Source organism: Danaus plexippus, chromosome 14 (genome assembly GCF_018135715.1).
Source record: "Danaus plexippus chromosome 14, MEX_DaPlex, whole genome shotgun sequence".
NCBI lineage: Eukaryota > Metazoa > Arthropoda > Insecta > Lepidoptera > Nymphalidae > Danaus > Danaus plexippus.
In genome coordinates this window covers 3,697,496-3,758,443 of record NC_083546.1, presented here as the reverse complement: position 1 = coordinate 3,758,443, position 60,948 = coordinate 3,697,496, and the positions used below count along the sequence as shown (strand labels likewise).

Sequence of the window (60,948 nt, the reverse complement as noted above, 5' to 3'; positions counted from 1 at the left end):
ATATGCGGTGATAGCTCAGAATTATCAGCGGCGTCATCAAAACGAACTGTACGTCTATAAATCTATTTGAAATCAGCAGAATAATACAAATACAAATTACACAGCAATAAATAACCGTGTATGGGAATATGTGGTATCTGGTTCGAGTGCTATCATCGATGGTCCGGTTTAATTTAATTGACTGAGCTGCGTATACATGATAAATGTAAGCGGGGTTAAACATATGCGTAGCGCTCATGAATAAATCGCCCTTCAATGAGAAGAGCTGATTTGCGATAAGCGGGTATTTATTGCGTTATTTGTGCGTGCCACCTGACGTGAGATGGGGAGATGGGAACCTCCGCCGCGGGAGGCTCTATTGCCCTCCCATCCCTCGCGGGAACGCGCCCGAACCCTAGGAATAAATCACCGACATTACACCATTCAATAAATGATTTTTGCTCATTCGATTATGTTTCCCGGCGAGACGAAGCCACAGGTTGTACGCGGCCTACACAAACACAACAAACATCTACTGAATTATTCGTTTATGGAAATACTTGGTACTGGATCGCTCGCTTGTTTTAATTGTAATTTGGGTTGCTGATCATACCCGGTAGTTACATGAAACCGCTTTTAATAAATGCACAGATATAATTTATTATATCTTGACCTTTTGAGTTAGATTTCTTGTACGCACGTATGCTTATTTGGTTGATTAATTCAGACGAGATTGCAAACGAGCACTTGTAAATTGTAAGAATGCTTGCATTATAATTGGGATATTAATATTTTCATTTTAATTAAAGTAAATTAATTTATATGTATAATAATATAAATAACTTGTATTTCGTTTTTGAGGAAGTTTTTAACATTAAAAATAATATATTCTTAGATACGCAGTTAAATCTTTAAAGGTGTAACAACTGTTTTATCAAAAAAAGAAATAAATAAGTAGAGCTTATTAAAATTTCAGTCAAATATATTTAATCAAATTATATTGACGTAAAATCAATCGTACAAACCAAGAAATGTTACAGTGTTCCTAGTATCAGCTCTAAAAGCTTGTTCATAACCATTATCATGAATTATAATTGCAACTTGTTTTAAAATCAACATCGACGGGTGTAACTTTAATTTGCAACACTTATACAATCAAGAAAGCAAACATTTATAACTTGTATATTAGCAAACGTATTTATGACGTTGTAATGTTATTCATAGCTTTAAAAAATATAACACGGGGACCATCCACCCTCCAATGCCGATAGCGGTCGCCAACTAAAAATGTGTGTAAATTATGAAGATTATATGAAAAAGAGAAATGTGTTACATTTAATTTTATTACACACGATAACTTATGGACTAGCCACGGCACTCGCTTGAAAAACACGTTGCTCTTACAACGCAGTTTTATAAGAACTTAAGATTTTTAACACGAATGCGATTATCACTCTTATACAAAATATATACGTTACAAAATTGTTTGTATGTAGTTGGTGGTAACATCACTTTCTGGTGTACGCCAATTCGTAGTTACATACAGATCATTTGTGACATTAAAATATCAATAAATTTATAGTGTTGAGATAGCAATGGCATTTCCAGATGAGCGCCTTATCCTTGTCTTTATCTATCGTATATGCAAAACTTGACGCAACATGTTAAGTGCATAAAATATATTTAATCATTTCCAATCATTAAAACAGTTGCAAATATGATAAACTTATTTCACTTCTTGTCTTAAAAACGTCTTCTAAATGCAAGTCTCTTCTCAGATTATACATCTATAATATATGGTATACATATATTCTTAAAGGATTTTTAAGGTTTATTTAAGATCTGCAAACAAACTATAAGAATCCTGATACTTACAGCACTGATAATAATAATTCCGTATCACAACATTGAATGTTGTTTATTAACGTATAGATTTCTTTATTGCATTGCTAACCTTTATCAACATTATAACTACAGATATCGGGTTATCGAGGAACATAAAATTGCTACAAAATTGTCGGCACCATATTGTGGTCATAGGATGATTTTAGAAGTATTTTGAATACACCAAAGATTCACTAAAATTCGAGTTGTGTTCTTAAATCTATATGATTTGCCCGATGCTATCGCTTGTAATTTTTATTGTTTAAAATAATCAAAATATTTCTTTAAAATATAAAAGATGCTATCGGTATTTATTCGATCGCTTTAAGTTTTGAAGACGTGCCGCTTCACATTATAGTCTTTCTTGTGCCTATCCTTTAAGGAGGCAACAATTTCCATTTAACTTGGGCCCAAAATCTGTAAAATAAGACAAAGTTTTTAATATACAGAGCTTACATATTTCGAATGATTTCTTAACAAATAAGGATTTAATCGATTGATTCTATTAAAGATAAAATGAACCCGCCATTGAGTAACATGGTTGAAACTTACTCGGGATGGAATGTCATAACAACAAACATCTAAAACATGTCAAGCGTACCATCCAGCTAATGGTGATCATGGGAAAACAAAAAAATATTTGTCAGAGATGTCCGCTAATGTGTAACCAAGCGAGAAGCGAGTGACACGGAAACTCTCTTCACACACGTTTGACCCCCAACAAAGGAGTTCTGTTTGTCTTGGATCGCTACTAAAATATTGAAACGAGGTCCGAGTGCGTGCTTGTCTTTGCGACCAAGCGTTCACTTTAATTTTTATTGCGCCAACAATAGATGTGCTAAGCTATACTTGGAGATAATCAGATTTTGATCATTCAAAATTTTTAATCATATCTATTTCCATCATCAATATCAACGTTTTATTTATAATTATTTAATGTCACAGTATTAACAAAGAAAATTCTTTTACGGTTTTTACATTCATTTTCAAATGAATAGTAAAGCTTTCTTTTATAGCCTGCCACATTCAGTGTGCCCAAACTTCGTTTCCGGCGAGCGTCTCACGGTCGTGTTTGTCTTGTGCCACGGTATTTCGGTTCATCACCGCTCAGCGTCCGGTGGAGTTCACCGGCCAGTGCGAAATGCCTTGTGTACTTACACTAGTCGAGTAATCGTCACCTCCCGATACGAGTACGACAACCAAACAATCCCATACGGACGCCATTGATGTATTGCAAACAGACAACGGACTCCAAAAGGCAATATTTTTTCTTCAAATAAGTTAGTTTGGGTAAAAAAAAAAGTGTACATAAAATTGCTTGGCTACTAAAACATTATAGTGTTTATTGCATTAAAGCTTTTAAACAAAAATTCAAGTTCTAATTAGCAACAAAAGCACTTTAGACTGGACTGGAGTAATAATTGCCTTATATGGCCGATGTCACGCGAGAGCTCGCCATGACCAATTAAATCTTTGAAGTGCTAAACAATAAATCAATAATTAAATTGTCCATCTACCGGCAAATACTGATTTATTAGCTTCATCCATCTACTTTTGCCTCTTTGAACGTCACTTTTAAAAATAAATTATTGCATGAATCGTTTCTTCAAATTGCTAGATTTCATATATACTTATACGAAATATAAATGTTTATGTGTTTTATTATGAATGTATCATAATTATAGGGATTTTATACTGTTTTATACATTAAACTATAAACTCATTACAATCAATGAAATTCGGTTATTAATGTTTGATTATTATGATATTGTTAACTTCTTTTTAAGCAGGTAAAAGTTAAAAATTATAAAAGCTGAGTTAATGTATTAACATGAACTAGTATTTATGTTTGGCAAAAAAGTTTAACTCACAAACTATGAATGTTAGTTTGGGGCATTAGTTACAAAGTGCAACAGAAGAAATAGGCTTGTCACAATCTTTGGTATTGACATTCCAGCAAAGTCATTGGACAAAATGACGGGCAGTAAAAATTTTAATTGAAAGACTTTGACAGTGATTGTTTCCAGCTTTCTAAGATTTAATGGCCCTTGTATCTGTCGTAGAGGTCACACTGAAATTAACGTGAATCAAACGACATCGAGTAACTATCTTACGCATATTGAGTGTGGTGGCGCTCAGCACCAGAGACAGCACTTCGTCAATACAAGAGCCCTTAATGGGTCGCGAGTGTTTTCATACTCACACACCGCAGACGTGTTAATTCTTAGACACTTAGTTTTTTCCGTGGTGATCGAAGGCTGTGGGAATATTTTTTGATGCTTCCGTTAGAAGCGCCTATTTTATAACCAGCAAATAACTGACCTTTACATTGCTTCCGTTGAGCAATACTAAAATTGAATTGAAGACAGTATAAGACACATAAGTAATTGTTCTCCATTCTGATATCGGATTTCCAATTGTTACTTACCAGAATCGTAGGAACATACCATAAAAATCATCTCAGTTTCCAATTCGAGTATCATTGTCTGCGAGACGTGAAAGTTGTCAGTGGCGCCGACACCAATAAAACAGTCGGAAATGTTGGGCACGCGTCGCCTCAGAGTAGCGGCTGACCGTTAATATCCCAAAGTGTTATTCCGTCATAAGCCGTTGCTATCGTTTGCCTCGCGATGACGTCCAGATTCCGTCGAGATAGTATCGACGCCAGCTCATCATATATTATTCAGACAGTCGAACAATAAAACAGGATATCTGTTAGCGCCGCGCGTCTCTAGCAGAGTAAGTGAACTTCACGACAAATGGAAGCCGGGATGAACCCTCACCTTACGATATTGTGCTTTGTTATAACGGAAAATGTTTTATCACTACTCGCAAATCATTCCATTCATCATAATGGCTTCGGTGATGAAAACACGCAGCGGGACATTCGGATCATATCATTAATTATGCGATAAATAACACCGCTTCCGAGATCCAAAAATCTATTGTATATATAACAATTGTCTAATTGAATTCTCAAATAGATTTACATAAATACTCTTCAATGGCTGTTCTATAATGTGTCGTAAGACAATGCCGGCGAGGGTCCTCCCACCACCCACGTGGTTCAAGTGGTAGACGCGGTGTGCGCAGGCGCATGCTAATCGTTTCTAATCACGGCCCGATCGCGAGCTGATTCATCGTGGCCTTTATAATGTTTATTTAGCAATCAGTGTAGTTAATGCCTGCGACCATAAAAAGGAATATATTTGTCTAGTGTCGATCACAATTAGTGGGTGACAGCAAAAACGACTCCGTATGTGGTCGTCCTTTAACTTTTACATTTTTTGTTAATGTCAAATGTAAATTGGAGAGTATCAGTTATGTTTACTTCATCAATTCACTCTATAATCTTTTATGGTGTTTTAGTCAGTCGCTTCGGAAAAGATTCAAATCCCAAAGCAATATATTATTTTATTGCGTCATAATAAACGTATTATTTTTAAAGTTCCTTAAGAAAATTATTTAAACTCTTACAAAAACAAAAACTCGCTTTTAAATATCGAATGAGGTGATTGGAAATGGAGATAAAAATCCTTATTGTAAAGATCTGTGAAATCCCTTAGTTAATTTAAAATTCGTCACAACAAAGACATTTTTTAAATATCATTAAAATGAAAAATTTGACACTTTTAATAATAACAAATTGAGTGCATATATCAATTGAGACGACTGCAAGAGATTAAAATTAGTTCTCAAAGTCTTGCTTCAGCGGAGCAGTTTAATTTCGAGTTGTTGCAAAAATCGTCGCATGCGCAGGTGCAAGGGGAAGTGGTGGTGGGGAGAGGGGTCAGGTATTCTGAGGTGGTGAGGGACGGTGGTAGGTGTAGGTGGCGCCCGGTGGCAGCCCGCCCAGCTCTTTGTTTACGTAACGCCCCCGTTCATTACGCGAATGAGTTTCGCAATTCGCAACATATGTGTGTCATAAAGTCTGTACATTTCTGATTAAATATAACGAAAATAATAATAACTTAAAAATCATCGATATACAACAAGACACTTTTGATATCTTAATTATATATAGTAATTATTATATAGACTACATTCAGATTAAATTAGGTACATGATTTGAGTATACTTTGATTCTTCATTAATTTAGTTCACTTTACATCATAATTTCTTATGAACGGAAAATCCAGATATTAAATAAAAAATTAAGTAAATTCTTATTTATATAGATTAATGCATTTATTTATAGGAATACATGCAAAACTTGTACGTGGTGTATATTTTGTGTGGAAAATATAATTGCATGGTTTACTTTACAGCTCTACGTACATATATATTTATTAAGATAACATTATAAGGATGAAAATTGTAAGTTTTTTAAATATAAAATTGTTAAGGACTACAAAAATATTGTTCTTTTCCAAATTACTAATTGGTTATTTATGTCATATGCCATAAATAATCTATTTTCCTAATCGAGCGGATTTGCATTAGTGAAGATGACACAGTCTTAACAAAGAAGTTGCTCTTGACTAAGTTGGCGCCAACGCTCATCGCTCACCGTTACTCGCCTACGCGTTATTTCGTACTGTGCTCATCGTTTTAGTTACCGTAAACATATTTCATAGCAATTATAATATATAGAATAGAATAGAATAAGCCGTTATCTTAGACTGATTTTGTATAGCATATATATATATATATATATATATATAGCTTAAAGAAAATACTTATAGATATATAAAATTTTACTACGTATGTACATTTAGTTTAAGAAAAAAAAATTAAAACTTTACAATAATTATTACTGACATTTATAAGAAAGATGTCAAGTGACTGTGGTTTATACCTTAATGTCAGCATTACAAATGTTGAACTAAAATTTTATTTAAATATAATATAACTTTTGAACCCTATCTAACACACATGTTCATATATATATCATACTTTAAAATTAATAAACACATAAATTTATATTGTCAAACACACTAATCGGAAACGTGTGTTGAATAAGAATATTATTTGACAATCGTAAATCTTTTTTGACGGCGGCCATTTATAATTACACAAGCTGTTTTGTATATAAAAAGTAAAGTGAGTAAATATAACGTTTTAATACCTGTGAAGTCATAAAATTAGTTACAATGGGCGTTCAGCGACATTAAGTGTGTTCAATATTTTAGACCAGATAAAATGGTAACTTGTTCAAACAAGCACAGATTTTTAGATAAGAATCCAATTAATTGGTCAGATTGATAATTAATTTTGATACCTTCATTGATAAGCGTCAATTTGCGTTGGCTTATAATTTTATTTGCAAAGAAATGTTTAGAGCTTAAATGAGAATAGTATGACTTATATTTTTTTTACCTACCTACCATTATACCCTACATAACAAAATATTATTTTTGGTTTATTTAATTGGTATAAAAATAAAACAAAATTTTTAACTCATGTATATTTGAGATATATTCACTAAGTAATAATAATGTTAGCGGGGAACACAAAGAAAATCTTTACTAATTTTCTAGCGTAGCCCATGCCGGATATACTCAGAGAGTACTTAACTACTAACTGCGTTGTTAGACTTACAAAACTTTTTTATAATTTCTTAAAAAAAAACTTTTAAAATTATATCTCATTTTTAGTAGATATTTTAGTTATTTCAGAAATTAGCATTACACATTATTTGAAAATGATGAACCTAACGGTGTAAGTTGAAATATTTCACTATACGTCCCGCACCGGGCGGATTTTACTTTTCAAGAGAAACTTTTTAAACGATAAAGGTGAATAATGTCGATGTCGTAAAATAAAGAAAAATCAGTAGGCCCATAAAAACCTCAGATTTATATGTGCCGTCAAATGTAGAGGCGCCACCATATTGGCGAGAATAAGTCATTGGATTCAATGCTATGAAAAAATATAATTAAATAAATTTTGAATGACGCCAACACATCTCATTGTTAGTCAGTGTCTTAGATTGTGAAGATAATAAATTAGCAGATTCTTACGACACCTATGTCGAAACGTTCGGCGGAAATGACGAGACATTTTGTTCATCGGAGCCGTTGGGTTTGATCTATCAAGACTTCAATACGAGCAACAATAATATTTACAAAACCATACACAGCTCTAATAACATCGTTAGTTACAGTTTTTGTTTGTATATCTTAATAATATATTATCTATGATTTTTATGAGTGTAAAACTCATAAAAATTAACATACACTATTTATGAGCTTATGTGTAACGTGACATCGAATTGGTTTTGGCGCCATGCATGTAATTACACCTGTATGGCGTATAATTTTGTAATTTAGTTAGTGAAATGCTTGTCGTTCGACCAACTGATCATATTCAATTTTGAAAGTTTTTGTATTTAGAGTGAACCTTTTTTATTAGTATTCCTGCGGTGCCTTAAATTTATTTTGATATTAAAGTGATTTGATTTGTAGCCTGATTTAAAGTTGAGGTTGCTTGTGTAATTAAAATAAGCATTTCTAGTAATGTTTTGTAGAGTTTTAAATTAAAAGAACACGGTAACTTTTTTGAAATAGAGAATTTATTACAGAATAGCTCCTTCAAAGAAAATTATAGAAATAGAAAAACTATGTTAGAGATAAAAAAAACTTGATATTTCTTCAAGAAAAGTACACTTTGTATGATACAATAAATTTTAAAATGTCTATATAAATAAAATATTCAAAATTCACTATAATATAAATATCTTGTAATTAAACACAGTTATGATAGATGTAAAAATTGACTTTCAAATTTAATTTACATTTAAAATTAACTTCTCGAATATTGAAGAGATACGTAACTGTGCTCAATATGAGGGCGCAGCACGTGGCACGCCTAAGCCAGTATGCAAATCTTCGTTTACGTGTGTGAATGTGCATCTGACATAACGCGCACACGCACACAATCACATTCAGGTTCCATTCATAAAAGCAAGGTACTATGTAGCTATGAATTAATCGCAACATTAGAATATGTTTATTCTTACAAAGGAAGTGACCATTCAAAAAAAAAAACATGCCCGAAAACTGGTTTGGCACGTGTCAATGAACGAGAAGAATATTTTTGATGGCGGTTCAACGTTGTCGGTTTAGAATTTGGATGATTGAAAAGGTTTACTAGACGTTGGTTGGTTTATGTATTAACTCGTAGCAATTAGAGGTTCGACATCTCGCTTAATTAAGCCATACCTATACATTAGATATTAATCTTTTCATCAGTTACTTTATAAAATAAGATCAATGATAAAATTAACCACAGCTATTGCGGCAAAACCGTAAAAAGTTAGCATTCGTCAAGATCTATTAGCACATTTATGTTCATTGTTTTTCTTACGCAATAAATATGTGCACATGCAATCAGTGTGGAAACCTTTGTGGTTTAATGTGTATTCTTTACTAGTTAGTGTTGTATATATTAATGAGGTATGTAAACGTGAAAGTGGATTAATATTAACTAAATGTTTTGCAATGTTGGTTATGCTCTAAGTTAAATATTAGCCTAGCATAGCTCTCACGTTCCAGAAATTTCGTATTTAGTAACATTTGATTATTGTAAATGTGACTCTAAATTTGACTTGGAATTCTGTTTTGACTAATGTTTTATTTACTATTAGGTTTCCACTTGTGACTTCTTTATAACGTATCTTTCAGAGTTGTGCCTTTTGGGGTACAGTTGTTTTTTTTTAGATAAAGGACATTTTATATTATACCGTGGATTGACTTCACCATGAAAACTTGAATAACCGAGGCAACCAAAACATTACGTTTTATTTAAAAATTTACCTCTTTGTGTCTATTAGATAATAATAAAGTGTTATATTTACTATAAAAATATTTTTCAATACTACTATACGTATTATTAATTGTTTTAAACATTCCGACATTAGCTTAATACTTCATAAAATAGTTATATAAGAACCGGGTTATAAACATTTTATAGACAGGTAGTTAAATTTTGGATATGCAATGCAAAACAAAGTATGAATGAAAGTTGGCGACCTCCAATCATACGTAGGCGGCTGTTGCAAGCTGTTCAGAGCAGTTCTGATGCGATCCATTCACAAAACTAAGAGTGTGGGCGTTTATTATACACACTCACACATACAGACATAAACACACGCACACATGTTCACTAAACAAACACGTTACAGGTTTCCCTTGAAGAAGTCAAGGTGAAAAACTAAGTGATTATTCATATAAACTATTTATATTAAAAATAACACAAAATATTTTGATTTAACCTATAGGAAAGTTTAAAGTTGTATGAAAAGTCACAGTAATTCATAAATACTTGCTGAGTCGAGTAGAGCAGATTCTAACTTAGACATTAAAACCGTTGGAAATATTCCTCTAACACAATAAAGTCAGTTCAAAAGCGATTAAATATAAATATTAATTACTCGCGAGGCGCTAACGTTTCTGTTTTACTCCAGCCTGTATAAATTTTAAGTAGGAAAACCCGCAATAGAGATTGTACTGGATGACCAGACGTGTTGCTAGCTCCCGACAGCTCGTTACTCGATAACCATCTCACGATAGCCAGGCCTTCTTTATGATGCTGCTCACGTTCATATTTCCAAACACACGGACTATAATATGAGCCAATTTAGTTAAGCCGGTCATTTCAGCGCACAAGAAACGAATGGAGTCGCGGTAATAAGGGGAATTATGAAACTTTATGGCATCGCTTACCTTCGTTGTCACGATCGCACCAAAAACAGAATCGACCTGGTAGGTACGTAAGGATTTTAATAATAGTTTGGCATTCCAACTATTATCTCCGAATAGGTCCAAATAACGAAACAAGATTTTAAACATATTCATTAAAAGGTTTCAGAATGGAAGCAAAAACTTTTTAACCAACTATATGTGATCAGTCCGTAAGTCACTTTGTTTTTGTGTCTAACTCTATAAGCTCCGGGCATTGACATTAAACATTTAATATTACCCATAATTCTACGAAGATTGACCACGATAAACATTTGTACCATAAAAAATAATACAAGTCTTAAAACTTACAAAGTATAGCTGGTAGTAATATGAAAAAGATTATGAAATCTATAACACCTATTCTTGCATAAATGCATTTAGCTTCCACATTCCTTCGCGATGCTAGAGTTAAGATTACTTTTACGATAAGTGCCAATAAATAAATGTAGATTATCCTAGATCTAATAGAATCTTGCGTGTGTACATTATACTAGAGAGATGCGTCTGACGAGTTTTATATCTCTGACACAGTCCTGACTATTTATTATTTTCTAATCACTTATCTAATCCTTATATACGACAGATCTTGTTAGCTTGATGTAGATTATTTTCTATTTTGTGTTGTGATTGTTTTTGCATGCAAATTGAGTGTTGTAAATACATCGAATGTTAGATTAGTTATCTTATTTCCATTTATCGTAATAACATTTACCAATATGGTATCAATTTTAATTTGATTTACGTATTTGGTTGTAATTGTTTATTGTGCTGCACATTTTGGTATTGAACCATTATAAAACAAGAAATTATACAGTACAAAGGGTCGTTAGCTATGGTTTTATTTGAAGTGATCTCAATGCTATCTCATCATTCGTAAATATAATTTTCATATTTAATGCGAACTCAAACCCATTATATGAAATATACGGCTCGTTCAACAAACAATTATCCATCCAGTTAAATACTATCGGTAAATCTATGGGTTAAAATCTTATAACCTTTTGTGTGCAAGTCAAAAGGATTATTACTCTTAAGTCTAACGGAGTAAAACTGACCGCTGTACAGAACATTTATATCTGACGAGACGACTTCGACATCTGATTTATACACCATTATATTTTAATGGCAAGTAACACAAATGTATGTGTGTATTTCAACATTTGTTTTAGGCCCGTTTCAGACTCGAACAAAACATAGATTTAGTAATCATACATTAAGGAGTATGTAATAATAATCTCATCCAACAAATTAAGCTATCGTGCGTTCAATGCTTTCGATGCGCGCGCGCCGTCTCTGAATGAGCCGCAGTGAATCACGAAGACCATTCAAACGACGCCCCCGCTAGCACGCGCCTAACAAACGCATTATTTGCCAATAAGACTGTATTGTTTCATTGGCATCATGGCTGCCTCTCATTTCCTGTTTATAATAATACTCATTAATCTTAACACCGTTTATGCTTTAACAACAATTACGGGAATAAGTGCTTTCGAAACATTGATTTCTGCTGCCATATTAGTCTGTTTCGAATGTTTTATATGATAGTTTTTAAGCTTTTGATTATTTTAGGGCAAACAATTTTTAGCTCCTTTCCATAGCATAAATTTTATTTTATAATTAACCACAATAGAAAAACTGTGAAAAATAAACCATGGCTTGAATGGAACGTGTGAAAAATAATATTTGATATTTTTTCCCCGCAACAAAACTAAAAAACTGCCAACTTTCAAATTAAATACGCTAAAGAAAGAGAAAACATCCTGTGCTTATAATTCTAACACTAAACATCTAAATGATAATTTATTACTTACAACATGTTATTTGGTTTTATATGGCAAATTTTTATAATTATAGTGCGTTGGACGTGAAATTTTAAATAATGGTCTAATGCTGATCTAATGCTCAATTTAAGACGGTAATTATTTATACGACCTGGTTTAATATCGGGTCAACTGACTCATAAGATTGTCTTATAATTTCGAAAAGGCTATATAATAAAAAATTACCTTGACATGGGATTGTAAAGACGTGCAACATGTGAGTAAATTTTAATGTGAAAACGTCCGAGTAACGAAAATTTAAAATTGAATATTGTTGAATGTAAAAATTAATTAAGTAATCTGAAACATGATTTAGATCATTTCTAATTATTCATATCTTATATCTATAGAGTTCTAATTGTACAATTTTTGTTATCTTCCTGGGACATCTATCTTTCGTGAACCCTTAGAATTTCTCGGATATTGACATATATCATTTAATCCCATTGTACAGATGTAATTAAAGTGACATTTTTCGTGATATAATTGATTTATAGAGTCAATTTAAATAGGAAATGTTACAAAGTGCGGCGCGCGCTCAAACTGGTGTTTCAACTCAAACGTGTCGCTTTTACTAAGTGACTCTCGTTGGAAAGTTTTAACGATTTTTAATGAATTTAAATGTGTTCTTAATTATAAACAGGTTCAGGTGCGTTCACCTGCCTGTGCTCCCGTGTCCAGTTACGCGCCATTTTGGATATATCTAAACATAAACATTAAGATAACCTAACTTTAAATATGCTCCTATTAAAACAGTAGGAGAGAATTATGAAATGAGTCTCGGTTATAGAAATGTGCTTTTGAATAATTTATTAATGTCTCCGTCTTGAAATAAAAGAGTTGTTTTAATATTGAATAAATTTCATTGCTAACGTATAATTGATTGTAATTGTTTAAAAATAATATTAGTGGTTAGTTTAAATTCTTAGTTACCTATAATAAAAGTAGTTTTATGTATGTCAATCTAATTTAAACCTTTACATCACAGTTATAAATAATTTAATTTTTTCTTTAGTTAAATCGTCCCAATTGCTGTTTGGTAAACTTTGTTGAACTTTCTGTTTCTACTAACTCATAAAAGTCTTACACTTTAAGGCATTACGTAAACTGAATAACATGCTGTGTAAAAGATAATTTTAATCAATAAAATATGGGAAAGGACTCATTCGCAACGATCTCTTATATTTACGTAACTGCACTGTTGTATATCGTAATAAATTGCACATCAATTAATTTGAATCCAAGCACCACACTTAAAGGCATTAAGGTGATAGTGAATTGACTTCTGCTTGTAAATCCTCGGGGTATTATATTACACCGTGTAAACGGATAATATCGATTGGGAGTCCGCACTTACTTTTATGGCATACGTACTCAATACTGGCATAAAACCATCGTTAGAGCGGTACATTTATATGTTTACATTTATATTTCAATCTTAACAAGCATGTATAATAATTAATATAATAAAATACGAACGAACGCTGTATTAGAATTAAGCCAAACTTATGTAAGGCTCTATGTTGCTTAAGTTTTATGAATGAAAACGCATCACATATATGGAAAAGCCATTAGACATGTAACCTAGAGGCATAGCGACATTGTTGCGGAAGGCTTTGATTGAAGGAGGTTGCGGCGGAGTGCGGGGGGGTCACGCACGCGCGTTGCGCAACCTTTGGCGCCGGTGAATGGAGCCGTTGAGTGGGCGACGGTTTTTATCAATGGAAGGCAAATTTGCTGCGTACGCACCGGTGTCACGGCCGCTGGGGAACCTTGCTAATGAAAATGTAAACACGTATCGAGTTTTTAAATTTGAAGAAACGTCGATGTGACCTGTTAAATAGTTACGTACGTAAATGCTTCAGATATATCTGTATATTGCAATATAATTTTTGAATACTGTACAAGTAAAACTTTTGGGTCTATAGTAAAGAAGTATCTTTTTTTGTGGAGAGCTTATCTTTTTTTTACCTCGTGGATATCGTTTCATATTTAAGCTTTTATTTTGTGTTAATGTCATAAGAGATACAGCAATATCTCGTACGATCCGACTCATAAACGGCTGCGAACTTTATCTCTTCCCTATCACCACAGAGAATACGAAACAAATTAAAATATATTAGCACGTCTGGTGAAATAAATATGTAATAAGTACTAATTTATATGTATGATAAGATAAACTGTCTTATTGCCATTTTAGATGTTTTGTTGCTCTTTAAGTCGCTTTGCTTAAGGATTTGTCGCTATCATCTACAGACCAGCTTTAGAGTTATATTATCTGTTATACATGTTATTACAAACGTTATCAACAGAAACGGCTACACAATATTACAAAATGATAGCCATTGTTAGTAAATTGAATCTCTATTTAGATTTAGATAGCTAATGTGACAGACGATAAATATCTATAGTTAATATTGTAGTGAATTTGAAAGGAAATAATCAATTTATTTAATTGCTTTGGCACTGCCAACGCCTCCACTTAGCCTTCGTTCAGATTTAAGCATGACGTAGTCGTTCTCTTAAGCATTGAGAAACTAGTTGCACTCCTTTTGACGATGACTGCATAGATACTTTGCATATCGACACCTGACACTACTTAAGATCTATCTCAACAGGTAAACAGCCCTATTATTCAATGCTTAGACTAAATTATGTGTTGGATATTGTAACAATATTATCAACAAAATCAGACATCTACCGATCACATAACAAGTACTTACCAGTTTACTAACCTACTAACTGGCTTATATCGATAAAATAAAATATCTAATTAATAAAAAAGTTATTGAAAAAACATAATACAGCAACTAAATCCATGTAATTATTTTATAAGGGTAAATTATTAAATATCTCTATATTACAAATGGTTATATTGAAATTGCTATCAGTTGAAATAAACGGCTAAACGAGATGCAATTATTAACCTCTATATCATACGTATCATGGAAATGTTATCTATTTCATTGATTGATATTATTACGGCACGGGGGCGTAGCGGGGGCGGCGTGGGAGGCCGGAAGAAAATCTTAAACTTTTCTTTAACCGAACGGCGAATTGGAATTGACATGTTTCATATTTTAAACAAAGTAAGCGTCAGCCGTATTTCAATTATTTAGGTTTATGAGACAATCCGAAATTATTAATCGCGTAGGTTTCTTTGATGATTTTTAATGTAATTTATCAATAAATATTAATGGATTAAAAATTGTTTTTATTATTTTATAAAATATTATGAATATTTAATGTGTTTTGAGGTAATGCTATAAATATCGAAGTGCAGTAATATGATTCGAAGTATTAAGTAATATAATCAAAGAATTCAAAATGAGATTATTATATAGCGAGACCATAAATTACTTTAAATATGTATCTTTATTTAAATGTGCTATCTTTAAAAATTGGAAACTAATTGATGTTTAAAAACGGCTTCACTCAGTTTGAATCTAGGGCCTTCTATTATTGAATATTTATAAAGCCGTTTTAAAGTGCTAACAGTCGGGCCCAAAGCATTTCCGGCTGTACTCTGTAGCACACGCCACAACAAACCGGTCGAATCGATGCACACATCAGACAAAATGAAAATTATTATTTGTTGAAAATAAATTTAACAGAATAAAAATATTCTCTATATTTATTTAACGACTTACCAACTTTTGTGTTTTTAATTAAAACTAATTACTAATAAAAATATAAAGGCTAAATATTTGAATAAAAAACATTCTGCTATTCTAAAGATATTAACATTTTTATTTTATATTATCTTAATATTGTCTATCGTTTGTTTTTCTGCAATATTAAAAAAACTGTCTATAATATACGATAGACATAGCTTCCTGTCATAAAAAAATCTTGTTTTTTTTATGAAAACCTGATGGAATTTTAAACTGATTTTATTATAAACATTAATGAATTTTGACATATAACGATGTGAATATTAATAACAACATTTTTATTTACAGATAAACTATACCTCATCTGTTATGTTATTTGCAAGGCATTGAAAATTTCTTTTACTTGTTTACTTAAACGTAATTATACTTAATATAATTTCACATGGACAATCACGTCCCATTTTTATATACCTTAATTATAATCATATATAAATTAATATTTACAAAAAATATATTGTAAGTACATACTACATACGTATTTATTTCGATAAGCTCTTTCAAACACGACGAAACTTTTTTGTATATCCCAGTGTTGGTAATATAATTTTAATTTAAATAAAATATATATATTCTACAGTTCGTAATGTTCTTTACAATGATTTACATAACTCGGTTGTGGTGCAATAATTATATTTATAGAATATTAATTCATTCATTAATTTATTGTTATCGAAGTCTGCGGTCAACCGGAATTAATCATCGTCATAAATGATATTTCACATTCTAAGAAAATTTTGATCATAAATAAACATTATTCATGTGATTCGTAAACATCAAACGTTAAATGTTGTTATTAGAGTACAGATACGACTAATATTAGGATTTTTTTTAATAGAGGTAAATATAATACGGAATGATTAAATAAAATCAACATGCGTTCTTTGTTTATCAATGGGAATGATTAATAATAAATTTGGAGAATATATAACGTAGTTAATATGCACATATATATATTAATAAAGAAAATAAATATATTTAAAACTTATAAAATTTTAGTTATAGTATAGAGACGTTAAAAATAGGGATACATGTATACGTATTAACTACACTCTACAGGATTGATATTAGCTTTTTTTCTGATGTTTCCGTATAGGAAGACATTTAAATATTTTACCTAATAATGAAAAACATACGATTGTAATATACTTTTTAATAAAAAAAGTACATTTAGTTTCGATTTTACTATGGGCCATTATATTAAAAAGAATCGATTTTTGGAAGAGAGAATGAAATACGTTTTAGTGGTTGAAATAATAAAATACATTTATAGATTTGGAGGCATCAGTTAATGCTTTGTAACAAAAGCGAGTGTCGAGTTTTGGTACAATCTTAAATCTTAATGTGTAATAAATTGGTCATTTGTTTTAAAATGTTTTGTATGTACGAAATTTTTCATTGCCACCATAAAATGACAAAGACCACCCAAGTTAAGTGAAAAGATTGTCTTTTGTGACATTCACTTTATTTTTGGTATCCTTTGTCAGGATTAGTATATTCAGCGTTCGCCATACTTGGTGAGATTGTGTCATCATTTCGTGATTTTATCATAAAAAGTTTTTAATATTATTCTTTTTTTATTAATCTTCTAGATAGTTTTATTTATTTCAATATATATGTACAAGCTGTCAATTTTTGATTTAAATGACAAACTAACATAATTAATGAAGTCAAATCTTGATCAAGTCAAGAGTTATAAAATATGAACCAGTAGTTAGTGCGATGTTAGAATAAAATGTTTATAGCTAGCGTGGGTAGGTGAGAGGTAAGTGTCGCGTGCGCAGCCTACGCTCGCCTTTATTTTTCAAGCTATTTTGACATTGTCAAATTAACTGGCGCCAGTGTTGCTGAGCGTACTCGTATCTATTCCTTATTAATGTTTTAATTGCCAGTTAGGTAACAATCGTTTATTCAAATACAACATTAAATTTTGACAATTGTATTGCTCCTTTTTGTCAGTATTCCATTTTTTATTTGTCAGACATATTAAAATTTAAAATAATAGGTCCCACTGTTTTATGTGCATAAGAGAATCAAAAATTTATTTCTTATCAATTACATGTCTTCAAAAAAGTTGTGACGTGCGTTCATACTTTAGTATATTATTGCTTTGAAAGTTAATTTGAGGAACAATTTTTCGTCTGAAGATTTTGAAACTACATACAAGTTAAAGAAATTATGGTAATACTTATTCAAAAGTTAATTATGTTCTTATTTTTTTAATGATATTTTAAATAAAAAAAGAATAGTTCATTTATTCCTGCAGCGCTAATTTCAAGCAAAGTAACTGTGTATGTCTCTATTAAAATTACTACAAATTAATTTTTATGTACCGCTGTACGAACTTAAAGAAACAATATAGGTATAAGGTCAAGTTTATCACATAATATTATAGAAACATGTCAGTAACGCCATCTAGAATTGAACTCTGAATTGTGACCCAGCGACTGGACCACAAAGGTTCTTGCCTCGAAGCCAATTCGCGAGGTGGAAGCGGCCTCTAGACGACGGAACATTTGGTAGAAAATTATTACCATCGGCCTGTTCGTACAATAGGCTCATGTAGCGATGCATGCCGGATCCGCGAGGGGGCGTTGGTGGTTTATAACCTGAAATGCGCATTTATTTCAAATATATTCAATACATATTCATTGTAACTGTATAATAATGAATGTATTTGTTACAGGCGTTCAATACACTTATATTTTATCAGATTCTTTATTTTATTACCTCTGTAATCAATTCCAACAGTTTTACTACTTTCCTTTGATTTAAGCGCTAGTCCCTGAAAAATAGAATTATTTCGAACGCTTTAGTAGCTCGAATTGTAAACCAACATATTTTTTAAACTTTATATATAAACATACTGGAATATTAGATTTGAGCATATGTAGATAAAACTCTCCCTCAATTTGCGGTGGGGCATCAGGATCAATCATTAATACAGAGTAGAACTTTTTCTGTAATCGCAAACATATAAGGTTATAAATGAATGCTTACATTGTTTCATTATTATTATTAATCATTTCATATACCGAATCTGCGAGAGGATATTGAAACAAAGGTTCATCCGTAAATACTTGTTTCGGAAGAAGAACGTCGCAATTATGATCATTGACCATCGTCCCACCCACACTTGTTATATTTAATCCTATGAGGTGATCACAGCCTTCCAGAAGAGTTTTGACATCTATCATAGAACATTGCTGAGTTACGCAATTTACTGCACTCAAAAATATCATCGATATAACAGAAAAAAACATTTTATTACAGCTTTTACTGTTGGAAAACTACTGTGAACTACAGCTCACATTTGTTATTCACTACTGTTTATAAATAGCCAACGTTTCAACACATTGTTGTGTCATAGCCAATCGCTTAATGTGATTAATATTTCCTTTGATAAGTAACGGTTTCTACTTCAACAACAAAAGTCTTGTTATATTTTTATTTCACTTTTAATATTTTTTTGTGAGAACAAGTTGACAAACTAGTGATGTTAAGTGGGTAACATATAACATGAAAATTGCCAACAATCAAGCGTGTTTATGGATTTATTACTTACTGGTCTTGCTTATGTTAGAGAGACCTCTGACAAGTCTAAAACTTTTTAACCACTCTACATTTTAGTATAACACGGGAACCCCTTAATAGATATTAAACATTCTGCCCGTGCATGGCTAAGTAACATCCAACCTTATATGGAGATGTTAAAAATTCCTTTAAGTACTTTGATTTGTAAAGATAATAGGATTATAGATAATCTGTATAACTGGCATAAGCCCAAAACTGTGCGTAAAAATTTAAGTTTTGAAAAGTAGAAGAAAGAAAGCCATATTTCACGCCAGTTCACTAATATGTACAACCGTCTCAATAAATGTAGTGCAAAATTGGATAGTCTTGTCAGTTAATAATATGATGTATATAATATAAGTTTTATTTGAAATTCTAAGATGTTAGTAAATAGAAGCGCCTGCGGAAAAATGTTATATCAGTCAGATACGTATTTCTAAATTTCTTTTATTTCTGTGTATCAATTCATGGTGTATAACTTTACATCTTCAGACATCATATCTACTCCTGTTAAGGATATCGCTGCGAGAAGGAAGAGTTACTTTCTAAACTAAACATTCGATCTTCTTAAGATAAATTAACAAAACCCAACGCATTTATCGTCTATTTTTAACAGAATAATAGGAAGGCAACACAACTGTCTATGTTTGGAGGAGAGTCTCTTAAAAGTTTTACTTCTAATTGAATATAAAACGTGTTATTTGATTTTTAAAAATGATACTATGAAGAATTTCAATTATAACGTTTTTGGTTCTAGAAATCTTAAAAGTGGGTTATGAGTTATTGTTACCACTGCTTCTTACAAAATAGTGATAAATGATTATGGAAATGGAGCTAAGCTACATGAATAAACAAATAATTTGGATGTCTCTAATAAGCGAATACAAAAAATACATAAATATGATAGATTTAGTGACAGAAAGTATATTAATAGGGGAAAACTGCTTTAGTCCTACGACTGCCTAAGTCGTACTATGACATTATCTTGTCTGATACTTATAAATTAAAAAAATTAAAAGGGGGAAATAAATATATGTTACTAAAACAAGGATGAAAAATTTCATGTAGAAGAATCATTGTTAGTCCAATGCGTGAGTTAATAATGGGACATTGTATAAAAATTGAAGGCTTGAATGAAAGCGTATGTGTTAGCTTTGAGAGTCATAAAAATGTTAAAAGTATATTTATAAGAAGGATTAAAAAACAGTTTTTAAAAAATATTTCGAAAGTAATTGTAGTAATTAAAAAAATAACTAAATAAATTCAGTAGATGAAAAAGATTTTGTTATGTGTTTTTTCCGCTGAACATGACAGTATTCTTATCTTAGTGGACAACGTACGTAACCACTTGAACAGGCTTATCCTACTATATTTAAACTAGGTAAATTATAAATTTATTATAAGGTAAGAACTTTTTGTGTGTGAAATTTAACGATATCTGTAACAAAGATCGGTAATCATTATTAAAATAAATATTTTTCTTTGTAATTACTAATAAATAAATACTTAGAGTCATTTATTTAAATTAAATCAAGGTTGTTTATTTGACTTATCGCTTTAACTTGACATTATTCGATATTCAATTCATAAAACCTCTTTGGTTGTGAAAAAAGAAATATTTTGCTAAATCAAAGTAAAGATATCAGCTGTCAATCTTCCTAAATAGCATGATATTCGTTTTGCCTTGGCAGAATGTACTGTGCACGTCTTTGCACGGATGAAGGCCATATTTTAAACAAACAATTCTTTTTACCTTCCGATTTGTTTTTGTACATTTCATCAATCATTTATTTATGTAATAATTTTCATCTATGTTAAGAGATGATGATGACGGCATGACGTCGGATGTTAATGCTCTCTCCACTCCACAGAATTGTGCACAAACTGTTGAAGAAGTATCTGAACGTGTGAAATGTGCACGTCTCTGGTGTTACAGGCATTGGGCAATTTTATGTGATCCCAAATTACAACGTAAAGTGAAATTTCAAATCTACAAGCAATTTGTACGGCCCATAGTAACTTACGGTTGCGAGACATGGGCTCTTAACGAGCGGTCTTGTAAAAAGCTTTTGCGCTTCGAATGTTCAGTTCTTTTACAAGTATATAAATCAAAGTATCCACACAGACATCCGAAAAGATTGCGTCCAAAAATAAGAGACGTTTATTGCCGGTACAGAGATACTCATGTTGTACATCATGTGAGAAGACAACGTTTAGACTGGAATCAGCTATTACAGTGTGAAGAAAATGCATGGAGACGTCTTCAATCAAACACGGGACATCATATTCATTGGTGGGACAATAAAATCTGATTTATGTATATTTTATACTGTTTTTACTGAAACGATAGTGATTTTATTTTATTGAAACTACATTTTATATAAAACAAACAGGATTTCATTAAAAAATACATTTAAATAATGACTTTTGTTTTATTGCACATTATCTATTTTCTCGCACATTTGAATTTTAAGCCTCTTGAAGGAATTCTACATAAATGACCTTTTTTACTTCTCTCAGCAGCTCTTCTAAAATAAACACTGGGGTCACATAAAAATTTTGAACTCGACTGAAGCAGCCTTCTTAAAGTACCTAAGTCTAAACCTGTAGCTTTTCTCCACTTTATTCCTTCAATTTTTTGGTAACTTCTAATATCTATATCACTAAATTCATTATATAAATGTTTTGTCGAATGTTTTTTGAAGATAGTCCTCAAAGCTTGAACCTCCAAATATTCCACTTTATCACAATTTTTATGGAACCAATAATATGTCAGTATTGGTCTAAGAAAAATTTTATAGGCTAGAACTTTTTTCGCAATTGGTATATTTGATAATTTAAGGTATTGAGTAATTTTTATTAGCCAATATTTAGACAAATTAATTTTTGACATTTGTTATTTTCACCTCTTTTAAGTATCCAAATTATTGACTATTATTGACTAAAAGCAACCATGATCATGGGCATCAATCAATCATGATGAGCATGATGTTGCTGCAAAGTAACCGAAACGACGGATGTAACTGTAGTATGTAGTTTTTAAAATAATAAAATATGCGTAGTAATCCGAAAAATATTAATTTCATTTAGATAACTATAATTTTAATCTTTTTTAATTCAGTGTAATGTTTAAATGCTAGATCACTAATTGCTACAACTGCTTCAACGAATGAACTTGAGTGAAGTAAATTTAAAATATTTAAAAATTTATAAACAGGAAGAATACATATTAAAAATAATTCTCTCTTAAAAAACTTACTATTTAATAAATATACCTAAAAACAAGAAGTTAACTGTTAAATAGTTGACATTTTGAAACGTGACAGATATTTTACTTGTCAATTGTTGCAAAATAAAAATACACTACATCATTTGTAAATAAATATTATCTGACTATGCCTTAATATTCATTAAGTTGGTTTTAACTTTGTACATTTTTGCAACAAAGCTCTTTTGAATGTCTTTCAAATTTTCTATCAATTAGTATGGATTCTCATCCTCTTAATTTGGTAATTGCTAATGTTACGACATGGAAGTACGTCGCAATTTTGTACGGTAATAATACGATAACTTTTCTTACAGGCTCATCAGCAACATAGACGAGCAGAGGCCCATTTGAAATACAATAGATATGACGAGGCCATGCAATGTCATCACAATGCTGCTGAGTTATTACTAGACGCCATGAAATCTACCACGTCGTCTGTTGCTTTAGAATCAATCACTTTACAACACAGCTACCATCTTAAACAAAAAGATTTGATAAAAAATAAGAAAGAACAATATGCAAGGGTAAAAAAAGCACTTGATAACATTAAATTGTTAAGTAAAGATCCAGAATTAAACATTCAAGACAACAACATTCTAAAGTTGCAAGTAGCCATATATAAGAATTTAAAAGAATCGGAGTCTTTATTTAATATTTTAATATCAAGTAATGAATCTAAAGAAAAAGAGGTTGATATAAATAAAGATGATGTAGATGGAACAAAAATTGTTCCCACCCAAGAATCAGTCATTGAGGAACTGAAAATTCTAAACCAAAATTTTAATTCCATGACAGAGCAAATGGTTCTCCAAAGTGAATTATTGAAGGATGAAAACACAATACTCAAAGAAAGAGTTAGTTATTTGGAAAAAGAAAGGCTGAAATTCCTTAATATCCAATCTCAGGATGTTTCAATTGATAGAAATGAGTTTTCTGCACTTAGTATGTTGACTGAAGGTTTCAGCAAGGAGCCAAGTCAGACAGAGTCGACAGGGCTGTCAAATAAACCATTTAATGTCTCGCCTTTTGAGAGAGTTAATCAACATCCTCACTTTGATTTGAGCGCCCTGAAGGATGATAACATAGGCTGAAAATCTTGATTTGTGTTAAACAAGGTGAGAATTATGTTGCAAAAGTTTGGGTAGATATATTGAAGTCACTAAATGTATTGCATTTATATTGTTGAAATAATATGCAACGATCTTGCCTTCTTTTTAAAAAGTGTCTAAGATGTCATTGTAAATTGTACATTAACTCCGACCGTTACATTTGAACATCATTTCCATGTTGTATTATTTTTTGTTTTTATATATATATTTATATAATAGTAGGATAACTAATTGGGTTAGGGTAGTTTTGCCACTTGATGTGAATTTATTGACATTGTTTTGTTATTGTAATGAAAAAAACATTTTAGTAAGAAATTTACTGTTTTAAATAATGACTAATTCATTAGGAAATAAATCTTAAAATAAAGTCCTTATATCATATTCTTAATTTTTTTGAACTCTTAAGTTGTTACATAGATTTAATTGATTATAAAAAGAAACAAATTTGTATTTATTTTTAATAGATATGTATTGCATATTAGTTTCACATAAAAATAAAATGTAATGTATTTCAATGTAAAAATAAACTTCCCAGTTATGGCCAGGAATAACTATACTTATGTCTACAAGTTTATACATCAACAATCTATTAACGCTTCATAATTTTTGGTAACATGAAATATACACCAGTTACTTGAGTTGATTATTATGAATGTTAGTTCTTTAAATTTATCATTTTTTCATGTAATAATGCTTATTTATTTAAAGCTTATAACAACTACATCACATACTTCTATGTTCCAATCCAGGATGTCAGCTACATTTTGCTACAATAAGGTTATATGATTTAACTCTGTAATGTTAGCATTTCTAAACGTCTTAGCAATTTTATAACAGAAATAAATTGGTGCAATAAATCCCTTTCACAATTCCTGTTATACATGCAGTCTAAAAAAATCTATTCTAAAAAACATTAATCCTATAAGGCTTTTTAAGGAAAAGTTTTAATAACACTAATTTATAACAAGAAATGAATAGCAATAATAATACATGAACATTTTCTGAAAAACAATTTAGAATGATTTATTTTATACATACATTTCATTTATTTTTAATATATAATTTCTCCGGCTGTATTAAAGCACTTGAAGAATATGTTCAAATAGGCACAAAAATGGCAAATCACATCACATAGTGAACTATTTTATAACTCACAACCATATATACAAAAAAAAAACCAAATGAAAAATATAGATAAAATGTACATTCAAATATTTTTATCTTCATTATTAATTTCAATAGTAGATATGTTTGGACAACACAATTGGCTTTCGGTATTGGTTTGAGATTCTAATAATACTTATTAACAAAGGGCTGGAAGATATGCCATAATATAAACTACGAGCTATTATTTTTTATACATAAAGCTGTGACATCAATATATTATAGCATGTATTATAAATATATGCCAAAAAATATTAATCAAACCGCCAACAAGTAAGAAGTGGACGCGTAGCCTTCAGTCACAAGACAAAGAAAATTTCAAAGTTGTATAACTAAATGAGAAAACATTTGAAAGACTAAATAGTATTCGAGTCAAATAAATTTCGGTCTCTGGTCTATGGTGTGTATGGGGGTGGAGGGGGTAAAACTGATAGGTCATCAAATGGGAAATACTGTTGACTACCAAGAACTGGTGTTGGGAAAGCTGAATGTACTGTCGGTACATAAATTGGACTTGGTGTATATGGTGGTAATGCGGGCACCGGTGGTGTGGGGCCAACACTATGCGCTTCATAACCATCCCAGTCATCCATTAGATTCCTTCTTTGAACATCCTCGTCATTTGAAAGCGGAGCACCCCATAGATTGGCTGCAGATGCCACTAAAGCCAAGGCACCTGGAATTAATAATTATTATATTAATTACTAAAAGTTCATAGACATGTTTGTGTGGGTGATAATTTTTTTTTGCCAATATGATGATTTATCACAACATTAGTTTAGAATTATAGTTGCCTTTGCAATACTCAGTATTGTTAGAATACTTAATTCATTGTGACAGTGTTATTGGTCCCACCCAGTTTTGCATAAGACAAGATTACATTTCACATCAGTTTTTATTTTAAATATTACTGAAATAGTATTAATATCAAAATGTAAAAAAAAATCAATTCTTATTTTTGCAACAAGATGAAATAATATATAAAATACCTGCTCCAGTTATTGTGTAAAATCCATATTCATAATCAACTTGAATGGTATTTGGGTCGCTGTTGTTTGCATTACCCAAAACAACTGTAGTATAGTAGCAAACACCTACTATAGCTATTACCCAAAATACACACATTATGCTCGGTACAGCATTCCTTCGTAGCATTTTAAGAGCTTTACTATTATGATTGATCAGATTTATAAGCACTCCAATGCACGAGCTCAGTAATACCATAAAACATAAAAGTATAAGGATTCTCATGAGAGTTATAATTTCAGTTGTTATACACGGCTGTAGACCTGGAAAAGATTTTGTTAATAAATTCTATTCTAAGTTATTTAAAAAAATATAGGTGTGTCTGTGACATATTATTTAACTATTAATAAATAAATATGTGACATAAAAACAACTGAATAGTACCGATAAAATCAGATCTACTCAAAGGATCCAGTTCCTTGTTCTGAATTATAATTTGATCATCATCATCATCGTCATCATCAAATGTGAAGAATTGAGTGAGTGAGAGACTCTGAGTGCAATGCAGTCCTTTAATTCTGAACCAACTCGGCTGGGCTAAAGCAGCACATGTCAAGAAGAATGTGAATGCATTGAAGAATGCAGCTATCTTGTTGAGTTCGCTATCTTGAAGAAATGGAAATGATGTTAATTTAAAACCTGTAAAAGATATATTATTATTGAAAAATCATAAAAAAAACTTATGTATTCGCAAATAAGAACTGTTGTGAAGCTTTCAATGCTGTATCATGGATTGGTCAAGTGGATAATATATAAATATTTTAATGGAATTTTTAAGTATGAGTCAATAATTCTTGAAAGAATATTACATCAAATAATTGACAATATCAGTGATAGAATTTATAACAGTTATTAAAAAATTCTAAGTTTAATATTTACAGCAATTTATGGCCAGTTACCTAATATTATATTTAACTGAAGATAAAATCAATTTGTATTCAAGTCAGAATTTTTTCCTTTTACAATATTATAATTTATAATTAAGATATAATTATACTATAACAACATATAACTATATTTTAATACATCATGACAAGTATAATAAATGTACTAATAGTTATTTTAATGTATTATATATTACCCAAAGCATTTTTAACTTATATCATAACAAATAAATACCTTAACAGCCTGTTAATTGCAGTTTTTTAATTAAATTGTGGTTTAAGACATGATGGTATTAAGTTAAAAATAGTCATATAACCTCAGAGGGGGTGGAACTTTTAAGAGTTTGAATAAGGGACCTACGTCTCAAATAGTTTTCTTTTCACTATATGTTATTAAATAATTATGATTCGGGAAGGTAAGGCTTTTACAGTAATGGATTTGTAAGAAAAGTATTACATTTAAGTCTACATCTCGTTAGAGAAACACAAGTTAAACGTTTATGATAATATAATTTTCCACATTTAGAAGTTTACAATTGTTTTTATCTTCATGCATTTTATCATCATAAGTAATAAATTTATTTTCATTAGCCATAACAATTATCGAATATGAAATAGTACTTACCTCGGATCCATGTTAGGCAGCCCATTTTGACGAGTATAGCATTGGAAAATCTTGCAATAGTGTAAGAATACTTTTGATAAACTTGAATCAAGGTAAATCAATTGACACTATAGGAAACAAATGTTTTGCAAATTACTTTTCTGCAATCTGCCCACTTCTTGTCATAATAATCATGATTCCGATTTATGTTTGACAGTAAATATACAAACAGAAAAAAATATTATCACATGATTGGTTAATTTTCAATAATGATGACATAATCAAACCTCTCGTTTTATCTTATTGATTCGCCCTATGCACACTAGCGCCACTTGTTGCTATAACTGTCTTTTGTTTCACTCTCTCACTACGTTTCATTTCACGTTACGTTGAATTTGAATTTTTTACAAATTAAGTGAAATTTTATTATTTGTTTTCGTTTTTATGTCGACCTTTCGCATGTTACTTTGCAGCTGCTAATGAATTAGTGGTAAGGTCAAAAGGTTTAGAGTAACTAAGGCCAATACTGACTCACTAATAGTATACATCAGGTAAGCTGTGACTGACAAAATAATTGAAGTTTAAAATGGTTCGTGGATTAAAATATGATTTTCAGTTCTTGAGATGCATTTGTAATCGGAATTACTATGCATTATGCATTTCTTAATCTAACAGTCAGACTAAAATTAATTTTTAAAATGAGGTCTCTGGTCTACTCTATTGCTTTTATATTATTTTCATTTTGTTATCATTAAATTTCAACTAAACATTTTGGTTTAATTACCCCAATCCAAGATTTCTTTTAAAAAATGTCAGTCTGTGATCGGAAATACTTGCATTGTAATATTTAAAAAAAAGTTGAAGTATTAATTAAATGGCATAAGAATTCGGTAGCTATAATTGCTAAAATAAAAACAAAAATACATCAACGTTATATTTTATACGTAGTCTCTCGTTTATATACATTTACCAAACTATATCATATCAAAGGCATTTCAAACAAATTTTCTACTTGCCTTGCGTTTGATTAATTCGCCATTAAACTCCATTGAGTTGTGATATACGATGTTAAAATCAAAGTTCAATTAACTAAATAATCAAGAAAAACATAATTAAAGATTGAATATGTTTCATTTAATTTAATTTAGTTTTCCGATTAACTTATTTTAAAAGAAAATATTTCAACTCTGCTTCATTCCAATTGTAATTTAAGAAAGAGGTTTCGTTGTCTCATTCTATTTTTAATTTTTTTACATTTGTGTGGAACTTTTTGAAATACGTTTATCCATAGATAAATAAGTTTTAACTTATTACTATTGGTATTGGTATCGGTATACGTATACTTAGTTGTGATGTTCGTGATTTTTTAGGTCTCAAAGATTTTATTGTAATGTAATAATGTATTTACTCATAGGAATATAAAAAGCGAAATACCATTTAATAATTTAAGGTTTTTCTTAATTTTTAGTTAATAAAAGGGGGGGAAGTGTATTTTAAACATATTTATTTAATCGAAAGAAATAAGTATGACTTTTTAAAAATTTTATTCTCAAATTTAAGTTATAATAATAATATGTTAGGTATTTTTCTTTTTTTCTTCTAAATCATTTTTCCAGACTAATAGAAATTAAAACGAAATTACGACAAAAAGAAATTAACTCTCACAGATTCTGGGTAAGGAAAATTAAATTAGTGACGACCACATTCATAAATTTCAACTCACCGACACTAATAAATTTACACACTAAAAGAATTTCTGTATTTAAACTTTAATGTACTGAACATAACAGAAAACTTTCACTGTGTAAATCTATTAAAGGAATGTTTAAGAAAAAAAAAGAAAAGAATAGAAAAAAGATTCAAATGTTATAACGGAAGGAAATAAATTGAGTATTTCAGTGTGAAATTTTTAGCGAGAAATGCTATTGAAATTTCGACGAAGGTCATTTTATTGAAATTTTTACGTATATTAAATTTTATCAGAAATGAGTTAAAATTCAAAAATGGCGTGTAGTAATACACGTGTTATTTCGAATCTTTAAAAGATTATCTCTCTTGGAGCGTAACGTTTCAACTCTTTGTGATAATTGCTTCAATTCATTTTCTAGTTCCTTTTTACCGCTGAAAAATATATACAATATTTTTCTTAAGTCAAATCTTTAAACAAATACAGTGAGTTTAGTTGCTTAAGATATGGGGAAAGTAAAAATATCTGTTTCTCTTGGTTTAGAGGGTAGATTAATACATAGTTAAAGTATTAAAAATTAAACTGTATGAAAATAAAAATAATAAGTACATTATATCCGCAATGTTTTCAGGGATATCGGTTTGTAAATTTTCAAGGCTTCTCTTTATTTCTTTAACTTCATTGCGACGTTTGAATTCTTCATCTTCGAGTTTTACAATAAATGACCTCATCATTTCCAACTCACCATTAATTTCCCCTTCATTCTAATTAGTTTGAATATCGTCAGATGTTTAATTAATTAGTTACTGCTGAATAAAATTTTATACGGTAAAATTAATTTCACTCACGTAAAACACTGGCGTGCTACGAAAACGATCTGCGATTTCTCTTAACGAGTCTTCATATCTTCGTCTATGAGAATAAAAAATCTCTACTACATTAAAAGCATTTGCGACAAAGTTTTGTCTGATGCGTGTCGTGTTATATTGTAATTGGAAATTATAGTATCTCTTTCAAATCTCTATAAAAAGTGTATTTTGGAAGGCAAGTTGTGTAAGATTTTGGAAGGCAACAAATAAATATGTAATTAATATTTTCGTTAGATATATAAGTACTATTTGAAATAACGAAAGTAATAACATAAAAAGCAAACAAAAAACTAACTGTCGCATCACCGGTTCTATTTATCCTGAGTCCTGACAATGTTTTGACATTTCTAACATTGGTTCACTAAAATTTTACTACGTCTTAAACTATTGTTAACCCACGACGAAAAAAATTTATTATTTCTTTTAATAATATTGAAGGTTATTATAATATGTTTATTTATTTGTACACATGTAACTCGGTGTCGTGTTCCTCGTTACGCGTCGCTTGCTCGAGTGAGTTTCGACGATCGCGTGCTTCTTGTAGAGCGTCTGTGACGTCATCAGCCTGTCGCTTCACTTGCATCCGTCTGGCTGTGAGACGCACTACCATACGAATATAATATGGATACAATGGAAAACAAAAGAGTAATACAATGCAATGAAAGAAGAAAATAGACTCTTTTAATCATACATGTATACCTATCATTCGATGACGATAATAGGAATTTCCTTTAACATAGTATTATTACGATTAAATTTTATAAAAAATATACTCGGGTTAGTTAATTTTGTTGTATATGTAATGCGTACTATAAGAAAATGCTTACTTAATCTCTGTAAATTGTAATTATCTGCTTTTAGCTGGAGTTTTGTGAATAATGATAAAAGAAAATGAATTGAAAAAATGTAGGACATACGCTTAGACTAGAAGAAGTATTTTATTCCATTCGCTCGTAACATAAATAATAGTGAGATTTAATTTTGATATTATCCGATAATTATAAAAATGAATTGAATTATAATAATAATATTTGTATTTTTTATATAAACTAAGTAGTAAAATTAAATGGTCAACACAATTAACCTAAAAACATGACAACATAGTCATTAACGATATCATTACCGGTCTCTTGCTTAAGGCGCTCCATTTCCTCGTTAAGGGATCGCGCCGTACGTAATGCTGTGAGCGTTTCGCGGTATTTCTTTTCATTTTCATCATCCAACGCCGGTATAGCAGACCGCTTTTAAAAACAATATTAACATAGTTTACTTACAATTGATAAACAATTTACACAATTACACACTCTTCATACTTGTTGAATTAAATTGTTTTCTATTTCTTCTAGACCATATTTCAGTAAACATATTTCAATTTGTTGTTTTTTTGGAGAGTACATTTTGGATAGATGAGTTGTATGTAATTGCTGTAGAGAAAGGAAGTCAACAAAATAATGTTCCATAAAGAACTATGTAATTGCCGCCAATTTGGTTTTGATGTTTTTATAACCTAATAAGGCAAGAGGCCTAATCTTACTGCCCCGAGGATTTTTAATTATTTTGTTATTGAGTGATTTTGTAAAGGATGTAGGTGTATCAAAAAACAAAATACTTTGAATAATTAAACACTTCTATAAAAAAATAATTAAATTGTAAAGATCTGCCTCGTCGACTTTAATACTGGCAGTATACTCTTAAACCTTTGGCACTTTATTATTAAAAATAACCATCGAATAACTTTGAAGTTGTGTTTAGGATGATCTAGACATCGACTCCTAATTCAAATTTTAGTGGAATCCAATATAGTATCTTGATATAAGTTTAATTTCCTAGGATAACGGAATTATTTAAGTAAATGTTGATTAGTGATCCGTGCTTTGAATTAAAATTAAATTATTTATTTATTTTAAGTACTTGTTCAAGCTCGTGCGTCTGTATTTTACAGTTTCTCGTGACAGAGACAGTGTTATTTTATTCCACCAGTATAATTTTTATACTGGATACATGGATACAAACATTAGTAGGACATTATATTATTATCAATAAAGACAATTTTTTTTATATCATCTTTATCAGTAAGGGCAATCATACATTTGTATTTCAATGTTGACAAAGGAAGATGAGTCATTCATTACCTCGTACTTTTCTAACAATTTTGTTTCTCACACTAAGCTTATCAATCACAGGGTACAATCCTTTTGACCTCGCAGTTTTCCTTATGACGTCTCTCTTTTATTTCCTAAGAATGTAATGAATATAAATTGAGATCTGTCTTCAGACTGTTATACTTTATACGAATCTACTTAAAGACTTTTTAAGTATAAAAAATTATTACAATTAAGTTTGTCGTTTTTAGATGAAACCTTTAATTAATTTTAATTTTATTCCTACAAGGAACATATCTCTGAGTATATATGTATGTAGGTATATATGATTTTTGTATTGAAATCTTTTAAAGCATTGTTAAGTAACTTGCACAGTCTGTAGTCGGGTTTGATGATTTTGTGAATTAAAATAAATTTAGTCATAAAAAATAGTTGATTTGAGTGTTATTTGTACTAAATTGTGTTCGGTAATCTGTAAAAAATTCAAGCTTTTGCATTATGATAGTTTTTAAAAGTCATTTCAAATTTCTAATTTTAAGTTTATATGACGCTGTCTCACAATCATTTTATCATTCGCACAGATTCTTAGTACCTAACGAGTTAAACGAGAAAATCATCAATAACTTAATTCAAAGCTAGTCTATATATATAGTTACGTAATGAAAATTCAAGTGAAATGCGTCTAAAAAGCTTTGTTTAAACTTGACTGTCGCTGTTAGCCCTATTTTCTTTGACGTCAGCTGGCGGGATATAAAAAGCGTTGTTGAGTGTAAATAGCTTTTATTAATTTTAAAAATGTTCAAAATTCTTAACATATACCTACCTACCGTTTTGGTCTTTATAAATTTGGTTAGAGGTAATATAGAGGTCATATGTTACTAATGAGATTTTTACTGTTTTCATTTTTTTTGAAATATAATAGTATATAAATGAGTATAATTTTATTATATTTGGCGCTCCGTTTCAAGAATTATTAAACTAATTTGCTAACGATATATATTAAGTTTTAAACATTCGTTTTTTAATATCTTATTTCAAGGTCGTGATATCAAAAAAATATATACCTTATCGTAAAGCTATTAATATTTCGTGCCCCTTTAAATTTGAATAATATTGGAATTTACAAACGAAAGCCATATTTAATAGCGATGTAAGCCGTATCGAATATTTCAAACATTTAATATGTTGAAAGTTACAAATATAGTATAGACAAAACTTCAGTAAATTATGTAGCGGTTCTATCTACTAGAAAGTCCCTAAAAGATTTAGAGAGTGATAACCGTCGGGGTCAATTATCAGGTAAAGATATATATTTTAACTGAAAGGTATGAGAGTCAGAAAAAGATTGGAAAGCAACATCATGCTTGTTAAGTTCAGGTCGGCTATAACCTTCGCCTAAAAGATATTTCTGTTAGGCGTATACATTTGTTTGTGACATCCTTAATGTGTTAAATCCAATGACCTATAAAAAGATGTTGCAATGTTTTGATTAAACCTATATTATGACTATAAATGAAAAAAAAAAACAATTGTTTAATAAAATTAATTCAATGGAGATAGTCTATCAATATGGATATAGTATGAAAGGGCAAGGGAGTAAAAGGAAAACAGGAAATAAGATTTCCGGCACTTTCTAAATTGCACGGATTACACTCTCTAAATAAAGTAAATTAAGTGACCATTTAATATCCTTTACGATACACCTAAAGTATGTTGCGTTTATAAATAGCATAACATTTTTTTCTTTTAGAAATGATCTTCTGTGATTAAAATTTAAGGAAAAAATTACTCTTTATATAAAAGAGTTAAATTAATCAATTAATTCTTTATTAATAAGCAAATGGTCATACTTATAAAGTTACAGAAGATTTTAAAATGGAATATTTATTTATTTTGCGTCTTCCAAACATAAATGCAATTTTGTTTTCAACAATATTAAATCTTGCACTCATTTTAATTAAGTAAATGCAAGTAGAATGTTTTGCATATTTTAAATTAATTAAAATATGACAAGTGTTGGTAATAAGAATAATAATAATTATTATTCCATCTATGTTTCCACTATTTAAGTTTTATAGTCAGTCAGTTTTAGGTGTAAAATTTAGCTAGCAATTTTCTCCTTTACTATCTAATTGAATCTATTATCTATCCAATCTAATCAATTAGAATAACTTTGTTCTATCACACTCAAAGGAAATAAAGATACTTCTACTTAATTGTTAGGTACGTTTTTTAAATTTATTTAACTACCTACTTAAAATTAACTTTAAATTAAAAAAAACTACGAAATTCAAACTCTGTTATGTTATGTCACCATAAAAAATTTGAACTAGAATTCAAAATTAATATATTCGTAACTCGCAATGAATATCGCAAAGAGAAGAATTGAAACATAGAATGAAGGGGTTCCGTATATTAAAAAGCCGAAATAAGTAATGAAAAAAATACAAAAAAAAGAGTTCCTAAATCTAGTTTCACCTTCATATTATGTTCATATATCTATTTTATATGAATTGAAACTTTGTCACTTCAAAAAATTTACTAAGATATATGTACGACTGTCAAAAAGTTTTTGGGACCGCCACGTGTTCCTTGTAATTAAAACGGTTCATAACTAAATTATTTCTTTTAAAAAATATATATATCATTTGTCTTTAAAATGTTATATTTACTGCAGGTACTTGTAACTATATTTCATTTATAGTGGTATATTCTAAACAATTTCCTGTTTAGAAAGTTGCTCGTAGCACAATGTAGTAATATATTATAATAGCGAGCACAGATTAAAATTGTGAATGGAACCACAATTTATGAAACAAATTTAAAGCAATATATATTCATAATTATCAAACATATTTCCTAAATATGGAAAGATCTGTTATAATATATGCAGTTTATTATTATTTAATGTAAAATGTTTTGTCGTTAGCTTGACTAGGCCATTTTTCATTCGAAAGTGATTGGAAATAGTCGTATTGTGATGATTTTAACCGATTAATCTGTTATTTATCACTCTGCTTATTAAATCAATGCATATCAGTAGAGGTTGTAGAGCTTTTAAATCACATAAGAATTTCAAGCAAAACATCTATTCGCACAAACATAGTAAAATAATTAATAAGTCACTGCAGATCTTTACACAAAACTATATCGCAATCACGAACAGTAGAAGAATATATGTACCTATTTCTATTTTCTGTAAGTTTGAGTCTTTAGGAATCAATAAATTGTTTATGGCAAAACTAATCAACAAACTTCCGAGAATTGTTTAGTTAATTTCGACTACACAAAGTAACTTATGTGTATCGTCATTATTACTCGCCAATAACAATGTACAATATGCCACAATTCCTAAGGAAAACGCCCAATCATTGGAGTAAAACCTTGTTTATAAGACCTCAAATGATATATATATGTATTTAAATTTCTTGTAACTTATTATTGTCAAATATGAGCAAGATGTAAAAGGAATATCAACATATCGATAATCATATTCTAAAATGAAAATTTGTCAATGTTTAATATATTGAGTTCATAAACATAAAAAAGTGCTCTAACCTCTACATTGTTTATAATTAAAATAAAAAATATTTAGGACTCATTATACCTATCTAAAATCCGAAAATTAAAGAGTCTACGTAAATTTAATGAATATACAGGATGTTTCTTTTTTAATCTAAGTACAGTGATTTTTGCTTTGACCGTCGGTGCTCATAGTTAATTGGTCGGCCATTTGATAAGCACCAGCGGCGTCAGCACTTAATGTTTAACGTATAAAAGTAATGGGTAAGGAGTTGTAACTATTATACGCGATAAAATATGTATGTTTGTGAACTGCAATTCTATCAGAGTCCTGTTGCGGGAAGCCGACATTACTTACTAACAACAAATTTTTCCTATTATCGAGCTACAAATATAAAATATGTGTGCATTGATAGGTTTAGTTAAAATAAAATAACTATTCCCCACCAACATTATTACATTATCTTTTAAGATAATGGAACTCCAAATCGGATTGGAAGGCGCTGACAGCTGTCACATAATAGGTACAAGTATAGCCGTCAACATTCTCATTATAATAACACTTAGCAGTTAAATTAATTAAGTCCCTAGTTAAATAAGATTTAGATCTAGAGGGTTCTAGTAACATGTCTCGATAACTAGGTTTAATTAAAATTCTATAAGTTTTAACAGCCACTTAGAAAAATATATAGAATATTTTGTCTATCGAAGCAATTAAATTAAGACTACAAATAAATCATGTATTATGCAATGTATGTATAATCGTAACGCATTTATGGCATTTTTAGAAACCGTATTCTAAAAATTTTTTTCTGAATTAAATTTTTTGGTTAAATTTTATTATAATTTATAAAATTATATTGACCCATAAAAAATTTTTAAAAGAATTATCCCTCGTCCAACGATTAAATTATTTTTGCATGAGCGCTGTTCTTTCTATTTACACGGGTAATTAGCCTCTCAATATTTTGGAGACAGATTCCGTATATTACCTATGTGAATAAAATGTCAAGGGAAATGTAGTCTTTAAAATTTTAATCATAGCGAACATCTATAAGCTCCGTTATAGAAAAGGATATGTTAATCTCCTCAAAGAAAAAGTAATAAAAGGATAAAGCAACGTAGTTTTGTTTTGCTTCATTTTCCAGAGGTTTAATTCACTCGTTACAAAGTTGTTTTGAACAACTTTTACCCGTTTTTATAAATAATATTTCTTTTTTAGTGCTTAGTAATTAATTTTGGTCAGTTAAAAGCTGGAAAATGTTATTTACAAATAGAAAGCCATCAAGGCGTGCGTCCAAATAGGCTTGTTTGGGTCGTATTAAACCTTAAAACTCCTTACTCGAGCTTCCTGCAGTAGATCTTTCTATTCCCTAGCTAAAGCTTAAAAAACTTTTGTAATTCGTCACTATCCCCTCTTCCTTTACTTGATGGTAAATTAGCTCATACTGCAATTGAGGTCTTGGTAACAGCAATCATAGACCACCTTTATTATCTGACTGTGGTTCCTTAACAACAGAGGTCCGCTTTACTATAATACAGAGAATTCTGCGCAGTCTCTACGTCAAAAAAACCTAGTGGCCCGGATTTTATTTCAGCCATAGTTCTAAAAACATGTCCAACAGACTTGTGTCCTGTTTTGACGTAACTGTAACGGGTCTCTTTAATGACAGGAATAGTTCCATAATAGGGATATTCCAATTAAGGCTAGTGCCTTTCTCTTGGACCCGGCATAGTCATGTCTATAATCAGTAAGATTATGGAACGTATATTGAACGGTAGCTCGTGGTAAACCTAGAAGACATTGAACGTTTCACTAGAAAACAATTTGGTTTTTACCCAAATAGGACATTTGGGGATCTTTTGATACACGCCTCATATTTACGGATCAGAACTCTAGAGAAAAAAAAACACATAATAACGTTGCTCTTTTTCAAAGGATGGTCATGTTTTTGCGAGTTATTTTGAAAATATAAATGAGCCGCTTCAGAGCCATAAAATAGATTTTGGTATATTAAATAAGTTTCGTTGGAATATAACTATTTTTAAACTTGCATCTCATTAAATTAAGAATTTAAATCATAAAAAATAATTAACCCACGATACTTATGTTCGTAGCTGCAGTGGAATAGCTTTTTATTTTTAAGAGACACGTTTAGAGTTATGATATACCTCAACAGTTTCTATGTAAATATATGTACTTCTAGCTTTAGAAGGAACATCGTTATGTGTAATTTTCCTCACACTGGACCACAACATTTACTAAATAATTTTACTAGTACGTTTTACTATTAATGAACGGAAGATAATCCTTGAGAATTTATTGTTCACAACAGATAATAGGAGAATTCCGATTGTATTTAGTTTCCTTACAAGTTTCAATTTGAAAAAGTGTGAGCAAACCGATATAGCACGTCGTTTTGGAAGTTTGAAGTAACACTGAACTGAGAAATTCAAAGCGTTATAATTAAATATTTCTAAATTATAGTAGTATCGATTTTAATGTAAATTATTTTAATGAGAAATTTGATCGGTTCTTATTATTCATATCTATTCAGATTTCTGAACGTTGTTGCTATCTAACTTATAACATATTTACTTTGTCTAAATTATAAGTACTTGCAAAATATATCTGTACCTAACATTTTATTTAAATAATTTTATTTTATATAGCTAATCATCTATTCAGAAATTTTATACATTTATTCAATTGGCTCTAACCTACTATGAACGTTATTTCAAACAATTGTTTTTGTGTAATATTTGTTTATGTATCTCTAGAATAATTTGAAAGTTATGTTAAAGTTTCATGATACTATAATAATAATAAATAATTCTTATAAGTAACTAGCTTAGATGTATTAAAAAAATATATTTATTTCTATATTAAACATTATAACATTTAACTAAAACTTAAACTTAAATTGTTACTTTTTTCCTATTTATTTGACAATTTTGAAATTTGAAAAATTTGAAAATTTATCTAATCTTATGACAAACCATCACAATGAGTAGTCACAAATACAGTTCGGTGTAAAAAAACGCTGACAGTCTAAAGTGTTTGATATTAAATATTATAATAAATCAAGATATTTCAGCGGTATTTAAAAAAGGAGAGGAATCCATAAGTACCCAAGGGGCAGTGGGAAAACACTTTACTTCTTGGAAAATCGACGATGATTCACTATTGGAGCTGTTTCGTATTCAAAACTTCTATTTAAAATGTTAACTAAGGATTCTATTGAAAAGGAGGGAGGGAGTGTATTAAAAGATGGAATATAAATGATAAATTCAATATTTTTATTAATTTTTAGAATTTCACTCGTTCTTAGAAATATTCGAAATCAAATGTTTTGTCCTAGACATTCGAGTTCATTTAAAAATTCCAATAGGTCGTTGTTTTTCTGTCTCCAATACGCGAGAGACGAATCTCTAAAAATACATGAACTTTGGAGTGTTCACTTCTAAAAACACTTCTTATTTAATTTCAGTTCGACAATTTTATAAATTGTTTTTTTTTATATTTATTTATTTACTAAAACCAATGTATTAATTTCTAATTACAATTTCTACATTATTCTGGAAAAAAAAAATCAAAAAAGTTTCACCAACATTTTTACTCATGAAGATAAAGCTGGTCGTATCAAGCAAACTGTCATTCTAGACAAAACCATTATAAATTCGACACTATGCAGAAGCGAAGATAGGTATATAAATGATTTAAAGTTTTTGCACAAAGTTATTCTCGGCACAATAGACTCGCAAAAATTGCATTTTCAAATTGAATTATATGTCCCAAGAATGATTCCGCATCGGCCTATTCAAAATACTTTTGTTACTCCGAGATTTAATATAAATGTAGGAAAATTTTCGCCTCCGACTCGTTCCATGAGAAGCTATACTGTCGCCTCACATGACACCTTTATATACCACCAAAACAGTAATTATTTTGATAAGTTTGTAGGCATATTAGTTAAGTAGCTATAAATATATTAATTGTTATTGTCTTATTATAATGTCTTGGGATTACATTACTTTATTTTTATGGTTTATTTTTATTATGTTAACTGTTTACAAGCACTATGTTTTTTGTTCATTTATAGTATATGTGAGCGTATTGTTAAGTTGCTATTTATTTTATTTATTAATGTAAAATCTAAATGCCTGTTGTGGTCTATGACACTGAACGGGAACTTGTCTACGATGTTATTGTTTTATATGTGTATTATGTACATACCAATTGTGTTTCTTTGATAAGTAAACAAATAATTAGAATTGAAGTGGACTAAATGACTTTATAAATAGTTTTCTACTTAGGCCGTCGAAATTCTATTCTGGTTTATAAACTTACTGGCTTTTATGCAGTTAGATTCTGTTATTTAAGTCATTTAAGCTGAAATATTTATGATTGTAACATTTTTTTATACAATAACTATTTGAAGTTCAAATAATGTCCTGTTAGAATAAATTTATAGTTCTCAGTTTTAAAACTATTTTATTTGCCACAGTTTTAAATTCAACATAATCTTTTTATTATATTCCTGTTTTTAATAGAAATAAATTTGAAATAAAGTTTACAAAGTGAAAAGTGATAAATAAAATAAGTAATAATTATGAGTAATTTGTTAATTTTGTATCAATAGAAGAATTTTGGTTAATTTTTATTATTTAATATTAGAGTTTTAAAGCTTTTACATATGTATTCCAAATGACTTGGCATAGTGTTACCAGAATATTAGAGAAATAACAAGTAACATTTTTATGAGAAACAAACTCAGTTGTTCCTAAATGTCTCGTCATAACGTAGTAGTTAATTATTTACAATTATAGTGATGTATAAAAGTCCTAATTATAATTATTAGTAAATAATTGGTAATAAATAAGTATTTTTAACGAATATCTAACTTAAAACTTTTACGTTATAAAATTTTATTATGTATTCATACAAATAAAATTGGAGTGTCTATTTGCAATATTGAAATAACCGTCTTTTACTACATGCCTATGAATATATATTTTATTTATATATATACGGTACATACAACAAAATAACAATTTTTACAGTTTTTTTCTGTTTCTCTCTCTGTTTGTTCTGGATAATCTTTGAAAAGGCTGAACCGATTTTGACGGGACTTTATGGGTACTTAATAAGGAGAAACTTAAGCTATTTTTATCCCGATCCCGAAGTTAAGCGTTATCACGCGCCAGTGGGAGGCACGTCACAGCTAGGTTATAATATACTCGAATCTTTTGCTCACTTCTTCACATCATACCCGTTTTTTGTCTTTACATATATATTCAATTTGTTATTCTGACGTTTTTTTATCGCAGTGGTTGGCTAAAGTTAGTTTTTTATTAAATTTATGTTCATAAGAATATATTTGTTTTATTCCTTTACGACTTCACCTCTTTTAAGAACCTTTCCTTTTTACCTAATAACCTTTTTTATAAGGAAATCTATTATCTTGGGTCAAGTAGTCAATTCGAATCAAATGGTATTTGTAGAGGAGAGTTTATATAATAAATATATAAAAACAAATATTCCAATTTTGATTTTTAAAAAAAAATTTGTAGGTCTTAGAGCCTAGCTGTGGTCAAATTACAGCAGCTCGAACATGGGCTGGCTTGATCGGGGAAGAACCACCCTCTCACAGAAGATCGGCGTGTAGTAGTCTTTAATGGCTGTGTTTCGTCCGATGAATGAGAGAGCCGGTTGCCCTTTTAATTTTCCCTTTCTTTCCCACTTTTTCCTCCCCCTCTTCCATAATCGAGGGTATCAACACATTCGCAAATCTATGTTGCGGATATCCATGGGCGACGGTTCTACCTCCATCAGGTAGGCCGACGGCTCGGTTGCCCCCCTTTGCATAAAAAAAATTCAAAGTGATGAAATTAAAACTAATTTATTGTTCTGAATTATTTTGTCAAATTCCAATGTCATGATTTTATTAATTAAGTTTAGGTCAATTAGTTCGCTATTGATATCTAATTTTTTTAAATCAATCTGTTTTTCGTTCAAACAACTCTGACGACCGTTTCATAGTTAATGAGCATCAATAATTCCGTAAAACAACGATAGAAAGAAACACGTTTTTCAAGATACTGTGTAGAAATAAAAGTCAGAAAACATTAAAATTTTACGTTAAGTTTTTTTTGTACAAGAAATAGTACTATTAAATATTGAACGATTAATATTTTATAAAGAAGAATTCGTTAAGAGATTTCATAACAAGAAAAACTATTTGAAATTTACTGCTGTTGACCGTTAAATATAAAATCTCTCTAAACATCATATATTAAAACCATTTTACTACAAAAAATTTTGGAACAAAATAATTTGAGTAGTATCAAACTCTACTTTTAGCCTAAAATTAATTGAAATTTCATTTGTTTCAATACGTATATTAATATTTTAAATATTTGAAATGATATGAGTTACATATTTAATTTTGTTTCAGTTCCATAACTTAGAAGACTTGTAGCCAATACATTGTTTTATAACGGTTTTATTTACATTAATTAAATTAGTAATAACTTACGTTATTTACAATTCAAATATATGATTTTTTTAAAATTTATTATTCCAGTGAATAAATGATGAAAAGGTTAAAATTCTCTGCTTAAATAACATATTTTTTATTTTTCTTTACCTCGAGCTCCTTTTAAAATATACTTTTAAGAAACATCAAAAACCTTTAGACTGTAAAGGGGTTTTGATAAAAAAAAGAATGGAAAATTTTTAAAGGTCTCTTGATGTTATGAAAGGCCTTTGTCTAGTACAGGTATCAATTGTAAAAATGATCACAAAAACTTACTTTATTTTACACAAAAACTATTGTTTTAAACTGTTACTGTTTTTAAAACGACGTTGGAGTGAAAAGCGAATGGGCACAATAACTACACAAATATATTTCAGAATTTCTGTAACCAACACCTACTTATGGGTTTATTTTTTTACAGAAAGGATTTAACTGTAAAAGAATATAAAATATATTAAAGTTCATATTGAATTAGAGATTTAATTACATCATAACAATATCATACTAATTATTCCTGGAAACGATCTAGAAGTCGTGTAATAAGCTGATAAATAATAGAACTTCCTTTTAGATGGAAAATCGAATACATTAACTCATGTTGCAACGGATTGCATTTTTTTATTTGACCTTATACTTTAATATGTTATGTACTAATGATAAGATTTCTTTGATTTATTCTAAAAAAATATGGAATTTCTATACGTTGTATTACAAAAAATATTTAATTCCTGTATGGTAATTATAAGTAAACATAAGCCAAAAGTAAAACACTTGAGATCAATGATATGTAAATGACTCCATCGCGAGTGTAACATAAAAATGTAAATCATACGTCGTATTTTTTTAATGGCTACATGCTGTATTGAATAAACAAAGTGTTAGTGAATAATATTTGTTTATCTCCTAGCAGACACAAAAGCGTTGCACAAAATCGTAGCTTAATGCTTTCTATACCAGTTAACCCTAGGCATATAAAGGAATAAAATAAGGTAATAGGCTGACAAAAAGATTAACAAAAAAAAATTAACATCAACACAAATATAGAAATATGTGAGGTAATAAAAATAGAAGTAGAAACTTATAGTACTAGATTAACTGTCTAAAACAAAAATTTAAACGACTAAATTACTTATGATAGAATGACTAAGTACTAAATAATAAAGATAAAATTCAATTTTTTTCTTAAAAACGTTCATAATACAAATCATTCAGAAGTTAAGATGTTTAAGGTCGAAAATATAAAGTACAATTAATTATTGTGAATTTTATGAACCAATAAAATCAATTTTTAAAATATATATTTTTACTTCAGAAGTAATTGAATATTAAAGAACGATAAATATGGCTTTCGTATTCAATTTACGTTTTATTGGGGTTTTATATAAAACATTAACTTACAAATTCCTTGTAAGACTCTGAATATCAAATTATTTTGTATGCTAAGTAAATAACGAAGAGGAAAAAAGTTAGTTACAAGTTTATAAAATAGAAGATTTTTGTAAGTCGAAACCATAATGTTTTGTTAAATTTCAAAGGTTTCTTCAAAATAAAAGAACAATGTTATAAATTTAGAATCTAATTCCATCTAGACTCCATTATTACAATAATAATAATAATAACTAGGTGATAGAAGAAAAAATAAAGTGAACTGATTTAGTTTTTAATAACGTGAGTGTGTTAGAAGGAGGTTTTATGTATTTTTTTCGTACTTGGATAGCTGGCAAAAAATAAAAAGAGCCACATAAAATAAAAAAAAATCACTTTCACATTTAATACATTTATGTTAAACATAAAACGAGGCCACATTAATTTATTCGTAAAAGCGTATTTAAACTTCATTGTTTTTCTTGATTGGTATTTTCTTTAGTAAATAAATACGATTTGTGTCACTTTTTCGCAGTGAATTAAAGTAGACTATAGTTCTGTCAAATATAATAAGATTTCAAAAGGTAAAAAAGTAATATATCTAAAAAAAAATATTTTAGTATACTTTGATATAAATAAAAGTACTTAAAAACATAATATGTTAAAGCAAAATTCTTTTTTATTCACAGAATTACCGACTCAAATTCGGAAATAGAAACAAGGTAACATGCATGACATTACTAAGATAATCGCCTTTTACAACCTTCACATGGAATTTAATAAATTTTTTGCACCGTTTATAAGACACAAGCCCTGCGTTGCCGGCATTCTTACAAGTCTCTGAAGATTCTTTAAAGCCTCATTAAATTTGTAGATGAGACAGTTGATTGGGTATTAAATTTTAATTTTTAATCAATCAATTTCAAATAAATTTTCAGTAAGATTATCAATGAACAAGTAAATGTTTTTGTACTTTGTTATAATGTTATGAAATATATTGTGTTTTTTTTTTTATAAATTATTAAGCTCAGTGAAAACTAGTATTGAAAGCAAATAGGATTTATAACATCATATTTTACATATAGTAATAAAATGTAAGAGAATAAAAATATTTCTTGAACAGCCAAAGTAAAATAGCTTACAGTAACACTTTGTCTTAAGCTACGTTATTGCCTGTGTCTTAATCAATTTATAAAATGACGATTTTTGCACAATAATAATTTGAAACATTATTAAATATCTAATGTCAGAAATAGAAAAATGATTGTTTTTTCTTATAAATAACTAAAAAACAGCAATTATAAAATAAATCATTCGTCGATTTATTTATTAAATATTTCAGAAAAAATTAATTAGGGTTGATATTCTACATATTAGATAGAGGCTGTAAAATTTATCCTACAGATACCTTTTTGGGTGAGAATTCATTTTACTTTCAATGTATTTTGTACTTTCTGAATAGAGAGCTGTGATCCCATTCAAACCTAATTGCACATTTATCTTTACGTGCTATATATCTCGATCTTTTGATTAGTTAAGTTTAATCCAAACATGAAATTTAATTCATCGACAAAAATACATTTTTTTTTTTGTATAATAACGAGTATATCACAATAATACATGAAATCTAAACTATTTATTACAAAAACGCCACGTTTGTAGTGACGGCGTTAAAATTTGTATAATATTAATTTAAATTATTTTTGTTTTTATCTGAATCGTCGTAAAATGATTTGTAATGTTACGTTACATTTTAAATTTACAACGAAATGTGTTCCCGCATTTTATAAACCTTGTTAAGGAGCTAACATGTGACATCGATTGAAATTCGTGCTTTTGAATAATTTCTCTAACAAGGCTTATCTGACAATTTGTTAGGACTTAAACTTCTTAGCCGTAAAATATTAACAGACAGAGGATAAAGATGTCCATTAAAAAATCATGGAAACTTAATTTATATTACGTACAATAATTATAAAATAATAGAAATTTACTTAAAGTACCTTCACTATTGCATCAATACACATATATGATTTTGTCCTATAAAGTGTGCATTGGATTTTGTATCAAGCTAGCATAATCAAAGAAATATTAAGGAGCAATAAAATAGCGTTATATGCATAATATCTGGAGAGACGACAATGTAACGAAGAAAATGATGGATGAAATATGGTTACAGGCTATGAAGAACGACGGGAAAATTCAAAATGTATTGTGATGAAATTTCTATAAGAAATAACTACACTAATGATATACCTACTATACATAATACACATTATAATAATATAAATTTTATTATGCTAGTTAAAAAAATTATATTGAATTCTATACTTGATTGTGTTATAATACAATTTCGAAATTATTTCATTTCATAATTTACAAATATCTAGTATCGCCTAATATAGATAAATATTTCTACTAAACATAGACACTATGGTATTCATTATCTGTATTAAAAACATGAAACGGAATATATATAAAGTTATAAATGATATACATATATACCTACATATATACCTGTCTTATTAATAACTTTATTTTTTAAGTTAATTGAAATAATTCTATTAGCTTGTTTATAGCACCTGTAGCGAAAGGAGGGCATATTATTACATCAATTAATGTCTTACCACTCAAATACACACCTTTCCCTGAGAGGTGTCAATATACTGTTTTGGCCGATGTGAGAAACGCGACATGTCAAAGGATATCAACATTAAATTTTGCAAGACGCTTTAATATCGCCAAGAGAACTCTTGACATTGTACAGATTTATGTTAAACAACTTTAATTACATGATCAGGAAGCTTTTTTACATTCACAGTCTATGAAAGCTCTGAAGCTTTAGCTTTTTTTAAGCTACAACTTCTTTAAATATCATTCATTTGTAGAATATAATTCGTACCATGTGCAGAAGCAAGTATGTTATAGATATACATATATACTACATAGGTATATTAACATTACTGGTAAAGTATAAATCTGTTCCAGGCTTGACACTTTTCAATACCCGTTTTCATTTATCTTTCATGAATTTATGAAGGATTAAACGGAGAGTGACAATATTTTTGTTGCTCGGAGGTTTATCAAAACTTTGAGGATTTTAATTATGTTCAAAAAATATATATTATATTTTATTTATTAAAAATTTATATTATATTTTATTTATAAATTTCTAGGATTATTTTAATTAATATCGCTCCATCCAGTCGAAAGTTACTTATTAGGTAACAAACATAAAAAAAATTATAACGTATAATATTTTAAGTCGGTTGAATTGTTTAAAAGACTTTATCTTAATGAGATCTAAGACACCTCGTCTGCCCGTGATCACGGTTACTGCAAAGTAACCGAAACGTCGGGATTATGTAGTTTTTAAATAATAAAATCCGCGTAGTAAATCCGAATAATACTAGTTTCATTTAGACTTTATCTTAATAAGTTGGGTGCTAAAATTAATCGGAAATATCCGTTCTAGTTACTATTCTTTGTTTTTTAAGAAAAGTGTGTTTTACATGATTTTACCTTAAGCTAGCAATTAATAATATAATAATTATTGGTACAATTAATAATATAACATTTATTTTTCATATATTTTCCGCAAAATTTATTCTCACTTCAATTAACTTATTTAATCTATATTATTTTACTTTATACGACCTATGGATTATTTTAATTATATGTTAACCTCAAGACCAAAGTAAATTTTCAAATCTATTGACTTCTGGGCAAAAAAGGTTAGGCCTCCGACCCAACGTCATTAATCGTGGATCACCGACATATTTTCAATCTTTATTAGAAAATCGAGATAGTAATGGCTCTCCTTTATATATTTTTTTTAATAATGTGTTACAATAAAAGGGACCATTAAATTGACGTACGATAATATATTGTGTTGATATATGCACATATATTATCAACTACTCGCTTATTGATTGATGAGCTAAAATATTTGTCACTACAGACTTATAACATGTATTATAACCCTTTAGTAAAAAAAACGGTATTAAGATGGTAACATATTTAAAATGTTTATTCATACATAATCTAACGGTTAGTGTGTTTGATATGAATTACAATTATGTATTTTAATAAAACAGTCAATGGGTTTTCCTTTAAATGTTTGTGTTTAAGAAAACTCAAGTTGATCGAAAAATAATTTTATAGAAATTTTATGATCAATTACGCCATATAAATTTAAACCTCACATTAAGACCAGGTGTTTGAAAGAGCGTTTTAGTTAATAACCTGGTGTTACCTCATGTTTTAAGCAAAGTTAGCAGTTGAACATAGTTTTGTATTTAAAAAATAAACTTTTGACACGACATCATAAACACACGGGAACTCACAAAATCTTAGCGGAATAGCAAAAAGGATGCCGTGAATGTAACCTAGGATGCAATTTAACATTTTACCAAAATATTTTTTAAAGTACAAAAAATAAACACACCACACTAGTAAATTATCCAAAATCTATAATCATCATGTTCTCAAATGTTTTACTTAAGCTTTCTGTAGGCGGTTCTTTATATCACAATAGAAACTGAAACTATGCCATTCCTCTGGTTTTGTATAGTCACTAAACTCCCTATCGAATCTTCTCAATATAGGTTCTAAGAGCTACGAAAGTAAATACAAAAGCATATCCTACTTTTTATCACATTTTATTTATATGGATGACTATCTGTTACCCGCAAATCCGTCTGCGTAAAAAAATATCAAAAACCAATGAAAAAATATTTATGTACATACTATGCACACAGACAGGAACAAAAAAAAAATCAATCTCAGGAAATGCTAAACTAATGAAAATAATTTGGCCTACTTACTACGTAATTAAGTACTTCTCTACTCAAAAACTGATAAACAATGCTTATTTTAAACTAATCAAAACAACAAAGCACATCCGTTGGAGTAAAATATCCCAAAGATCGCATAAGTAGCGCCGCATGGGTCCCGCCTACTATTCGGAAGTCATGACGCTTAATTTCGGGATCGGGGTTCGGGATAAAAGGTAACCTACTCTAGTATGCCCTTTTCCAGAAAAGGTGGGAGGTGCCCGACGTGACTGCCCGGTAGTGTCATGAGCGATACCTGCCAGTAAAAGTTCTGTCAAAATCGGTGCAGCCATTTCAGAGATTAATCGTAATAAACAGACCGACAGACTAACAAAAATTGTAAAAAATGTTATTTTGGTGTATGTACCGTATATGTATCCAAGCCTGTACTAAAAAACGCGTATGTCAATATTACAAACTGACACTTCAATTTATTTATATATACGTGTGTAAAGATATGTATAGATTTAAAACTGTTTGGTAGTAACCTACAATATTACAAAATTATTATCAAAGATATTAAATATATGTGTAAGGAAATATACATTGTTATTCTTTAGGTTTGAATTGTTGTTAGTATTATTTTTATGTTGGAATTGTTATTATTATTATTTTTATATCTGCTGAGTATATGTTATTTAAGACTTGCCTTGTCATACTTTTTTCTATAAACTCTATGGTCTCGGCTAGTAAAAGAAAAGAAACATTTTGACGCGTAATTGTTTCTGTAAAAATGAGGAAAAAATTTTAGAAAAGAAATTTAAGATGGAATTGTAAAGGAATAAACTTTTAAAGTCTTTTTTTTTGGTAACAGAGCAACGCGATTTGATTTTCTTGAAAAAATATCCTGAAAAGACAGACATTGTCTTATAAATGCAATTCGATTAAATCAAATCGTCTAATGACGGACAAATATAGCTAAATATACAGCTCAGATCCTGTACAATTTGTTCCTACATTCCGGATTTCAACACCTCGGCAACTATTAAAAGCGAAGGTTCATCAAAATCAAAGTTAATATACCATAGTTAAAAATTTAAAGCTGATTTCATAAAATTTTAATAACATACGAATTTACTAAGGAGGGAGCGATATAAGAAATTTACGTAAGTCACAGATAACATTGTCTTGTTCTTTTTTAGTTGGAAAGCCGATATGTCACCTTAGCACAACGCTAGTACGCAAGCAGATCTAAAATATACTTCTCTTAATCTAAATAACATCACACCTCTAATAAAAAATGAAGTTAGCGCTACAACAAAATACCAAAATTGTCTGGGCTACAAAAGTTATGGATGAATTTACTTGTACATTTCTTTAAAATTTGGCTTAAATCTGGCCAAATCTCGTGAGCATTTGTAAAAGAAAATCATGAATAATAACTATTATTATTTATAATTTTCATTTCACAATATGTACATAATTTCTAATATTTAGTGAAGGCAAATTGATCCCCGATATCAAACCCATCCTTACAATTTTTACATGTACAAAATGGAAGAATAAATATTAGGTAAATAAGACAAACTGGTAGAGATTCGATCTTGTAAGGAATGGAATCAGATTTCCTTTATTTGGAGGTACAGGGCAGGAAGGCAATCATTGTTCGGATCTCATTTGCTAAGAAATTTGATCCGTGTTTATTAAGTTAGGAGTATGCGTAAAAATTTCTTCTCTATTCACTATTGAACATGTGTCTATTTTTACCCAAAAAGGAATAAGCTTATGATTGAAGGTGAATATTTAAATCTGGAGGGAAAAATATGAGCAAAACATAGTTAGTTACAACGCCTAATTGAAGTTGACATATATGACAAGTAATTAATTAACTTTGTTTGAAAAAATTTAATATCAGGTGAAAAATAAATTTTTATAACAAATAGAAAATAGTTACATATTTCCAAATTAATATAGAAGTTTTGTTCTTCGTATGTATTATCTATTATGTTTGTTATCTAAATAAAAAATAAAACATTTACCGAGATTTGTATTCATGTTAAACTAAAATAATAAAAAAAGTCTAGAAAAACTTCAATGATAGATGAACTTCTATAGGCAATTTATTATTTCTGAATTTATCTTGGTTTTTAGGATTCTCCTTTTCCAACGAAACCATTTACATTTGCATTTTAAGCAAAATGTGCGGGATAACTTATTCGTTTGAATGTTATGATTAATTTTATTATTTTACATTTTACCTGAATTTTAAGCTATTTATAAATGTGTTCAAGGACAGAAGAGAAAATCAAGGTTTCATTTAAATGTTTGAATATTGTTTAAAAACTATACTCTAACAAATAGGATTTTGTACTAAAGAATTATACAAAATGTTCGTGTTCAATAAAACTATTTAGTATAATTTTGCTTATATTAATGTTAGAATAATAAGTAATTGTTACCTATACAAATTTATCATGAATTTTCTTGTAGCTTTACCTATGTCCAATTGGTGGGTATCTGATCAAATTAATATGTCAGAAATATCACGTAAGTAGGTTTGGTTGGTTTTAGGAGATTTTTTTGTCACAGCATTGTTAAAGGTGAAATTCAAATGATTAAATATTTATTAAAAAGAAGAATACTAAAGGAAATGGGAGAAAGAAGGCCAGTAGATTTTAGTTGACACATAAGAAGAACCAAAGACATTTACGGCTTCCGCAAAAGTAATGTCGATATATTGTAAGTGGTTAGGAGTTTTCCAGTTTAGATTTATTAACTTAATCTGTTTCCAAGGAAAAGAAATACTAAATGTGCTACATAACAAAAAGCTACAAACGTTTGATCCGAATATAGAAATAAAAGTAAAACTATACTCGCCATTTAAAGATATTGAATCGGGGAAATTCAACGAGTAACCACTTAAACTTTTGTGCAAAAAAAGTTAAACTACATAGCTTAACCCGAGAACGTTAGAAAATAGAATTTTATAAAATTGTTTTAATATATTTTTTGCTATTGCTGTTTGACTCTAAAACACCTGATGCGGGAACTAGAACGACAAAATTCATAATATCATGACTTTTACTTTAAAGATAATTATTATTTTTAATATAAATTCTATTAAAACTAAAATAAATCACATTTATTAGAATATGAATTGTAAGTAGATATCAAACAAACTAATCGTCTCATTAGCTAATGCGACTGTTTCAAATTTCTTTTTTAAGTTGAATACAAAACAACAACACTCGTATTTATGGCTAATAATATGTATGACATAGCAATCTAAGATTTACGATATCCTTGGTGGAGTCATTTAACCCAATCTATAAAATATAAATGCCATAAGTATATAAATACAAATTAACCAATACTGCGCAACTGGATCGGCAAAACAAGAATATCACCAATGTAAAATGGTTAGGTTTGAAAAAAAAGGTTAGAACAAAAATATTGCTTCACTCTTTGTTTTCAAAATACATAAAGTAGGCTATGACTTTCGTTGTACGACTTTTTATTTCTTGCTTTACTGATGGACATTGGACTATAAAGATGAATACGTATGAGAAACAAGGTTAAATCCCACGGGATATGTGTGCTTCGGCGTCCAGATCAGACATATTTCTGTATTCGCGAATTTTTAAGCGCGTCGTGTTATCGTATCGTTTCCTTGGGAAACTAACACCCCCAATGACCAAGCTATCAAGGTCAATGAGTATTAGGAGCTCTAATGAGAGTTCTTTAATTGGAATTCACTAAGAGTATGTTCGTCGTAATTTGTACACAGTAAAAATGGGAGTGAGAGGTATAACAGCTAAATCTCTCTACAACCTACTCTGAGAGACTTGGACGTGTCCAGAACTAACAATTACTTCTTATAACGTTCTTCGAAGGAAGCCGTACTAGATTCGTTTCAAATTTCGTTAGGTAGAGAGAGGAGCTTGGACGGTGGAGGCGAGCATTGAACTCGCTCCAGATAGGTGCCCCTTAAACCTTACACTTGGGTCGCAAGTTCCAGGCACTGTTAAAGCTCCTCTCCCTACAACGCGATGGACCCGGCGCCCGCACTGTGAATCCATGGAGTGCTGAGAAATTTCGTCTCTAGTCATATAGTTACCTATTCTGCATTTGTTTTATTACAAGTATTGCTTACGGATAAATTAAAAATATTTTAATCGAAACCCTATTCATCCGTGGTCACTAACAATCATCAGATCTATTTAAATTTCAAAAATTTTACATTTAAGGAAAAAAAAATACATAATATTAAAATATTATATATTGTTGGATGTATTTTGGGCATTCTATTATTCTGTATTTAACATGACCTTCATTGCTTTATAGTAACCATGATAGCGGAAAGAAGAGATGAGAAAGTCTGTGTATTTTACCGCTAACCATTAGTTAATTTTACTGAGCATTGCTCTAGAGCAACACTGCATCTAGATGCAACATACGTTGTGTCTAAAGTTTTGTAGTAGACATAAGATTTTGTATTTTGTAATTAGGATACTTTTTAAATTCAATGTCCTTGCAGATTAGTCTGTTTTCATGTAACGCTTTGGCTTTTCCACTGTATGTTTACACGTTTTTGACTTCGCCGTACGACTTTATCTGATGTTCGAATTATGACATGATGCGGAACTTCTAGAGGACCAACTGCAGCATAATTTTAAAATCATGCCTCGTCTGATTGTGTTGCGACATGCGATAGATGTAAAAAAAATTGGTACTCTTTACAAGTAGTATTTCAAAACAAAATCTTTGATTATAACTTGAAAGGTAAATTGCTAGATTTTTCACAATATTTAATTCAAAGAAAATGTAATATCCAAAACTTAATAAATCCTGACAAGCGAAGCGTGATGTGAAGGGACGAAAGTACCTTTTGTATATAATCATGAATAATAATATCACATAACTAACTTAATTTTTACCTTCTTACCATATATATAATAAAGTTTAAAAGTGTTACCTGGTCTTAAATTCAGATGTTAATATAAATAACCTTTACAACTTATTTAAACTCCTAAAGCTTGTTATGAGAAATCCATTTTGTTACAACTGAAAATTGTTTCAATACATAATAGATGCTTTAATGTTCAGTTGAATAAATAATTACAAGCATGTTACTTGTTTTATTGGATTTACTTTGAAGTTATAAAACACGACACAAAATATTCGGAAAATATGTGAAAACGTTTCATCTTTTGCTCCTTAAGATTTTGCCGAAACTAATTTCACTTAAGTTTTTAATTAAAGATTAAACAAAAACGTTATAATTAAAGACTATGTAATGGAGACTTATTCGATGTTATATTAAAGTTAACAAGTTTGGCACACGGTCAACAATTTGGTGCAATATTACAATATGTAAGCAGTTCATCGAAGAAATAATTATTTCTACTTTTCAATATTATAAGCATACCTACATAGAACAAAACAGGTCAACTAAACAAAGAGGCCATCGATGACTTCTTCGTCTCTTGGGAGCACGAAGAGTAAACAGGTCGCTTATTACAATTAGATTTAAAAAATACTGCAATTTACTTATTATATTATATTTTAAAAATGATTAACATACATGTTGTGAACAACAAATGACTCGTTAGATTGATTACGTATCAACTTTAAGGAGACCCACTTCAATATTACGTATGTATAAATATTAAATTTTATTTTAACAACTATTATTATAAAAATATATAAAACAGTCTTTTTTACCTTTTTATGACAAAGAGAAATTCCATGTTGTCCCCTACGCATTCCTAAATAAATTGACTCTTGAGGTGAAAAATTACTTGAAATATTTCTGTCTTTATAAACCGCTAAGTTGGTTTTATTGAGCTCATAAATAAAATATTTATTTATTGTAACCTTATAATACTTAAAATACCGTAGAAATTATTTTTATTATAATTTTATATTAAGCAATATTCTGTTCTCCTCTCGATGTAAAATGATATTTAGAAAGACTGACAAACGACATTTAAATCAATTGTATATTACGCTATCTTACAACAGAAGCACTATTTCAGGATCTCCAAGAAACGAAGTAACGTGACGTGACGACATTTAAATGAGTGGATAATGAATTATTCCCAGAAACAGAAAATTGGAATGACTCAACATTCATGATTTATTTAGTGTGAACGTTATTGTACATTTTTTATTAAATAACTTCTAGTTTTATTATAAAAAAAATTAAATCTTGTAACAGTGGATTGTGTCAGAGTTTAATAAGTATGTATTCTAGGTTAATGTTTATATTTCTATTTATTACTATTTCATACTAAATTTAGGTTAGAAAAAAATATTATAAGTTTACAAGAACTATAGCTAAATAAAATGTAACTTTAGGTACAAAAAACAAAAAAAAAAAACAAATGCATACAAATAAAACTAAAATTTTCGGATATACTATGATATTTATTGTTTTAAAAGTACAGTATCTATCGAAAGACATGGCATGTGACTTCACCCACCTAGTCGTAAGGGTCGTCCATGAATGGGGGTGACGAACGAAAGTATATCAATCACAAACTGAAACCAAAACCTGAACTCATTTGCATGAGCCATTTGACGGGTTTTGCCTTGTAAAATCTTCTCTACCCTTAAAACTATCAAAGATTATCTTAAATTTATCATTTCATTATTCAATGAATATGATACAGTTAATCCCAAGGACATCCAAAATTCATTTAATGTGGACGTACCCCACGATTTTATTTAATTCTTTTATGTATAACAATGTATACATGTAGGTACCCATGACTGTATCCATGAAATTATGTTTTAGCTTTTAGTACATTTATCTGCAATATAAAACCGTTTAACTTGAATTTTTTATTTTTTATTTTCTGCTCTTTTTGTGGTTTTTTTTTTTTTGTAGAATTTGTTGTTACCATTTTGTTCCCACGAGTACTAGACATTTTTACGGTCGACCCCCCCCCCCAGAGGTCCAATAGAGGGGCAAGGCTATGTACAACAAGATGTGCCTGAATCTTGAGAAAACGCTAACGACATCATTTTTATCCACCCTAATGCCATACAGTTCTCGGCGCGCTTTTACCTTTTAAACTAACTTGGGTGGTGTACCCTTAGCGACGTATCATTTTTAGCCACCCTAACACCTCACAGTCCTCGACATTATACCAGACCTTGGGTGGGAGATTCATACTGTAATTTTGTATAGTATACTGTATTATACTTACCAAGCCCTTTATTTTGATACCCATATTGATGGGATTGAAAAAAACTAATTGTCCGCCATCTTGTAGCGGCCGCCATCTTGGATTCACAATAGTATTGAATATGGATAATTGTATTGTCACCAGAATCAGTGGCGTATAACAAATTTCAGATCAATCGGTTAACGGGAAGAGGGTTAAATTTCAATTACTAAATTTAACCCAAACAAACAGGGTGAGGTAAATAAAACCGTTTGTTTAATAATACATTACACGAAACTTGGTTTCGATTGTTTATTATGTTTACTCATTATATAAAAACAAATTTTTATATGAATGTCAAGTGCGTTCTTTTTTCAGTAATTTTGTAGTTTATAAAGCTAATTGGTATCTATAAAATAAAAACTCCTAATTTATAATAAATTAAAAAGAAATTGTACACAGAGATGACTATGAATTACAGGTAAAGTAATTAGTAGCAGAATAAAATGAATAACTAAATATTATTTGTCATAAGAATTTATGAAAATTTACCAACCACATTTACGTCAACGAAAATAAAATTGAAAAATATGTGTAGTTAGGAAAATATAGTCAAATTTATTCAATGAGGGATAATAAGCAAAGGTTCCCGACCCTACGTAACTACAAATGAAACCCTAACATATTCACAATAATCATTGCGTTCATAAAATTGAATATGAAAGATTTTTTTTGTGAAGTGGAAAAATTACATTAGTATAATTTTGTGTTATAAGTTATTTCAGATTTTTATAAAACTGGTACCTTTGGAGTTAGTCGCAATCTAATTAATTTTTACGTTTCAATCCTCTTTTGCCTTAACTTATTACAGTTTTATAAGGTTATATTTATGAAGAAAAAAAGAACAGGTAGACTAAATTTGTTTTATTTATTTTAGATTCAAGTTATTTTTAAATTTAAGTTGGACGAGAAAGGAATGACGTTACAGAAAGCTATCTTCTGGTAAGCTATTAGGCTTTCACTGTTACTTGTTAAAAGTAAAACTTTAGTTATTAGCAACATGGTCAATCTACTATGTAAAGAAACTGCCTAAGGACATATCCACTTCCTCAATCAAAAAATTAAGTAAAAATTAAATATTTTGGCATTGGTAGAAACATTTAAGTACGAAAAAATGCCTGGTACGTTTGAATTTTTTATGAGAAATGTTAAAATTTGAAAGCTTTGTAAAGGATCACTTTGTTTTCCGCTGTCAATCTAGACCCTCGTTTTGAAATACGTCAGGTATAAAACAAATATTAAACACGTCTGCAGTTCCTTACAGGTCAAGGAAAAGCCAGACGGCAATAAATTATAGAATTTTTTTATTTCATTTTTGTACTTAGTATATATGTTTTCCTTTCAGCTTTATACCGATATAAAAACCGAACTTTAAGAGGTCAAAACTATACTACAACAGTCTCTGAACCACTGACCGTGTCTTAAATATCTTCTACAAAAAGTTAGTTCACTAAAGACCTTTTCTTCATAGTAATGTTCGGATTTCCGTGGCGTGTAAGATTTGCTAAGTTTGGAAGTTTAGTAAGGAGCTACTTAAGTATTTCGAACAAGCATACATACGTATAGATGATAAATACCCTTTTAGTTTGGAACGCTTTTGATATTTGTATGCCACAAGGAAGAAGGCTTTCTGCTATCTTTATAATTGACCCTTATAATTATAACATTTATTTTCCTCATACCATCTTGCTTTTAAATTATAATATAAACAATTAAATCATAATAATAGTAATAGAAATACAAGATGATTATTAAAAAGCTTTTATAAAGTTATCGTCTGTGTTTCTTTGTTAAAGCTATTAAATTAATACTTAAAACCTTTAAAAAGCGTATTAAGAAATTAACGTCATTGAATATTTAGGACAATTTTGTAACAAGCTCAGCGCGTGAACCAATTCTCCTTTTGGTGAAAGGTTATATTACATTGCCTTATTTCCTTTCATCAGTATCTTGCACCAACATATGATTTATTTATCAAATAAAACTTATAAAATTAAAGGAAAATAATTTAAATTATATTAAAAATCCTTTGACAAACAAAGAAAACTTTCATAATTTTTTCATACTCTCAAATTGTTCATGTATAAATTATGGATTATTTGGATTAGAAAACGCTATGATGTCCATGCTAAATGTCCATTAACGTTTTTTATTGAATTTAATTCAAGGAATTATAAAAAATATATATAGTTCTTGAATTGTGATCTTCATTCTGGTAATCTGTGTAATGAGAAGCTTTGTGCCAATTTTAAAAGTATGTAAGATATACTGTATAAGATAGTATAAACCTTATGCAAATATGTTATTACAAACTTGGAAGTGTTACACAACTTATGTGAAAATTAAATACTTGACGCCAAAAGCTACTAGACAAGCGCTGATCCCTGTTAATTCTGTGGTCTATAGGAAAACATATCAAGTCTTTTTAAAACTACGCTCAAAATGAGTACATTTTAAACAAGATCACTTTTTATCTCGGTGTTCAATGTGTGTTAAGATATTCATGTATAAATTGTACATGGACTTTCAAAGATGGTAGCCTGCTATTTATTGGAATTGATACGGTATCGTATCAAATGAAAGGATTTTTGCTTAGAATAGAGAAAAAAAAATCAAACTTTTAATTTAAATAAAAACAGTGCTTTTCCTTCTTTAGAAACATATTTAATTGTGACTTTACAAGTAACGGTTAATTTGTAAATATTTATCATACAGTTTTCCTTTCTATTTCTGATTTATTTTACCATAATTTTTTCAACTAGCGTATTGTTTGTTTAAATATTTGAAGTTAAAAATTACATAGTTAATTAATATTTAAAGGAACAATATATGTATAATAAGTAATTATTATTTGAAAATTTTAATATCCTTTTGATAATGCTTATTAATCATTATAAAATATTTAAACGCTTTTACACATCAAAACGTTATATCTAGATTTCATATTCATTCGCTAACTGTAAGTTACTAATACAAATCCACAAGCTTCTTTCAACTATTTTTTTTTTAAATATAGTTGATAGTTTTTTCTTATCCACAAATTTATACATGTATTTCATAAAAATATATATCCGTGTTCAGAAAAATCTCCATACAATTAAAGAGCGAATTCATTAAGCTTTGTCTTACGATGAGTTCAAACGTTTAAAAATTAAAATAGTATGTCAGATAATGTAAATGGTTTAATAAAAGAGTTGGTTTATCATATCACTTTATACTACGACCAGCCAATTGATCGCAATGGTCACAAGGGGTGCATCTGGCTAACATTTACAAACATAACTCTTAAACATAATCTACATAAAAGCACATATTTAGGCTATTCTTTGATTGCTGATTGTACAAAACGGTTTATCAGTAATCTAATTTGTTTGTTATCGTGTAGCTCGTCTTTTAAGATTCGTAAACCTATTGGTTTCTCTTTTGTGATTTCATAGTGACAATAATGACTAAATTAAATTAAAAAATATATACAAAGAAAAGACATGAATTTCAATTCGTGTATTTTCAACACAAATTTACTTTAGCACATTTTTCAATAAATAAGAAAATCATTAATTAAGTCGATTTAAAAGAAATGATATTTTTATACCAGTGTATGAAAATGTAATGTAATTCTATGTAGGAGGTATCTGAGGCTTAAGAGTGAGAGTAACAAACTAATCCACTTCACTGAACCTCAAGGAGATTAATACAGAAGTATTGGAATCGTATAATGAAAACATGATTACAAACATTACTTTATCGGATTATTATTGATTAATATTTGTGTCTAAAATAAGAACGAATATTAAACCATTTTGGTGATTTTTATTTTTATTTTATACCTTAATACATAATATATCAATAATCATGTTATCACTGGATTCCTAAAATAAATATTATTAATCAACTAGAAAATATCAGTTTGAAAGTCAAACTTTTTATTCACATAATTAAAAAAAATGTAATATATAGCAAGACTATCGATATTATTGTTGATGAAAAAATATGTTTGTTTTTTAACCAACATTGAATGCTTTGATGGAAAGCGTCAAATTTTGTATTGCAAAATGTTATATAATCTTGCACATAATCATAATTATCTAGGAATAAAGAATGAGCTTAATTATAAATAAATAGAAAGAGTGAAAAGAAAAAAGTAAAATTATTTATTGTATAGTTATAAAAACTATTTTGCCTTTATAGATCTAACTACTTTATAAATATTAATAACATTGTATTTGTCATAATAAACTACGAATAAACCTAAAAACATTATGAGTACAGGTACACGGTATTGCTGAACCAAATGCATTATTAAGAACTTTTTCCAACTATTGATTTTTTTGCATAATATTGAAATACATTTGAAAGAAAAGCATTTCTGTGTCTGTTTGAATACATTCACAAACTTCAATAAAATGGTTCGAGGGAAATTGATTTAGGAGAGCATTGTTTATAAAATAGAAAAGAACTTTTTACGCTGTAAATTTTTATGCATTGTACTTTTCTCTAATTGCATCACTTGTAGATTGCGTGATAGTTATTTTTATGATTTTTTCACTGCAAAAGTAACATCTGGTATAAAACAATAAAATACTATTAGTATTATACCAGAGTAGAAGGTTATTATAGAAGCATGAAAATGAAAACGTCATATCATTATATAAATTGTTTAAAGAAAGTTATTTACATATTTGCCTTTTTATGACACTTTTACCTGTTTCATTTAAATAAAAAAATGTGTTATGAAATATACATATATTTATGAAAATTAAAAAACTTAAAAAGGTATAAACATGGAAGCATATTTTGTCAAATTAACTTATAAATTTTCAGTAAGTACAACATACGAAGTTCATCAGTACATCTGAAAAATAAATTGTTATCAAATAATAACAACGCTGTACTTAACCCGTTTTAATTATAAATGTTTATTTGTCTGGGGTTTGAAATAAAATGTATTTACATTTCACATAAATATTATACACAAAAATTTACTATTACAATTATAATTAAAGATCTGTGACTAAAGCACTAAAGGATAAAGTAGTATGCCAGTCAGAGCTGTGAGTAGAGGTAAGCAGCGCTGGAGCGGCACAGGTGCGGAGCAATACGCACGGGATTGTTGACTGCACGCTGCCACGTCCTGTGCCAGGACCCACGCCATTCGCCGCAACAACGCCCCTGCCGAGGCCGAACACGCGCG

The 60,948-nt window shown here is 29.4% G+C and overlaps 5 protein-coding genes across 6 annotated transcripts in view; 1 reads left to right on the top strand and 4 right to left on the bottom strand.

The window, feature by feature from the left end:
- Positions 1 to 934: 934 nt before the first annotated feature.
- LOC116769714 (phosphatidylethanolamine-binding protein 4-like) lies at positions 935 to 19,424 on the bottom strand. 2 transcript variants are annotated; one of them, XM_061522579.1, is made up of 5 exons: positions 19,074 to 19,424; positions 18,906 to 18,998; positions 18,769 to 18,823; positions 18,573 to 18,647; positions 935 to 2,280 (listed from the first exon to the last, which is right to left on the bottom strand). In XM_061522579.1, exons 1-5 carry the CDS (start codon positions 19,299 to 19,301, stop codon positions 2,234 to 2,236), a joined length of 498 nt encoding a protein of 165 aa, XP_061378563.1. In that variant the 5' UTR covers positions 19,302 to 19,424; the 3' UTR covers positions 935 to 2,233. The 2 variants fall into 2 exon arrangements, with proteins under 2 accessions (XP_061378563.1, XP_032516786.1); XM_032660895.2 differs by lacking the exon at positions 935 to 2,280 and having other exon boundaries at positions 15,984 to 18,647; positions 19,074 to 19,423.
- Positions 19,425 to 22,942: 3,518 nt separating this feature from the next.
- On the top strand, positions 22,943 to 24,155 carry LOC116769711 (nuclear receptor-binding factor 2). The gene is made up of 2 exons (XM_032660892.2): positions 22,943 to 23,120; positions 23,194 to 24,155. Exons 1-2 carry the CDS (start codon positions 23,097 to 23,099, stop codon positions 23,968 to 23,970), a joined length of 801 nt encoding a protein of 266 aa, XP_032516783.2. The 5' UTR covers positions 22,943 to 23,096; the 3' UTR covers positions 23,971 to 24,155.
- A 731-nt stretch (positions 24,156 to 24,886) lies between these two features.
- Positions 24,887 to 27,886, bottom strand: LOC116769543 (transmembrane protein 127-like). Its single transcript, XM_032660678.2, has 4 exons — positions 27,688 to 27,886; positions 26,563 to 26,817; positions 26,142 to 26,441; positions 24,887 to 25,828 (listed from the first exon to the last, which is right to left on the bottom strand). The coding sequence occupies exons 1-4, from the start codon at positions 27,710 to 27,712 to the stop codon at positions 25,548 to 25,550; spliced, it is 861 nt and encodes a 286-aa protein (XP_032516569.1). The 5' UTR covers positions 27,713 to 27,886; the 3' UTR covers positions 24,887 to 25,547.
- Positions 27,887 to 29,503: 1,617 nt separating this feature from the next.
- On the bottom strand, positions 29,504 to 31,619 carry LOC116769634 (putative uncharacterized protein MYH16). The gene is made up of 6 exons (XM_032660775.2): positions 31,536 to 31,619; positions 31,346 to 31,463; positions 30,690 to 30,825; positions 30,202 to 30,265; positions 29,963 to 30,117; positions 29,504 to 29,787 (listed from the first exon to the last, which is right to left on the bottom strand). Exons 1-6 carry the CDS (start codon positions 31,617 to 31,619, stop codon positions 29,664 to 29,666), a joined length of 681 nt encoding a protein of 226 aa, XP_032516666.2. The 3' UTR covers positions 29,504 to 29,663.
- A 28,932-nt stretch (positions 31,620 to 60,551) lies between these two features.
- The window catches only part of LOC116769792 (uncharacterized), a 16,262-nt gene continuing 15,865 nt past the window's right edge, over positions 60,552 to 60,948 (bottom strand). Inside the window, exon 5 of the mRNA XM_061522627.1 lies at positions 60,552 to 60,948. This exon is cut by the window's right edge and continues 40 nt beyond it. Coding sequence (XP_061378611.1) covers positions 60,769 to 60,948 — 180 coding nt within the window. The 3' untranslated portion in view covers positions 60,552 to 60,768.

Bases quoted from the DNA above. Each gene is read 5' to 3' on its own strand.
- LOC116769714 (XM_032660895.2), bottom strand. From the start codon at position 19,301: ATGTTTTTTTCTGTTATATCGATGATATTTTTGAGTGCAGTAAATTGC. The intron at 18,999-19,073 runs GTATATGAAATG...TTGCGATTACAG, and splicing joins AATATCCTCTCGCAGATTCG to AAAAAGTTCTACTCTGTATT. The intron at 18,648-18,768 runs GTAATAAAATAA...TGCGCATTTCAG, and splicing joins TGTTGGAATTGATTACAGAG to GTTATAAACCACCAACGCCC.
- LOC116769711 (XM_032660892.2), top strand. From the start codon at position 23,097: ATGGATTCTCATCCTCTTAATTTG. The intron at 23,121-23,193 runs GTAATTGCTAAT...CTTTTCTTACAG, and splicing joins ATTCTCATCCTCTTAATTTG to GCTCATCAGCAACATAGACG.
- LOC116769543 (XM_032660678.2), bottom strand. From the start codon at position 27,712: ATGGGCTGCCTAACATGGATCCGAG. The intron at 26,818-27,687 runs GTAAGTACTATT...TATCTTTTACAG, and splicing joins CTGCCTAACATGGATCCGAG to GTTTTAAATTAACATCATTT. The intron at 26,442-26,562 runs GTACTATTCAGT...AATCTTTTCCAG, and splicing joins GAGTAGATCTGATTTTATCG to GTCTACAGCCGTGTATAACA.
- LOC116769634 (XM_032660775.2), bottom strand. From the start codon at position 31,619: ATGTACTCTCCAAAAAAACAACAAATTGAAATATGTTTACTGAAATAT. The intron at 31,464-31,535 runs GTATGAAGAGTG...TGTTTTTAAAAG, and splicing joins AAAACAATTTAATTCAACAA to CGGTCTGCTATACCGGCGTT. The intron at 30,266-30,689 runs GTACAAATAAAT...TTATTCTCATAG, and splicing joins CACGACACCGAGTTACATGT to ACGAAGATATGAAGACTCGT.